Below are 72,089 nucleotides of genomic sequence, written 5' to 3'. Positions count from 1 at the left end.
CAGAGGTGTGGACACCTGCTCAGGGTTACGGATGTGTGCATCGAGGGTTTCACTTGGTCTCTTAAGGTTGACTAAACAAAAGCTTTTCCTCGCTTTTCCTCTGTGACAAGGTGTTTGGGAGAATCTGTCCCTGAAAGTGGTTGGGAAGCAGGAACTTCAAGCTCTGGGATGCTCTGGGATGACAGCTCTGGGATGCTCCAGGCTTTCCCTCGGGAGAGGACTGTTGATCATTTTCTCTCTGTCTCCTTTCTTTTGCCGAAATGTTTCATTTTTTCAGTTTTCATTGTTCATCAGTCTATGTTTGCAGAACGTCTGGAGTTGGTAGGCGTGCATAACATATCTCAGCTATATTTTCATGCCCTTTCCCTCCCCTCTCCCTTTCTCCCTCCATTTCTCGATCCCTTTCCCATTTGAAAAAAATCTATCTCCCTACTTCCTACTGTCTACCTTTTGTTTGGCTCCATATTTATATTTTGAGTTTCTCCCATGAGAGAAATCATGCAGTATTTAAGCTTGTGTGTGTGATTTATTTCACTTAATATTATGTTTTCAAGGTGCATCCATTTCCTACAAATGACTCACTTTTCTCTTTGTGGCAGAATAGTACTCCATTGTGTGTACATTCTGCATTTTCTTTATGCATTCTTCTGTTGATGGATATATAGGCTGCTTCCAAGATTTAGCTACTGTGAATTATGCTGCTATAGACATGGTATGGAGCTGTCCCTGTAAGACATGTCTTTCAGGAAGATACCAAGAAGGGGAAGGCCTGGTTCAAATGGAACTTTGAGCTTTAGTTTTTTGAAGAATCTCTACACTGATTTCCATAATAGTTGTACTAGTTTACATTTCTACCAATAATGTAGAAGCTTCCTCTTACAGCCTCATCACAATCGGTTATTATTAGATTTCTTTGCGATGGCCGTCCTTTCTGGAGGAAGATGTTGTTTCAATGTTGTTTCGCTTTCCATTCTCTACTGGCCAGAGGTGTTGAGCCTTGTTTCCTGTATTCACTTACATCCATATTTCTTCTCCTGAGACACGTCTATTCATTTCAGCTGTCCATTTTTGATTTGGTGTCGGGAGGGTCCACATTTTAGAGTTCCTTTAATATTGTATATATCTGTCCTCTGTCTGAGGAGTAGAAGGAGAAGCAATTTTCCTCTTTTGTGGGCTCTTTTCATTGTGTTGTTTTGTTTGTGCTGCTGTGCAGACACATTCTAATTTGATACAATCCCATTTGTTGATTCTTGATATTCTTTCTTGTGCCACTGGAGTTCTGCTCAGAAAGACCTTACCTACGCCCATGCCCTCAAGAATTGTACCTCTTTTATTTTCCATCAAATTAAGAATTTCTGTTTCAACATTTAGATCTTTGACCCATTTTGATTTTAGTTTCGTACATGGTGAGACATGTAGCTCTAGATTCAACTTCTACATATAACTAGGCAATTTCCCCAGCACCATTTACTAACCATGCTGTCTTTCCTCCAGTGTATATTTTTAGCTCCTTTGCCATGGATAGAATAGTTGAATGTGCCTGAGGGAGTTGCTGCATCCTCTGTTCTTGTCCGCTGACCACATGTCTGTTTCTGTGCTGGTATCATACTGTGTTTATCACTGTAACTCTGTAATAAATCTTCAAATATGGGATTATGTTGCCTCCTCCTCCATTGATCTTATTACTCAGAATTCCTTTAGTTATTCTGGGTCTCTTCCTTTTTCAGAATATTTCTTGAAGATAAATTTAATCCACTTCCAGGGAATTGAGATGTTAAATAGTCCCAACCATTTGATCTCATTATGATGAATAATTATTTGGATGGTTCCTTAGAGCTTAGACCATACTATACTTAAGTGGTATCACGGAATCTATTATGAAGAGGAGCTACGAGAGGATGTGCCAGTGAGTGCAACAGGACTCTTCAGGAGATTACTGATGTAGAGGCGGTCCACAGGAGATGCCATTCTGCAAGCAAACTGCAAGACTGACATGATTTCTGCTCCTGTTGAAGAGTACACAGAGCACTGAGATAGTGTTCATTTGTTTTGTTTTGGTTTTTTGTACCGGGGATCGAACTTGGGACCTTGTGCTTGCGAGGCAGGCACCAGTACCACTGAGCTAAATTCCCAGGCCTGACAGTGCGCATTTGTGTACACGCACACATGGTTATAGATGTGCATGTTTGTGTATGTGACAGTGAAATTTATGCATCACAACCAAATGCAATCCTCTAATGGAGAAGAAAAATCAGTGTTTGGTACCTAACAGTCAGTCATGTTTCATAGAAGAAAATGTCTCAGAATAAAACTAGTGGAAGTGTCTTCATGCTAGTGTTGTGTGGACACGCACTTCAAGTCTACTGCATAAGTCCTTGAGGGCTTGATGGCTGGGTCTGATGAGAAGATAAATTTCACCTCTAAAAAATGCCATGCTACCATCAGAGGCAGCAGCACCGTTCTGTACTCCCACCTGTAATGAGCGAGACCTGGTGTGGCTGCACAGGCTCAGCATCAACACTCTGGTCGACTTTTTGGATTTCAGACACTGCCAGGTGTGTGGGATGTCATTGCTTTGATGTGCAATCCTCTAATAAAAGATGTTGCTAACCATTGTTTCATGGAGTTCTCTGCCATGTACATGTTTTCATTGCTGAGGTAGATGGAGGTGATGTGCTCCTTTAAATTGGGTGTTTCTTTATTGACTTTTAAAGGCTCTTTGTGTGTTTTACATATGAGTCCTATACAGATATGTGTTTTCTACGTATTTTCTCACATGTGTCCCTTTCCCTTATCTTTAATCCTCCAAATACTCTACTTTGTGCAGCAGACGACTTAATGTTAAAAAATTCAAATTACTAATTTCTCCTTTCATGGATCCTGCTTTGGAGTAGTATCTAAAAAGTCAACAGCAAACCCAATGCCACTTAAATTTTCTCCTTTTTGGTACACATTTTATAGTTCTCTGCTTTACATACAAACCTAATACACTTTGAATTAATTTGTGTGGAAAATTTGTAGTCGATGTCTCTAAGTTTTCATGTTTTTCTTGTATTTGTTTATTTTGCTTTGCAGATAATGTGTAGATGTTCCAGATCCATTTTTTCTTTATTTAATTGTTCTTGAGTTTTATTGAAGAAGAATAAACTCTAGAACTATTGCCATGTAGTTTTATTAATGCGCTGTTTTATTATGCTGATATATCCATTTTTTCTTAAGGAAAAGATTGTGTAGAATTGGTGCTTTTTTAATGTATGGTAGAATTCATTCATCAGTTAAACAATACTTATAGTCTTGTTTTGTGATATGAGGTTATTAATTACTTTCAGTTCCTTCCATAGATACAGGCAGGTTCAAGTGAGACGCCTTTTGTGAGCTCTGGTAGTATGTGTATATCAAGGAACTGGTTCACTTCATCTTCATTATCAAATCTGAGGGCATTAAGTTGCTTATAGTTTTTATCTATTTGCCATGAGGATCAGCAGTGATATCCCTTCTGCCCATTCTAATATTGACAATTTTTGTCTTTTCTCTGTTTCCTCAGTTACACTGGTTAAAGATCTGTAACATTTATTGGTCATCGCACAGAAGTAGCTTTTGGTTTCATTTTCCTGAAATGATTTTTTTCTGTCATTTTTCTGCTTTCAAGTTCAGTGAGTTCTGCTTTTCTATTCTTGTGTTTGGCTTAAGTTTAATTTTCTTTTTTTAAAAAATTTTCTAAAATATACAATTATTGATTATAGACTTTTTCTTTTTTAATGTATGTATTCAATATTATAAATTTCCCTCTAGACAGTATTTCTGCTGTATCTCTCAAATTTTGGTAAGTTATATTTTTATTTATTGAGTAGTATTTTAAAATTTCACGTAAGATTTCTTTGGCTCTCAGGTTAGCTAAAAGTAAGCTTTCTATTCCTCAAACATTTTGACAATTTTCTGGCTATTATTTATTGATTGATTTACAGCTTAATTTTACTATGATGTGAAAAAATACCTTATATGATTTCTATTCATTTAAATTTGTTTGCATGTGTGTGATGGCCCAGGGTATGGACTATACTGGTAAATGTTTGTAATGAAGTTGAAAACAATGTGTATTCTGCTCTTTTTGGATGGGATATTCTCTAAATGTCATTACATTAAATTGATTGCTAACAATGTTCAAGTTCCTTATATACTTACTGATTAATTTCGCTTGTTCGATGTGTTAATTACTAAAAAAGTAGTATTGAAGTTGCCAACTATGCCAGTGGGTGTGTTTATTTTTCCTTTCACTCCTTTTAGTTTTAACTCATATGTTTTAAAGCTTGTGTGATGCATGTGTATGTGGGATTGTGTGTTTCCTTGGAGAATTTACTTCTTTGCTTCTACACAGTGTTTCTCTTGATCTTTGATAATTTTCTTTGAGCAAACTTTCACTTTGAAAGAAGATATAGTAGTGCCACCAGTTTAGTTTGGTGTTTGTCCATTCTATGATTCTCTGCCTATTTATTACTAATACACCCCTATCTTTATATTTCTTCATCTTTCTTATTAATACATGTTTATGATACATAATAGATGCATCCATCATGGGGAATTGCTACTTACATAAGTGGCAGCTTGGTCCTTTTTACTTTCCTCCCCTCCCCTCCCTCATGTTTTCTTCCATACCCCAATTCCTTTCCCATCCCCATGAAGTCTATTTCCCTGTTTTCTATCTGTATTTTATTTTGCTCCTAAATTATTTATACTTTGGGTTTCTCCCATGGGATATTTAACCTTCTGAGCCTTTATAGTTAAAGGAAATTTCATTTAGACCAAATGTAGTTGGATTTTACCTTTTATTCACTTTGAAAATATCTGTTTATTTAGACTATTTCATTTAAGTAATTATTGATATGTGAATTGCTATAGACTATGCTTGTAGTAGCTTTCTCTTCATTGTCATTGCATTTTTCTCTGATTTTCTTCTTTCTTTCTTTGCTTGTTTTGTGGTATTTTTTTGAGTCAAGCACTCTATCACCGAGCTATACTCCATTTGCCCATTCTTTGATTTTAACCAAGTATCTTATATAATTTCATCTTGTAACTTTTTAGCAGATTGTATACAATTCTTATTATTCTCTTAGTGGTTGCCTTAGAGTTTTTAATATACATTTAAACCAATTCATATCTATATTCAAATAGAAAAATGCCTGTCATATTTACACCTAGTTTGGAAACTGGCTATATCTTCAGACTGTGTTTCTCATTGCACTCACTGCCATGTTCTGCTACAAAGTATTGGGGAGGGGGCCTGAGGTGGTTCTGCCTCCGGTGAAGGAGGCTGTGGCCTGTTGAGGGCTGCTCCAGTGACACCAGCTATGGGTGTGGTGTCTTCTCATCTCCCTGTGGCCCTTGCTCTCTGCTATGGCTCTTCCTCTGGCAGAGTCTGGATTTCGAGGCTCTCCCAGCTGTAATCCAGGTGTCTTCACCAGGCTCTGCCAGTGTGGCATTCCACGTTCTGTGATCTTAAGATTGAATCTCAGCTCTGATGCCACCTCCCCAGTTTCTTTCCCCTCTCGGATGGGGCTAGAAAGGGAAAATGCTCTTTTAGCTGTTGGGGTGAGACTCTGGCAGTCTTTCCCCCTGGAGAGCAGGCTGTTGCCTTGGTGAAGCCTCTACCTGTATTCATGAAGATTTCTCTTCCATTTTTTCTTCTAGAGCTATGAGGTCTCCCGGCTCTTCACCATGAGCAATGTATGTGGTTTCCAGAGGAAACGGCACAGAAGGGAGGGGCGCCTCACCTGGAGCCCCAGACATGATCACTCTCACCTGTCCACCCCCCACCTCCCGCAGCCCAGGCTCTGCCACCCCAGGTCCCTGCCTCCGGGCCCCAGGTGCTGTGCTCTGTGGAAGCACAGTGCAGCTGTCTCTGCAGCCATCATTCTCTCTGCAGCTCAGGGAAGTGGTTTCCTCTGTGGCTGTGATTCTCTAATTAGCCAAGAATAGTCATTCATTTTCAGCTCTCCAGCTCTGTATTCCTGCAGAGAGAGTAGCTGTGGTCTGCATGCCTGGCCTCGTCCAGACCAGACTGCAAGAATCTTGTGCTATGAGTCGCAAGAGCCACCTGAAAGCCAGAGACAAGGGAATCCAGAGATTCACGAGTGAAATGCATAGGGATTTAGGGATCTTTAACTTTCTTGATTATATATTTTATTCTATCAAGTTTAAAGTGCAATTTTAAAACATTAAAGTGCAATTTTCAGCAGAATATTTTTGTTTTGTTTCTGACAGATTTTGCTGCTTGCATTTTTGGCATTCATTGCTAGATTTTATACACCAAATATTATTATGTCTTTCTGATGTATTGACCTAAGACTTTCTGGTGATTTTACACTTTCATGTTCCTGGTCCATTTTCTGCAGACACGTGAACCACAGAGGCTGGTGTTGTTATGGATTTTGGGGTGCTGGAGTCTCCTCCTGGAGGTGGTTTCTAGGTTCTTTCTGTCCTGAGCAAAGAATTGGTCATGGCAAATGTAAATGGTAGCAAAGCTTTAGTAACAATGGGAAAAGAAACAGGTTCTGCAGAGCGAGTTTAGACCAAATAAAAGTGGAAAAAGAAATGTACCCTACAGAGAGTGTAGCTGGCCACCTTGGAGGAGCAAACACAGTGGCAAATACTTAGTGTGGACTGTCCTTTTTGTGTCACCCACTCCTCAAGCTGAGGTCAGGTCTAGGCTGTGCTACTGGGAAAACTCCTGGAGCTCTTTCAAGAAGTCCTGGGGCAGGGCTTTGGGAATGGTTCTGTGCATGTGTTCTGGGATTTGTAATTAACAGGTCACACATGGCCTCATCTCCTTTGTCAGAATGACTCTGGTCTAGGAGCGTTCATATCACCAGGCTATACATTTACTAAGTGTAGCAAACAAATGTGTAGGACACAACATTAAATTGTATATTCATATACACTTGAAAAGCTATGTGTCTTTCACTGAGTATCTGAAATGAAAGCTTACCTGGTATATTTGTCACTTTCCCATAACAGGGACAAAATACTTAATATGACCAACTTAAAGAAGGAGAAATTTGTTTTAGTTCACAATTTTCAGAAGATTCAACCCATAGTTGCTTGGCTCTTGGGCAGAAATGGCATAGCAGAAGGGGATGCAGAGAAAAGCTGCCACAAAGCAGCGAGCAGGAGGGGGGAAGTGGGGGAACCAGGGAAAAGAACACACCCTCCTCATGCCCCACCTCAAGCCCCACAATGAGCTGCTGGCCTCATCCACGGATGAGTCCCCCGATGAGTAGGGCACCTCCATGCCCTGATGGCCTTCCGAATGCACAGACTTTGGGAGATGATTTTGATCTCAATCATGGCTCTTGGCGTCCTATGTTTTGTCTGTCCTCCCCACCTGGGAATATTTTAGAGATCCAGAATCAAAGGCTCTGCCCCATACCTATTGGACCAGACTCTGTATTTTAAAGAAAACCTCTGCTGATCTGTCCACATGTTAAAGTTCAGAAAGTGCTCTGCTACAGGCCCAGAAAAGCCCGGAAAGAACATCACAGCACAGTGAACTGTTACTTACAGTCGGGACAGCAGTAATCTCTCAGAGAGAAGCTCTGAGCTTGGGTAATGTTCACTCCTGCAAGTCTCCAATTAAACAATTTGCTGGGTTTCCGTAATGTCATGTTTAATCAAAACAATTTCAAAATTAATTGTAGCTTGTGGCATTATTAGATGTTAGAAATTAATAAAAGGGAATAATTCAGAGATTTGTTCATTAGAATATTATTTGCTTGAATGAAGACTCTCCTCTCTTTCTACATAAAGGAAAGTGTTTGGCTAAAGCCACTGTGGGAGTTAGAGGTCTGCAGGCACTGAGAAGCGTACTGTGGGTGGGAATGTTCCTCACCCCATGCCTCACCCTAAATCCGCATCACCTGTTCTCCTTTCCCCAAGGGTACAGTGTTTACTGTAATGCTGTTGGTTGATGGCATTGGCTATTTCATCTCTCTAGATCCGCACTAAAAGTTTTTCTGTAAGTTACTTAGGCTCCATTAGGTGGAGTAATACGTAAACTACCTTTCAAAGTCACACAATGAATTTGCACATACAGCCAACCTTCGGTAAATGTGGGTTCCACATCTACAGATTCAACCAACCACAGAAAAAAATATTCCAGATATAAAAACTGTGTCTGTAATGAATTCCATATTTATCAACTCTTTCCTTCTATTGTTCCCTAAACAATATAATATAACCCTATTTATATGCCATTTCCATTACGTTGGCTATCACAAGTAATCTAGAGATTATATTTGTGTTATTCAGTTACACGAGAGGTGCACGGGCTACATGCAAATGCTGCACCGTTTTCTAAGAGCAGCCCGAGGGCCAGAGGTGGTACTGCATGGTGGAGACAGTCACCTGCAGACACTGAGGACGACAGTCACACTTGTTGCATGAGTCATCATTTCCTGCCTGGGATGAAGTACCTGGCATCTATGGCTTAGAGGAGAAAGTTTACTTTGACTCATGGATTCAGAGCTTTCAGTCCTCCATCTGTTGGCTTCAAAGTAGAAACATCAGGTAGAAGCAACTGGTAGAAGAAAGCTGCTTACCTCCTGAAGCCTGGGAAGCAGAGTCAGGAAGATGCTGGAGGAAAGATACACCCTACAGAAGCCCCCTCTGGCCTGCTCTTTCCAGCTGTGCCCCAGCTCTGGGTATCCCACCCAGCTGGGAAACCCCTGGGTGGATGAATCCAGCCAGCCAGAGGCCGTGGGATCTGATCCCTCCTTTAGGCTTCACCTTTGAACACCGCTGCGGCGGGCGCCAGGCTCTCAGAACATGAGTTTGGGGCACACTTTATATTTCAACCGTAACACATGTATGTGATTCTAAGTGTCAGAAGACTTAGGCAGAGCCCCGTCCTGGGATGCCTGCATTGTCACAACCCCATTGTCCTTTCTCCTGGGAGCTCTGTGTGTGCACAGGTGCTGCCCAGTGAGCTCACTGTGAGGACGGTTGTGAGTCCCATGCTCCCGCTGCTGGGACCTACAGCTCGGCATTCCAGCTGCCCAAGCCTCCGTGCTCCCATCAGTGGAGCAGGACCTGGATCACCCTTGTTTCTCCAATGTTACCACTGGGGATCAAGACGAACCCACTGCACAGTTAAAGCAAGAATGTGGTACTCTACTTAATGCTCAGAGCTGTGATAATGACTCCTACTGAAAATACCTCACTAATGTTAGCCATTCCTCTCTCTGTGGACATGTGTGAAGATGCACATGCCTCTGAGAAGGGTAATACATGGAACTTGAATGTCTGCTAAAGACACTTATCAGAATGGCTTACTTTGATTAATACAGAGATAAGGGTGAGTCTTAGTAATTATTAGGGAAAAAGAAAGTAGCCTGGACAGATTTGCAAAGAGGAATAAAACAGAGCCAAATTTAGTCTTGGAATCAAAGTCTCATCTAATGTAAGAAATGTAGCAGATGCAAAATATCACTCATTTTTCTAGTACCAAGGAAGCAGGTATCTGCACTAATATTGCCTTGGTCTGTGTTTTTAAGCATTTCTTGACTACTTCATTCCAGCTCCACATAGATATTCCTGAAATTGTCTTAGAAGTTACTGTTTATTCGATGAGGAATACTGCAGTGCCTTCATACAGGTCTTACTTGCTCATCTTTTCCTCATCTTTATTTTGGGCAGGTTTGTGATTTTTAAATTATCATGCTGTTTATTTTTAGACTGTCTTGCTTCACCTGCTGGCATGGAACACCACTGCATGAGCTGGCTCAAGCGGACGTTCCTGTCTGCTCACTTTCTTGCAGCCCCAGACCTCTCAGTCCGTTGGGTGCATATTTCTCAACAACTCCAGTTACTTTTCCACATTGCCGATATTATTGTCTACTAACTGATCTGCTATCCCCTGAGTCCCACTCTGGCAGCACTTCTCCCCGCTGTCACAGTTACTACTTGGGTCCTAAAAGTCACAGTGAAATGTTTTCTGACACCTAAAGACCCCACAGATCAGTGATGACCGTGCCAGGCGGTGGAGGTTAAGATGGACAGTGGGACAAAGGGCCACGTGAAGACCTGCTCCCTGTGGAAATGCCTTAGCAGAAGGCCCTGAGGCTGCAGGTACAGAAAGCCCAACAACCCGCACTGTTGACATGGTCATGGGCTGTTGCTGCTTCCTACAGAAGCCTGCAACCACACATCAAAGATTACAGGCAGTCAATCAAACCATACTTGAAGAGCAGAGGCCAGCACCTACAGAACAAATCGGGCAGATACTTGATGATTCAAATTCTACCATTTGTTTGTCCATGAAAGCATGGATCTAGGGTACATGGTTGCTTTGCTGGACAAGCTTGAGGATGTCATGACCATTTGCCTGATTTTCTTTAAGGATGGCCTAGAAATGTTTTGGGACTCTCTTTGGCCCTTCCAGCTGTCATGACTGGCTGCTGCCTGCTGTCCCCACACTTCTGGGCCCCATGGATGGTGAGGGGGTGGATATCACTGAGCACTTTATTAATTCTGACAGTGATTTATTTGGAATGGGAACATAGCTTTTAAGCATAAAATTGATCCTGTAACCTCTCCAGGGATAAAGGGAACTGAAACCCTTTGAGAGAATGGCTGTTAGTTTAACATAATTCAAACCAATGCCCCCTGCAATGCTTCTAGAAAAGCTAAAACCTGGCAGTGGGTTGTCTTTCATTTTATTTATTTTATTTTATTCTATTTTGTTTTTACCAAAACACAAGGGATAATTTTTTTAATACAATGCTTGCCACTGCATTTTGTTTTTCAAAGTTACTACATAATTGCAGTGCACAGTGACTGCATTACTTGTGTGGAATTGGTACATGGACATAGCACATCTTAATTCTTCTTTCATCTCTTTCCCTGCCCTCTGTCTGTCGTTCTCCCATCTCCTAATTTCCTTCCAATCTGAGAAATACCTACTTTCCCAGTTCCTGTTATTTCTCTTTTATTTTGCTCTTTGTATTTCAGGTTTCTCATTTGAGAAAAACCATGTCGTATTTAGGCTTGTGGGTCTGAGTTATTTCACTTACCATGATGATCTCAGGGTGCATCTATTTTGCTACAAATGGCTCAAGTTTACTCTTCTTTATGCCACAATAGTACCATTGTATGTAAATATTGCATTTTCTTTATCTATGACATACAATCCATGTCCAAGATTTAGCTATTATGAGTCATGCTGCTGTAAACATAGGTGTGCATGCATCCCTGTAATATGATGTTTGTAGTTCTTTTGAGCAGATACCAAAAGGGGAAGAGTGGGTTCTCATTAATTTTTTTTTTTTAATACCAGGGATGGAACTCAGGACCTTGCAAGCCAGGCACGGTGCCAGTGAGCTAAATCCCAAGCCCCACATTGAATATGTAGTTTTAGTACTTTGAAGAATCTCCACACTGATTTCCATGGTAGTTGTACTAGTTTCACTAGGTTAACTAGTTTCAACAATTTAGAAGGGTTCCTTTTTCCCCCAGCCTCACCAGCATTTGTTATTATTTGATAATGGCCATTCTTTCTGGAGTGAGATGCAATCTTAGTGTTTTAATCTGAATTTCTCTAGTGGCCAGAGATGCGGAACATTTTTTCATATGTTTGTTGGCCACGTGTACTTCTGAGAAGTGTCTATCGATTTCACTTGTACAGTTTTTGATTGGATTTTATTTGGGGAGGCCTGATATTTTGAGTTCTTTCTGTATTCTTGTTATTAGTCCTCTCTCAGAGGATTTGCTTGCAAGTTTCCCCGTGCTGCAGGCTGCCTTCTTGCTCTGTGGGCTGTTTCTCTTGCTGCGCACTGTCTCTCATTCCCACCAGCAGTGCAGGGTCTCCTGTAGCGTACATTCTCCTCGCGTCTGCTGCTGTCATTCTGGGTGTGTGGTGCTCTTTCATCATTGAACTAACTGAACTGTAGTGGTGATGTCTGTCCCTGGGCATCCTTTCATGTTTATAGGTCATGTGTTCATCTTCTTTGGTGAAGCATCCATTCAGATTTTGTATGTGGTTATTTTCTTCCTGTTGAGTTGTACAAGTGTTTTGCATTTTTTTGATAAAATCCTATTGTTAGATATTTTTTGAAAATGTACTCTCACATTCTAGGGCTTGTCTCTTCAATCTCTTGATATTATATTTCAGAAAACAGAAAATTTTAATTAGTCTCTGCTATCAATTTTTTATGGATCATGTATTTGAGTTTTATCTCAGTAGTCATTATTTTATTCAGGGTCACCTGGATTTATTGTTTGTTTCTTCTAAAATTTTGAAATTTTGAATTTTATGCTTTGGCATGTAATCCCTTTTGAGTTAATTTTTGTTAAGGTATAAAGTCTGTATCTAGATCCAATCTGTGTGTGTGTGGTTATTACAGGATTTTTGTTAAATAGGTTATTTTTGTTCTACTCTATTGCTCTTGCTTCTTTGTCAAAGATCTGTAGAATAGGCATTATATGTCTCAAGTGTCTATTCTATTTTATTCACCTATTTGTCTCTTATTTGATTAATACCACACATTCTTGATTACCATGGCTCTATAATAAATCTTAAAGTTAATTAGTGTCAGTTTTTCACTTTTGTTCTTTTTCAATATTGAAGTGTTATTCTTGGTCTTTTGCCTCTTCACATAAATCTTAGAATCAGTTTGTCAATATCTAGATATAACTTTTGGGGGTTTTATCTTAATATAGCTTTCTGGGGTTTTATCTGAATTCCTCTATGGATCAAGCAGTGAAGAATTGACAATATGACACTGTTGAGCCTTCTTATTTATGGACATAGCATATGTCTTCTTTTATGTAGTTTTCCCTTGGTAACTGTTTTCATATAGATTGCATACATATTTTGTTAAATTTATATAAAAGTCATTTTTGTGGTACTGTAAATTGTATTCTGTTTTTAAATTTCAAATTCAAACAATTCATTGCTGGCATATAGTCAAACTACTATTGATTTTTGCACATTAATCTTGCATCCCGAAACCTTCCTATAATTATGTAATAGTTCCATAAGTTTTATGGTGACACTTCTGTCATAATTGCTTTGTCTAGATCAGCAGTTGAGAAAATCTGAGCTTTTAAACCAAGAATGGCTGTTGGATTTTGTCAAATCCTTTTGTGTATCTGTTGCTATAATAAAATGATGTTTTTAAAACTATGCTTGTGATTGCTGCTAGTATTTTTCAATTTTTGGACCATTCTAGCAGATGTGTGATGAATCTACTGGGCCATGTGTTGTCGTGGTTTTTATACATGGTCAGATTCTATTTGCTAATATTGTGTTAATAATTTTTGCCCCATGTCTATAAGATATTGATCTTCTTCTTGTGGTGGCTTGTTCTGGCTTGGGGACCAGGTTAATGTTGGATAAGGAGGGGTTATCATGTATTTTTCTCTGTTTCTATTTCACGAAAGCCATTTTAGAAAATTGATATGATTTTTTTCCCCTTAAATGTTTGGTGGAATTCACTAATGAAACAATCCAAGCTTGGTGCTTCCTATTTCATAACATTAGTAATTACTGATTTTGCTTCTGTAATCTATATAAACCTACTCAGAACATATTTTTATTCTTGTAGCAGTTTTAGTTGATTGCGTTTTTAAAATAATTGGCCCCCTTCCTCTAATTTATTTTGTGGCACAGTTATTAAGTTTCAGGGAATAATTTTTAATGTCCGTAGGTCCACTGATTATAGTCTCCCTCTTGAATGAGTACCGGCTTCAGAAGTCTGCAGACCTCTGCTTTGGCCAGATGCAAGTCACCTTCAGAAGCTCAAGTTCGCTGTCCATTACCACCCTAATATTTACCTTAATTCACGTTGCTACTCTTCTCTGCCCCATCCGGCATCTTCTTCTGTGTCCCCGTTCTCATCAGGTGAGGCTCACAGGAGAACGCCATCCATAAACTACCCAAGTGCTCACCCCAGGCCTGAGTCAGCTACCCAGGAAGCCCACCCAACAGTGATAGTGCTTTAAGGAGAAGATACGACGCGGAGAACCCAGCACAGCAGGGTGAGAATCTCCAAGCTCTTGTCTCCGTAGAGAAACACTGACAGCGTCCATAAAGATTAGGAGCTGTCGGGACCAAATTCTCAGAATCTCAAGAACAGTCAAAGATGAGGCGTTGCTGAAGGAAGGCACCTGGAGATGTCGGAAATCTTCACGGAGTTTCCCGGCTCTGCGGCATGCTCTCCTAGGCGGCACAGGCTGGAGTGCAGACAGCCCAGGGCCCGGACACAGCTGAGCTTCACACGCTCTGGCGGCCTCCGCTCCCGCCCTGACCCAGACACAGACGTAGACCCCAGCGCTGGTTTCCCTGACCCAGAACTGAGGTTGGAGGGATCAAACCCACCATCACAGATGCCTGGAGCGAGGGTCCGACACTCAACAGCGCCCTGCACTCTCACCTGAGGCTTATTTTTAGGCACAAGGGTGGTTAAATGTTGGAAACAGGAGTAGATTAGACTATTAAGTGTGTGTGTGGGGGGGGGATTATTACTTAATGAGCCCAAAGCTTCTATTTGGGTTAAAAAAAATTTGGATGTAGATAATGGTGAAAGTTGCACAATATTTTAAATGTAATTAATGCTATGGATCTGTGCACTTAAAAAAGATTAAAATAAAAACTTATGCTCTACACACAGAAAAACTTTTGCCACAGTCAGATGCAGCAAAAACATGCTTTTATTCTTTTCCTCTGGCATTTTTTTTTACATCTAATGAAAGCTCTATTTTTATATTTTTGTTTCCATGTTCCAAGATAATTTGTCTATATTGATTACAAAATCCCAAATTTTGTTAGGAAAAATTAAAAATAAAGAATAAAAACAATTGATAAAATACGTTTTATTGTATATTATTAAATTGAGTGGTGTCTTATTAAATTCCCTAGGATTCATGGTCTTTGTTGCAATCAGCAAGTTTAAAAGCCTATAGTAATGCAGAAGTTTATTTTAGGCTCCAATCTGCCAATTAATCAGTATGTATTATCCAATGGCCTCTTTAAATTGGGCCCTATTAAGAATTTAAAGGCAAGTTTGGGCTGCGGATTTAGCTCAGTGGCGCTAGCCTGCCTTGTAAGTGCAAGATACTGAGTTCAATCCCTGGTACCAAAAATAATAATAATAATAATAATAATAATAATAATAATAATAATAATTTAAAGGCAAGTTTAAAAGGAATTGAAATAAATAAAGAACATGATCTTAAAATGCCTGCAATGATATTAATCACTAAGATGCAGTTCAAGATGCAGTGGTTCTAAATTACATATAAGGGTAAGTGTTGGATATGTGGGTTGTCCTACATTCATTGTTTTGGTAGAGTGGGCTTGGGGTTACTTAACAAGTAACAAAGAGCTGGGCATTTTGTGAATATTGAGAATAGCAATTAGTAAGAGCAAGTATAGCCATAATTACAGATATAATAGCAATAACCTTAGCTGTAATTTTATAATTTAGGCCAAGATAATGAATCATTACAAAAGGGGGATATAGAAAGAATAGAAAACTTTTTAGAGAAGGCCTTCAGTATTTATATTTTCAGCTTCAAAATGGCAAATCTAGCTAAATAGAATGAACTGAAGTCTGGTACACAGTCAGTGCACTTGCCGCTTCAGGTTCTACCAAAGGAGTCCAGCCTCCCAGACTCCAGGAAGCTAATGTCAAGCCCTTGCTGACAGCCGAGTAAACGATCCAACATTTACCACTTCCTGGGGGAAGGCAGAGGAGGCTGATGGGGCGCTAGTTAAAATAAAGTATTAAAGAGATATGTTGAACAGGCATGGTGAACATGAGCTTTTAACTCTGCCAGAATTCATCAGATTTTACATCCTTCAGTTATAGTGAGGGTCTCGAATGAAGCTCCTTCCATGACACAATGGCCTGAGGTCCCCTGAAGGTGAGTCCTACCCTGCTGGATGTGAGCCTGTGTGCATGAGAAGGAGAACAGCTTCATTCTCGCAGTGACATGGTGGCCAAGCTATTGCACATTGGAAGCGTTTGTGTCTCTTCTTTAAGGCCACATAATTACAAAATTATGTGATCTGAAGTACTTAGCTGCTTCGGCAGGCATGGACCCCACACACATCTCAAGCATTCCGGTGCCTGAATTGATCCAAAGCCTCTCTATGGATGAAGAGAAAAGTCTGTGCAGATAAGGGTTTGGGGAAGAAGCTATCAGAAAAAGGGATTTTAAAGGACACCTGGGATTTTACTCCGAGAGCTGCTTTCCAGCCTAGGTAGGGAGATGAAGAATTCTGTCTAAAGCAAACACTGTATGGAGCTGTTTTATGATGAAGGTGATCGGCAGCTGTCAGAGGCCACCAAGCTCTGGAGGGCAGGGCATCCCCGCTACTCCGAATGCCTGGGACAGCCCTACCTGGTGCAGTCTGAGGGGAACATGGCACCCTTTCCCCTGGAGGTCTGCTGCTTAGGGAAGTGAAGTTCTCACGTCCGGGGAAGGATGGGATTACTTCCTGTGGCCTTGGATGGTCACTGAATCCCTAAGGAGCAGGTGGGGACCACAAGGAGACAGGGACCTGGGCTGCTCTCTGCTGGAGTCTCAGGTTACCTCGGGAGAGTGCCAAGGGCCTTCAAGAGGCCACATAAGCCAGGAATGCGGAGTCACAGCTGGTGTGCCTTCAGAGTCACCTCCAAGCAGCTGAAAATTTACATATTTGCCATCATTCAAATGAGACAACCACAAACATGTTTTTCGTTGAAACATGGGAAACCGTGTCATGCATGACCATGTAAAGATGCATTTTTGCTCAACTTTGCCTCACATTGTATATGCCATGACATGGACACCAAAAACACGACTTTGGGTCATACCAGTCCCTTTTGCCTACCAGATGCACTTTGGTTTCTACATTCATTGTGTTGTTAGTGACCCCATTATTTCTGCTGGCTCCCTGTGGTGATGATATACTTGGAGGAATGTCCACAAATGTGTGCTTTTGTTCTTGTTGCTAATTATATTCATCCAACACCTCTCATATTTCTTCCCTGAGACAACTTTTTCGGTTGTGTTTATGCCTCAAGAAATATTTTTTGTTTTGTTTATAAAGATAAATAACTCTTGAACCACTTGGAATTTATTATAACTGCTGTAGTATTCTGTTAGAAGCTATATGGTATAATATTGCAATTTAATTACTTAAGGTCCTATCTGCAAGTGGGAAAAAATAGTTTGTGAAAATTGAAAACGAAATTTAAAAAACAGAAAAAATAAATTGTGAACTTGCTATTAAGGTAAGAACACAGACAGCCAATTTGTTTACTTAAAGAGAGTGAACTTGTACATTCATAGAAAGGCTCATAATAGAAAGGTCATGACAGCACTTTTCAAAAACCAAAAGAAAGAAGAAGGCAGAAGAAAAACCAGAAAAAAGGCAAAAGTGGAGAGGTACACTGGTTAGTTTGTACTGTGGATGGAGTAATACTCACTAACAAAAAAGAATCAACTGCAGATGCTCATGACAGCATATGATTCTCAGAGAAAGTAGGTTGTTATGGTTTAGATCTCAAATGGACTCCCAAAGTCATGGAGCTACGAGGGGTGACAATGGAACACTGGATTCATTGAAGGGCGAATCCAGTGATGAGTTCACAACTGATAGTGCTGTTAGGAGGTGTGATCTGGTTGGAGGAAGAGAACCTCTGGAGGTGGGACCTGGGAGAGTGTATTTTAGACTCCAGCTTCTTCCCCTCTCTACTTCTTGGCTTCCCTGCCGTAGCAGCCTTCCTCCACCATGCTGTTTCTGCCTTGGAGCAGCCAACCGTGGACTGAAACCTCTGAAACTGTGAGCCAAACTAAATTTCACCTCTTTTAAATTGTTTTTGTCAGATACTTGGTCACAGTAATGAAAAACTGACTAATTAGTTGATCAAAAGAGGCAAAACAGAATAATTCATATTTATAGTGCTCTGTACTAAAAGGATAAGAACAAGTACATCTAAGTTACAGTGACAAAAGGCAGATGGTTCTCTATATGCAGAGTTTATTGAATGCAAAATTGTTTACCGGAAATACATTGATATTGCATTAATGATAAAATGGATGAATTAATGGAGTCAAATTTTTGAATATATTAGTCTGATTTCTGTTGTAACAATATACCCGAGGCTGGGTAATTTATAGAGAAGAGGTTTATCTAGCTCTTTTCTGGAGATTCAGGGCATGGGGCCAGCATACACCCAGCTTTGGCAAAGGCACTGGAGCAGGTGGCTCCACAACTGTGGGAGTCAGAGGGAGAGAACTAACTTAGTCTCCTGGGAACTCCCTCAGCCCCTCTGGGGCACACCCCAAACACCATGCAGTCGCCCTGAGTCCCAGCCCATGCAGGTCTCACCACCTCTCAGGTTACCACACTGAGGACTGGACACATGAACCCTCCGGAGGCAAAGCACATGAGCATCACAGCTCTGAACTACATGTCAGTACTCCTCTCCTATCCTTCTAGTAGGTTAACAAGAGCTCAGGAAATACAAAAAATAAAGCTGAAGCTGGCTTTCACCTCTGACTACAGGTGGCTTTCATTCCTCCAGGCTCTTCCTCACCCTCTTCTCGCTGAGGAGGAGGCGTCACCAGTGGTGAGCTATCCTTGGATTTGCAAAGGGAGACACCATCAGAGCTAGGGTGGGCATCTCTGGAATTATGTGCCACAGCTGGGTGGGTCTGGCAGTGAGAGACAGTCACCCTCGTGGACAGGGACACAGGTGGACGGGAAGGGCACCCAGGAGCTGCAGCCCCCAGAGAAGACACTGAATGGAGTTCTCAACCTCACAGCAAATGCAGACTGCATTACTTTTCATTAAATTTATGATTTTGAAATTTCTGAATTTGTACAAATATTATATGACATATATCACATGAATGTAGGTAAAATGTATATTTTGACCCCCTAAACTGTTAATATGGTATCGTTGTTTCTTTTACTCTAATTTCCAGTATCCTGAGACTATTTTAATATCTGGAAAGATGAGATTAAAACTTATTAGCCCTTATTGTTTAATGATACCCTATTTATTTTCTAGATGAAACATAGAATCACTCTGTTAAGATGTAACTTTTTGTATTTTCTATTTTCCTATTTATCCATCCATCCATTAGCTTATTTATATATATTTATGTTAAAAAAATATTTTTGTAAGATTATCACATTTCATTATATTGTTCTATAATGAATCAATTATCATTCAAATTATTAGAATGTAATTTAACCTATCAGAGAAAAATCTTAAGTAGTTTCAAATGCATAGTTCCAAAATCTTCATTCATGTTATATTGTTTTCTCTGCTAATACAAAAGGGATTAGAAAAGTAGGTTGTAAGTGCAACAAATTATCATCAATGTACAATAAAATCATTGATCTTTGTATCTTCATTTTGTATTGGAAATAAAGTAATTATTTCATTAGTTTTAAATTTTTAGTGAATTTTTTCTTCTTTAAGTAAGCATATTGACTATCATATCTAACTTATTTCTTATCAACTTTTCCTGCCTTTTTAAAGTGATAGATATTTAATCCAGGGTTTTAGCACTGAACTACATTTCCAATCTTTATTTTTAATTTTTTTTTAGTTTTAAGACAAGCTTCTACTAAATTGCTAAACTGACCAGCCTGGGATTGAATTTATAATCCTCAGCCTCCTTTATCTCCAATTTCTAAATTTATTTTCTTAGTTAGAAAGTTAAAACAATGCAAACTATAGTGGGAATTTCATAGTTACTATCTACTTGATATTTTTTTTTTTTGGTACCAGGGTTCCGACTCGGGTCCTTGGGCTTGCGAGGCAGGCGGTGGAACCACTGAGCTAAATCCCCGGCCCCTATCTACTTGATTTTAATGAGAATCCTTTGCTGTTTTACATGGAATTTAGCTTCAAAATGATACTGGATGGCCAGTTTAAGAAATTGTCTCTATATATTGATTATATAACATGGTATGTAAAAATCAGCAACAATGTCAGAATTTGTGGAATGTCTTCACAAAAACAATGCAGGCATTTCATTTTTACTGTTTGAAATATTTATTTCCTAATGAGGAACGTTTCTAGAAATAAAGTGCTTGGTAGGGAAAATGCAAGTTGGAGCCAGAAACACCAATTCAAAATAAAGCAAGAGCAGATAGCTTCATGGAACATCTTCTCTTCACTGAAGCAACACTCTAAACATGCGGGCATTGTGATATCAAGACTCATTCAAGCCAGCGGCCTGAGGCTGTCGTGCTGACTGAAAGGAGGCCATGTGACAGGAATCATGGGTCCCTCTCTCCACAAGCCTGGCCACCTGGGAGCCTCGCGGTGTGGCCACGCACCTGGGGCAGGTGGCAGCAGGGAGACGCAGCGGTCGTGAGGGGAACCAGCCCAGCCATGCCAACCCCGAGAGCACACTCGTGCATGGAGTCCGAAGTCACACGCGCAGAAGCAGAGGCACAAGGCAGTGATCAGGGAAGGAGGGACTGGAGGGGCCTGGCAGGTGTGGATCGAGTGACACAAAATGTGAGTTGGGCCAAGAGCAAAGGTGGCTAAGCTTAGTTGTGCTCCAAAAGTGCTGGCCCTTAAATGTGCTCTGCACAAGGAAGGGGCAGGTGTGAGTGGCACCACAAATGTGAATTCACTGCAGCCATTCCACAGCTTATTCCTGTGTCAGAGCATCATGGCACACCCCACAGATGTGCACAGCTTTATTTACCAACTTAATAACAAATACATAAAAGGGGAAACAATATAAAATCATGTTTACATCATGAATTTTCATTGGTCTATTAAAGTAAATAAATAAACATGTCCCTAAATCATCTGCAGGGAAGAGACCATCAAGAGCAACAAGGTGTAGGTATGAGGGAGAGAAGAGGAAAGCAGCCAGGTAAGAGGGGGAAGCCCAGGACGGGCCTCAGGGAAGGCCGGTGCTGTGGCCACAGTGCCTGGCTTGGAGCAGATGCCAGCGGAGGGTGTGACGCTCTTCACAGCGCTGTGAAAGCAACAGAAAAAAGTGTATGTTTTGAGCAGCATGGTCATGTGAGTTATGCTAGACCTACAAGTCACTGATATTAAACTACTGCTTAGGATCAGTAATAGAAGCAAATAGATCAAGTATATTTCAAGCATGATATTTTTATAAGGTAAAGACACAATAGAAATCTACAAGGACAAAATTAAATTACCTAGCAAGATATAATTGTGGTTGTGAGGGTTTTTAGTATCATTTCATCTGTCCATTTTAAAGTTTCTATGATGGTTGTGTTGGACTTGTGTAGATGAAATTTCTTATTATAAAGGAGTGATTTCTGCTCTGTGACCACAAGGTCTCAACACACACTGACCTGGCATCAGATGCACAATTTGCTCCTTCCGCACACGCAGGGCTACGTTACTGGAAGTGGCTCACGCAGTTCTGGAGGCCAAGAGGGCCCCATCTACCCTCTGAGCCAGAAGCCAGGGATCTGGTGGTGCAAGTTTCTCTCCAGGTCTGAAGGCCTGACCAGGAGCTGATACATCTACAGGAGGAAGGGGCATGGTTCAGATGGCAAAGAGAGGACTTGCTCTTCCTGTGCCTTTTCCTTCTGTTTCGCCTTGATCACAGCATCCTGAGGCCCTGGGTGATGCTGCCCACATCCTTGAGGTTGGTGCTTCATGCAGTCCACAGATGTGAATGTTCTCTTCCGGAGACACCCTCAGACTCACCAGAAGTAGTGTCTTCCAGCGTCTGAGCATCCCAGCCTCACCATGTTGACACATAAAATTCACCAAGGCACATTATTCTCAACAAAATAAGGACAACTGTAAACTAATCTTAGAGGAAAAATTCATCCTTCTATTGCAATAGGAGGGAGGACAGATGTAGAACAGGTACACATTGTGAGCCAGCTAGGTTGTTATTTCTGATGGATCCTATCAGAGGAGGAGTTTTTACACCAAGATAGACTGACTCAGTCACAGCCAACTAGAATGTACTTGGCCTTCTTCAGGACCTGTTAACTTGTCCCAGGTTAGTTACAAAACAGTTTAGGTGTCAGCCATCAGCACAACACACTTGGAGATCTTAATTATTGTGCCTATCCTGTGTAATTTAAGATGTGTACCAGGGTTACTTAGTGGGCAAATTGGTGAGCATGACAATATGGCTTTTGTCTTGTCCAGCTGGATCTCTACAGGTTCCTGAGGAATACAAGAACGGTCAGCTTGAGACATAGGTGGTATTTCATTGTAATGGTAAAATTTACAGTGAAATAATCTGCCTATGGGTCCTGTACTGGTGACCTACTGCTAGAATTCCTCCTCCAGAGAGGCAGGAAACTGGGTCCGGTAATTACATGTTAAGTGAGCACAGTAGGTACACACATGTACTATGGGCAGTTGCCATACTGAGGTTAGAGAGCTTGGTTATATAGGAGAATTAATTCTAGGGATCTGCATCCAACATTCTGCCTATAGTTAATGTTATTGTACTGTGCACTTAAACAATTGCAAAGAAGATAGATCTATTAAATGTTCTTGCCACAGTAAAAAATGAAAGTTAAATGAGATAATTCATACTGAATGCTTACATCATTGCCAACCCCTACAGTAATACTTGAGTTAACAGCTAAATAGTGATTACCATTCCTAATAAAGTAATCCCACATGCAGAAATATATAGAAATCATAAATATTCATGTATCAGTAAAATTATTTACCTAAATATTTATAGTTTATAAATCATCAATTTCAACATTTTCAAACTTAGGTCTGATTACAGTATTTATTGTTTCATTTCAAATTCTTTTTTTTTGTATCAGGATTGAACTCAGGACCTTGCGCTTGTGAGGCAGACAGCGGAGCCACTGAGCTAAATCCCCGGCCTTTATTTCAAATTCTTATTTTGGCTTTTATAAAAGTTTTCATTTTTACATGGAATTTGTGTATTTTTAATTTGCCCACCTTTGCTTTGTTCTAGGTTTATGTAGCCTTAATTATTTCAAATGATTGAAATTATTCACCAGTTCAACTATTAGTTTTTTTTTCTGTTTTCAAATTCATTCTATTACTTTACTTTTGTTCTGTTTATCCTGGTTTTTTTTTGCTTTTTGGTTTGTTTGTTGGTCATCAGTCTTTGTAGTTTACAACTCTTTAAGTTCATTAGTTTTGAATGAAGTTTTATTTTATTTTGGAATATTCTTCATTTGGTTGTTGAAATCTTGTAAGTATATGATGCTGCCTCAGAATCCTTTTTGATAAAAGCTCCTGTCTTAATATCCAGTATTAATAAAAGTTTTTATCTGTATTATTCATTTCTTAAGTGATCTAATGGTAATTTGTGGAAATATTATTTTTAAAAAATACTACATTCTGATTAGAACCCCATAGCACCAAATAGAGACAAGCATGAGCTAGAAGAAGGCATTCTGATGACCTTTCTGAAGATCTTTTTAGTGGTGCTGTTGGATGTATCTTTGGGTGCCTTTTAGAAACATGAACTGACATACCCAGAAGCCAGATGAGACTGAGGTACAGTAGAACTTATAGTTTCATTTCCAATTTTTATATATCAAAATACACATTGTGATGGCAATCACATTGTATACATCAAAAATCTGCACTGAATTAATGCTCTCTAGAAGTTTATAGTGCTGGCATTTAAACACTAAATCAAACATTTCCTCACCATTATTTTTTCCACTGTGTCCCTGTAGTTGGGTATTTCTGCTCCTTAGGTGTAAATTGTGATGTACTTAAAAGACATTTGGACCTGCTTGTACCAGCTCCTCCTCTACCATCTCACTCTGTCAACAATTTCGTGATCAAGCAGTATTTTTTCTCTGTTATTCCCTTGAACTTGGTGTATTATGAAAAGCAGAATGAGAGGTGATCAATTAGCATCAGAGAATAACATGTTCCTTGTATGTTTTCTGAGTATTTGCTTTTAGATGCTACACATATGGAAGTTGGCTGTCTATATCTTATGCTTCAACTGTTAAACTATAACATAATGTCAAAACTTTTTAAGCATTAACAGGTCTCAGTGTTACATTTCAATGCCTCTTCTTCGTGGTTTCTAATTGGCATTTAGTAGAAGTGTATTTAGGGCCAGATGTGGGGAGAATGCTAGCTTTCACGTGTAACCCTAAAGTTGTGGATGTGCTAATGCCACGTGGGCAATTCAAGTTTGACAGAGAAATATTATTCTTTTTAAGACTTAGATTCCACAGAATGACATTGAAATAAACCATCAGAAGTGTTTTCTAAAAGGCATTGGCCATTGTTGTTTTTTGAAATTCCTTTTAAAGATTTGGTATGGGTGGGTAGTATAGAAGGTAGGCGATGTTAATCTGTCAGTATAGTTGTAGAGTAGATTTATTTATGCAAGGCCTTTTAATTCCTTGACTTGAAATAAAGTGCAGAGTATTTTATGGTGAAATTTAGCTTCATACTGAAATAAAATCAGATATTAACAAGCAAGCCAGCATGCTATTTTACAAGTGGCAGCAAAGGTCTGGTTAAAACTAATATAAATGAGGTATTTTCATGTTAACAAAGAATGAAATCTGTTTAGTTATGACATCAGTCCTGTGAAGCCATAATTTTTATCCCCCTAGGTGCACAGATCAAGTGACTTCTTTTACAGAGTCTTTCTGTGGATGTGGAACAGCCAGGCTCCTAAGCAGTCCCTGAGGTGTGGGTTGCTGTTTGTATCTGCCTCAGGGGGCTCCTTGCTCTGTCCACAGTGGAGGGCCTGCAGTATACCTTGCCTGCACCGAATTAGATATTTACAATACTCTAAAAAAGCCCTTCTAGCTAGTAGGTAAGACTGCGTTGTTAATATCACAGAAACGAAATGAGCCCATTCCAATAGAAACACTGGCTGAAGCAAGCAGGGGCAGGCTGTGTGGCCCACAGTGGCAGTGTAATAGAGAGGCCCCCAGGACGTGTTCTGAGCCTCGTGGACACACTGTGCCTGGCCTGCTGAAACCAGGAAGCCAGGGCACCCTCTGCTAGAGGGAGGTGGACATCGGAGGGCTACACCACCCAGGTACAAAGGATCACGGTCATTCCTTTCATGTGTTAGGGAATTACACGGCTTTGAATTTTACACCACAAGGGAACCTTAGCAGTGCATCCTAGTCCAAAGTGTAAAAGAAATTGTATCAGTTCATAAGACACTGTGAAGGGAAAGGAAAAATTATGAGAAAAGAAAAAAATGGAAATGAAATCTATGTAAATAGGGAAGTGTGGAGGAGGTGAAGGGCACACAGGTAATGGGGGAAAAATAAGAACCAAGATGCATCATGTACAGGTACAAACACCCAGTAATAAATGTAAACATGTTGTATACCTAAAATGTACCAATAAAAGAATTTAAGGAAAAAAAATATAAAATAAAATCCAAGTTTAATAACTAGCATTAAAAAAAAAAAGTAAGACACTGTGAGAACTTGGTTCTTGCGAAAGACAACGAGGCCCCAGAATACATTCAAGATACAGTGACTCACTCTTGGTGATACCTACAAAGCAGTGACACAGTGTTATCACTGAGAGGATGCACTGAAAATGCCTTAGGAACTACTTTTCTACCATTGTCAATCTAATAATGCATGATCTTAGAGTTCCCAAATGCAGACAGATCTTTTTCTTAAGTCTGAGTCTTATTTTGTTCTGTGAGTCGTGGTAAAAACTTCACAGGTAAAAATCTCATTAATCCTCATGAGAATCCTGCAAAGTAGTTATTATATTCCATTTTTCACAGATGAGAAAAAAATGAGTCCCCGAGTAGTTAATAAGTAATTGGATAAATATGAAGAGCTGGTAAATGGAGGATGTAGGGAGTGAAAAATACATATGTATCTCTGCTTTAAGGATCTAAATTCTTACCAGTTGGCTCAAATGCCACCATATTTGTTAGCAGATTTCTGATAGGATTCCCTGAGGAACTTAAACCCTACAAAGACAGGATCACAGAGAGCAGATTTTACTTCCATGCATTTCAGAAATAAATATACATACATGCACACTTTTCAAGAAGAAACAAATTTAATAATACTAGATATCTAATGAAATAAGATATAGTCAAAAGTAGTTTTGTTTCCTTGACAAGGCGGTTCACACTGAAGCCTAATAAAAAATGAGTGTTGGAATTCTGAGCTGTGAAATGCATGATCCACTCTAGCTTGCTTAAGCAAAAGAGATGTATGAAAGAATTCTAAAATATGAAAGAGGGTGAGGGGTCCAGGGTTGGAGGCCGTGCAGGAAGGAACAAATGCAGTCTTGAGTGTGGGATGCTACAGTGCTGGGCTAGCATGCATCTCTACTGCTGGGCGCCATTGTGGCATAAGTCAGCGCAGACTGAGCAGGGGGAAGACTGCCACACTCCCTGTTACTCATATCTGGAAAGCGGTGAGACCTCCTTGCTATGCTTTCCCCTCACTGGAGTGGATTCTGCATGTACATTTCTTTCAAGGCCTTCTCTTTAATAAAAATCTCATGTATGTGCATTGCATTCTGAGCCTTAGCATGCAAATGTATTTTAGCTTCAAGTGAATTTCTTACTTTTACTTTGGCAAAAGAGAATAAATAAAGTAAGAAATTTTCCCCAAAGAAATCCTTCTGAAGATGATATCACTGTAGAAAATCACTTTAGAAAATAAAAGGATGTGAACCTAAAAAGCAGTCTCAGGCCAGTCACAGAGGTAGGTTGGCCAATGTCCTTTACCAAATATTTCAGAAAGATGCTTTGTCAGTTGTCACATCAGGGAGGACAATTCACCTTAATTTCCTCAGTCAGTGATGTAGAACTATTTTATGTCTCAACTTTCAGCACTAAGTCATAGCTTCACCAACAGCACTACCCTTTTTCTGGTTAAAGTACATGTATCCAAACTACTGTGAAAGTTCTGTAAAAGTGAAGCCGTCATCCAAAATCCATCATGAATAAAATAATTTAATAATTGGAATTTAAAAAGCAACTGTGTAGAGAAAAACAAAAGGCTTCAAACAGAAAACGTCATGGGAAATTGCATTCTCTGCAAACACCAAGTGGAACGAATCCTGGTTTCACCAGCACCCTCAGTGACTGACAAGAATGACAAGTGGCCTTGCTGACTCAGCTCTCCATAAACCCCCAGTTCACAGTGGATAACAGCAGAGGAGGCACCACAGAGGCCTCACAAGCCCATAAACACCAGACAAGAACAACAGACAAGCTCTCTAACTTTTGTTTTTCTTTTTAAACAGATTTCAGTTTCAATCTGCACACATTTCTGTAATAGTAAGGCAAGTCAGAAAGCAGACCCAAGAATACCAGAGAAATGGAGCTGGACTTCCTCTCAGCCAAAATTCTTGGCCAAGTGGAAAATAACACAAAACCAAGACTTCCAGGGCATCCTACAAAAATTAATAAACTAACCAGCATTTTTTAAGTCAGACATAAAGAGGAGACAGACTAGCTGCTGCATATGAAGAGAAAAACATTTGCAATATCATTCCAGACAAGTGACCTATTCAGTAAAATAAACAAGTGCAGAAGGAAATATCACGACACAGAATCTCTCTGATGTATTATTGACAATGTACACTCCCTGGTTTCCACTAAAAATTTTAAGATAATCAAAAAATAGAGGAAAGTATGATCCATATTTAGGTAGACAGAATTACCAGTAGAAACCAGATATGAGTAGGTTGTCATGTAGGAATTAGCAAACAAAAACTTCAAAGAAAATATTATGTTTATTTAAGGAAATAATTGAAGAAAAATATCCAAAGTATTAAGTGAAAATATGAAATTAATAAATAAACAAAATGGGGCTCTCAACAGAAGCATGCAGTTTAAGGCTAGAAAAACTGAAATAAAAATTCTGTCAACATCACACTTTTTGGGGAGCTGGTTAAGGGGTGCTGGTGAGGCTCTAATCACGCTCCCGCTCACCCAGCCACACAAACACGAAAGAAAAGAAGTACAAAGAAAGACAATGTTAGCTATGAGTGGTGGCGGATATGCTAATTAGTTTGATATCAAAACATCAAGCCGTGCACTTTTATGTATATACAATTTACTTGTCAATTATACCTCCATAAAAGTGAAAAAAAGACAATGCTAATGACAGACTGAAGGACACAGAAAAAAGCACCAACACTTTCTAGTGCTGACACGGAGACCTGCTCACGGCGCTGTCCTCCCACCTTTCCCAGGTAGAGCTAGCTGCTCTTCCATGAGACCCTAGGGGCTTAGGGGGAGCAGAAGCCAGCTGTCTTCACGCAACCCATGAGATGTCCTGTGAGGGCGTAGAAGAGATTCAGAGTTTCCTGATGGTCATTTCAGTGTTGGCAACACATGATCTACGCTTTTACAGACTTGTAATTTAATTGATGTACAATGCTCCGTCTTGGGGAGGGGGTGTAGCTCAGTGGTCAAGGTCCTGCCTCAGAAGCAGGAAGCCAGAGATCCACCTTGTGCACATTTAGCCACAAAGTGCATCCACACTGCCGGGCTGCAAGCCCCCAGAGCTTGCTGATTCGCAAAGCTAAAACTCCAACTCCGTACCCACTGAACAGTTCCGCACTTCCCTCTCCACCCTCTGGAAATCAGCATTCTGCTTGCTCTCTCTGTGGGTTTGATGACTGTGGGTAGAGACTCAGAGACTAGTTCCAGCCTAAGGATTTACGCAGAGCTTTCCCGCCATTGCTCTTAGCCTCACCAGAGGCGGGTTGTGCCGTCAGCCCTCTGAGCTCATCCTCTGAGAATTTGCCTAGTTTCAATGAGGCAGAGCACATTTGAAAATGTCAGCCCATATCTCAGAGTTCCCTTCCTGGCTTTTAATTCAAAGAGCACCTGTTTACAGTTCCCTTATGCCCAGCACCATGGTGAGCACTACACAGCCGCAGCAATGGGTCTCCCTTCTGGAATGGACCCCGGGTCGGAGGACATGGCTGCAAGAGGAGCTTATGGGAAGGCACAGTGTAGCCAGGTGGTCCAGTGGGCAATTAGAATGCACCAAGCACCAGAGATGCAAAGCGCTGACTTGCAAGGACGGGAGGGCTGGGTTCAGGAGACCAGGAGGAAGACAAGAGGGGATGCAGCTGTTCAAGCACTGGGGATGTCTACACTTAGTGACAAGGGCTGCTTCCATCTTCAGACCTTCACATCTTTCCTCAGAGCCAAATTACTTTCCACGATTTACCACATCAATACTTTTCTTACCAGTAATGTCACTCCATTAACAAATGTCATCTTAATACCCAAATACGATACACAGAACATTCATTCACATGCAAGAGACGTAATAAATCAAAGGGTCAAAAGGACAAGGGCGAAGAAACATAGGGACTTCCCTCACGGTTGGGCCATTAAAGGTATAGCAGGTGTCTGCAATAAGCTTGAGACATCTATTTGGTTTTAGGCTATTTTATAGAAATGGTAGATAAGCTGAAGCGTGTCTTTTGCATGTGAGAAGAAAGCGTATTGCATACACAAGATAAAGAAGATAGGTGTGTCACAAAGATTAAATGTACAAGGAATACTATCTGAGTGGGGAACTCGCATTAGAAGCACTGAGTGATTCAAAGTAGTGGATGCCATGGGCCTGAAGTCAACAAAATTCTGTGATTTATAAATATCTACACACAGTGCTTTCCATTTTTTCCAGTTGACTTTAGATAATCCTAGAGGCAGTTTGGGTTTGAAGCCCTCTTAGCTCTTTCAGACCTGAAGAAGACAGCCCTGAAAGCAGACACCTGGTAGATTACATTAAAGGGGAGCTAGGACAGAGCATCAGGAAGTGACGTTTTTCTTTGTTTCCTTGTTGTCTTAACTCCAGCAAGTAACTCAAAGCCTACGTTGATTATTTTCCCACTCGTCTCCCTGGGTTAAAAGAAAGGTGTGAAATGCACAGAATCCACTTACAAGTAGGGAAAATTGAGTGCCTCCAGCCCCCAAACGAATAAATGCGATCTGCTGTCATTTCCAAAGACACGATTTTTTAGATGCAAAACAGATATAAACATTCTTAGAAAATTAATCATCATATGTTGCTAAGCAATTGGATAATCATTAATCTTGTGCTATTTAAGTGGATGAAAACCAGAAAATAGAAAAATCAATAAATAATGAGAGGCAGTTAAGCTAGCTGTGCTGCAAAGAAAATCCATGTGTCTTCTAAGAATGAACAGAAAGTCCTGCTGCGTCATTTTTTATGTATTAATCTGCGTCCTCTTGAGGTACTTCATCCTTATCATTCAGTCCAGTATTTGGGGTTGTGGAATATGAATCAAAATTCTATTGCATGTGATTCTTCTGTTTTTCATTAAGTTTTTGTTGCTCGTTTCTCTTGCTTCTGTCTTCTTTGTCAATAATGTACAGGACGCCAACAGTGTAAGGGTAGTGATGGTAAAACAAGTTCAGATTGTTCAGCTCATTGCTTTGTCTTCAGGTAATAAATAGTTCATGATAGCTGCCGTACAGAAGTTGTGGCATCACTGGTAAAATATGAACTCAAGATGCAGACGTGGCGAATTTCATTGATGTTACTGGTCTCTGTCACTTCTGAAATGTGAGGGGGCCATATTCTTAAAAAATAAGAAAATGTGCTCCTTAGTTAAGTATATGGACTAATTTCTGTCCTCCCTTTCTCTCCCTCCATCTCCCGCCCTCTGTCTGCTTCCCTCTCCCTGTCTCTTTCCCATTTTTCTGTCCCTATTGATGTTTCTCATGCTTTCCCATTTAGCAAGGGATTGGAGGGGAGGTGCCTGTCGTTACTCTGTTCCTTGGTAAACAGGCACAAGAGAACGGTGAAATGATCCTCAAGTCCTCTGCAAAGCCATCATCACTATGGCTCAGGAAGACCCTCCAGGGCCCCTTCTTTTGGGGGCTGACCAGCAGGGGTCCCTGTGGGTGGGGCGAGGCTTTGTGGCATTTGGCGTCCTCAGTGAGGCCCAGGAGATGTGAGCCCGGCCTAGTTCTCAGCTCCAGCATATTTGATTTATCTTGAGAACTCAAGAACATACTTAAATCATTGTGATCAGAGGGATTTACAGTGCTGTTTCTTATTAATCCAGTTAATAAGGAGTTGGCCACAAGAACTGGGAAACAATGCAGATGTAGTAGAAGTTGAAAGTGTTGGAGAAATCAAATAGTGTCAGGATGACACCTGGTGATGTGGATGGAGAGTCGTTTCAGTCCCCTCGAGCCCTGTAACAGGCTGTCAGAGACACAGGCGGCAGAAGCCTGTGGCTCGCAGCCCTGGGCCCTGGAAGTCTGGGGCGGTGTCAGCACAGCTGGGGCCTGGTGCCATCCCTCTCTTGCCTGCAGAGGGCCTCCCTTTGGATTGTCACCAGACAGAAGAAGAGTAATAGAGCCCTGGGGTCCCTGGTGAAAGGCAGCGATATCAATCCTGAGAGCCCCCAGAGGCCTCTGCAGCAGCAGAGTAGGCGGACTCTGGAGGGCACAGATGGACAGGCGGGCTGGAAGTCCTGAGGACCAAGTTGACAGGAGGCCGTGCGGGGCAGTGACTTACAGGCGCAAGGCATTCGCAATGCTGGCTCCTCAGCAAAGTTCTAGTGATCCCTGCCTCTCAGATCCCAAGGCAGTGCCTCCCACAGACCTCTGCGAGGGCCCTGGGCACTCACTCCTGCAACCTGGGGCTGACAACCCTCGAGGGCCACAGCCTTCCTAAGGGACCGCTCAAAGCTGCGCAGAGAAGCACGATTGTGAATTCAGAGTTCACAAGTCTGCTCTGCTAGGATCCATCTGTGTGTAAAACACTTAAAATTTAATTCAGAAAATGTTACAAAAGTTTTAAAGCCTTAAGGACACATGAAATGTAAAATCAATGTTATAAGAGCATGATGAGGGGATCAATAAAGGTTTTTAAAGCGTCAAACACATTCCAGTAGAGGAACATGGTGTGGAGAGAATGGAAGAGAGCTAGAAATGAGATGCCGACAGGCCACAGCCCATCATTTCCCACCTACAGAACAAGACCACATTCCTGCGTTTAAGTGGAGGATGGTTTCCCATTGCTCTGGTATTTAACTTAACTGGATAAGTTTTTTTTAATGTTACTATTCTATTTTAAATTGTCAATATTTATCATGTTAGCAATTAGACCCTATGTGACTGCCCTAGTGTGTTATAAATATTTTAGATTTATCAGAAGTAGGAATGGCTATGTCATTTTTCAAAACAATTTCTCAAGCTCTAAGAGCAAGAATGACGGCCAATTATGAACAGGACGGCAGATTTCAGGGGAGGAGGTCTTGGAGTGTTGCCCAGCTATGTGAAAATAATGTGAAAGTGTGTATGTGTGACACAGAGAAGAGAGAGAGAGAGACAGACAGACAGACAGACAGACAGACAGAGAAGTGAGGGAGAGACAGGCGTCAGCTGCCCGGGATGTGGACTTCGGATCCTGCCTCTGCACATTGGCTGTGAGGTCAAAGCCTAAACACTGTGGAATCTTCCGCTCTATTGCCGCAGTTGGATATTTTACTATGTAAACGAACTCACTAAGGGAAATTAAAACTTCAATCCCACTGCATCATTAGTTAATTTAAGACCTCAGTAAGACCCAGCTCTGCGCCTAGGGCCCAGAGCCTGAGCTCACAGATGAGAGTCCGCCTGTCCCTGTGGGCCAACGGACAGCTTCCCTTTCCTTTTGCTTTAGTTTTCCTTTCCTTTCCTTTTTCTTTTCTTTTTTTCTTTTCTTCTTTTCTGTCCTCCCTCCCTCCCTCCTTCCTTGCTTTCTTCTTCTCTTCCTCTTCCTCTTCTGGTCCTTCCGTCCTTCCTGTCCCTCTGGGAGCTCACCCAGGCTGACCTCTGCAGGGCGGCCAGTGGTCCTCCCCTGGGCCTCAGTACCAGTCCCCTTGCCAACAGTGCCACTGGACAGCACACGTGTTCAGCAGGGCCTCCAGCATAAATAGCACTTTTCCCGAGTGGCCTGGACCCAGGTTCCCTGGCAGGTGCTTTTCTCTGAGAAGGGCTTGTGCACTGTAGCAGAGTAGCGTTCTGGACCACAGCCAGGGGGATTCATGAATTTCCAGGTGATCTGAGCGTATGGTGGGTGGCAGGCTGCACAGAGAATGCAGCGAGTAGATGCTCGGGCGGATTTGGAAGCTACACTTCAGCCATGATGTTCAAAATCAAACTTTTCCTTAGGCTCATCTTTATAGGATGGTATTTCTGAGCACAGTACTTTTTTCTTAGAGTCAGAAAAATATATTAGTCTTCAACATTTGTACTGTATTCTTCACTTTTATGCATAAGCCTTTATTTTTTATTAAACAATTTTCCCTAATCAAAATTTTTCTTTGGTTAAAGCTGGTATGTCAACTCGACACAAGTTAGACTCATCTGTTAGAAAATTTTTACAGCTTTCTATGAGTTATTATGAAAATGAGCTACTTCTTAATATTTAATAATGATGCCTCAGATTTTGAAATTCGTATGTGAATTTAATTAATTTATTGGGTGCATTAAGAGTGTTTACAAGGCAAAGATTTTACAAGTCAGAAAACTGTAAATGTAAACATTGTATATTAATAATTTTAATAATTAGAAACTTCTTGTAATTTTATATATAGACAATAATATAGAAAATGCATTGGATTCACTATACTAAAAAACTCTTATTGACTTGTGGTGAGATAAATACGTAGTTTCACTTATCCCAAAGGGGGCGTATTGACTGAGGTTCTTAAGGTCAATATTTATCTCAAGTGAAAAATAAATCTTGATTTTTTTTTTATTGAGTAAAAATGCCAATGCATGTTTCATTACAAAAACACTAAAAGTGAGCTGCAGTCATATTTTAATATTTTGTGCTAATACAATGATTTTCAGTGGGGACCGTTCTTTCTCTTACAATAATCCCAAGAGACAGGGTTTAGAGAACACAGGGAGCGGGGGCACACTCTGTCCTGCAGGCCTCCCGGGCTGGCGCTGTGAGACACGGCCTCCGGCGGAAGTGCCCGGCTGCAGCCGGTTTCCCGCTTCCGGGAAGGGCCCCGCAGGGTCTGCCCTTTTCAGCTGTGAGAGATCAGCCACACCTGGCCCTGAGGAGGGCTGTTCCCCAGGTGGAATACGGTGCCAAGGGCGAGATGGCTCCTGTTCAGATTGCTCATCAGCGTGAGTGCCTGTGCATGTGTGTTGCTGAGCATCAGCGGGTTCAGGAAAGATTCAAGTCCCCGTGTTTGTCCCTCTGCTTGCTGCTAGGGCGTGGCCAGCTGCTGCGGCTCCTACACACAGCCTGTCTTCGCAGTGCCCAGTGGGTCCTCCCTGGGGATCATCGCAGCTCTATCTACACATTTGTCCTCATTGCCAATATCGGGGACGTGAACTGCCAGGGGGATGCTGGAGCAAGCAGCTCTTCTTAGTAGCATCTGGTGACTGCCAGAAAGCCAGGCGGTGACCCGCGGAGGGCGTTGTGTCTTCCTCAGGGCTCCTAAGGTTGTGCAGCTCCTGCAGAGCGAGCGGAAGGGGCTCCGTCAGCTCATCCACCCGAGCTTGTGCTCCGCACATCCGTCCCACCTCCTCTACCTCTGGGCTCCTTTACCCCCGACCTGGCTTCATAGGAGACCCGAGTTCTATGGGTGCAGTCAGTCTGGTCTCGGGTGACTGGGCCTGGCCTGCTGACATCCGCTGCAGTAGGTGGGTGTTTTGCTCTGAATTTATTCCCCATAGCCTTGAAGTCAGTTGCAAAAGGGAAAATCCTTTCCACTGCAGAATCTAAGCTATGCGTATTACTTTAAAACGCCCTGAGATACACAGAAACCCTGGCTCTCTGCTCAGTGTCGGACGAGGCCAGAGCGCAAGATTGTTCCCCGGGAGTTTCGGGGTGGAAGGCATCACGGACTTTGGGAAGGATCGCAGGATAAAGCGATATCAGCTTGTCCCCAGTTTTCCTGGCACATTTTGCAGCTGAAATTCCTGCGTCCTGGGGAAGCTCCAAGCACGGCGCCCTTGCCCAGCCAGTCACCCTGCTGGAGCATGATGGCAGGGCAGGGTGTCTGGGGAGTGGGCAGAGCATGCTGTTGCAGACACGGGTGCCCCTTGGTCTGATGACTGGCAGCTGGTGCCCCCTCCGCCTGGCCTTGCTCAGGGGGCCCGCTCTTGACTTGGGTTTGTCTTCTCTCCACCAGCAAGTCCGTGTGCATTTGCTCGATTCCTTAGCACTGTCCGCTAACCCACGCCAACATTTCCAGAGAAAGGCCGTGCCGCGCCACAGGGTCTTGGCTGGGAGCCGCAGGCCGGGCCCCTCCTGCAGCCAGGCCCATGAGGTCAGGATGCTGACCCGCAGGACGGGTGCCTGGGCTTGGCCCCGCACCACCTGTCAGAGCTGGGGACCCATGCGACCTCGGAGATCCCTCCTCTGGGTCCAGCAGGGGAGGTGGCCTGGTTCTAAGCCCTGTGAGCCCAGCTCACAGGTCCGGAGCCTGGGGCCTCTGGAGGAGAGCCCAAGGGTGGCCTTCCAGCCCGGGTGCAGTGGTGCTTGGCCCGCATGGACCCCGGCCACACTGGGGGTCCTCACAACCACTCTCACCTCTCGGAAGTCTTTCCCGCCTGGTTTTCCATAAGTCAACTTGTTTTGTTCAAATGCTCAGTGGTGACACTACTGCGGGAGGGGCTGCTCAGCTCTCGGATGTCCAGTCGCTCTGCTGAACGGGGGCTTTGTGCACAGCCCCCCCACCCCGGGATGCAGGACCCCAAGTCCCACCCTGGCAGGACTGGGTCCTTGTCCTGCTACCTTGTTCTGTGACTGCAGCTTCACACTGAGCAAGTCCTCTCCACGCGGCTGCTGAGCCCTCTCCCTGTCAGGGTCAAACACGCTTCAGTCCACCAGAGTGCGGTGTAAGGGCCAAATCCAGCCAGGCCAAACTCGCTCTCATCAGCCGGCCTCACCCCTCTCCCTAGAACGGGGAAATTATTCAGGTGCACTGCCCCCCCCTCCAATCCTGACTGCTTCTGGGTTTGCCTTAATACTTCCTCTTACACAGTCCCGGTACTGGATCTGCCGAACGCTTATTGTTCTGCTTATGAAAAACTGCTTTCTGATGTCTGATTTGAATTTTTTGTTAACTTTTACTTAAGCCCTCTGGCACCGTCATCTACCAGGTCTTACAGAGATTGTCTCCGAGGAAGTGCCGGCTTGGAACTTCTAGGCTTCCTGTGCATTAGCATTTTGCCCAGGCTGCTTCCCATTTCTAGCAGTGCATGCCAATGCCTTTGTGAAAAGCAAAATGCCTTCATTACTCACAGAGAGGTGCACCTAGCCCACCAACTCTGCTCTGCATGGAAACTACCATTGCTTCTTTCAATGTTAATTTTCCTTTCTTCTCCTTCCCAAATTTTAGCTTGGTGCATTGCTGCACAGGAATTTGCCAATGTCCCAGCCTCCCTTGCAGTGATGTGGCCACATATAACTAACTGGAACACACAGTCCTGTATCTGCAAATGCTGAATTAATACATTTAGAAGAACCCTCCTTAAGATAACAGTTGCACAGGCTTTACACCCTCCTCATCATTTCGATTTGGCTGACTACATTGTAGATAAAAGGTGGGAGTCTGGGAATTCTAGTGTAAGGGCTGGCACACTAGCAGCCATTTATTACTATGGGAACAAGAGTCTGGCCCAGGAAGGGCAGATGAGAGCAGAAAGGCTCAGGATCCCAGTATCTTGGTTCAGGTCCCACAAGATCCTCAGGAAGTGTCTTTTCACACTGTGCTTACAACATTAGCAAAAAGTTCACTCTATATTCGTACTACATTTATTGTCAAGTGTCTCAAAACAGCTGAATTCTAAAGGAGACTTAGTTAAGTCTACTGTATTTTTCTCAAATCAGTGAGACAGTGGAAGACCAGATGTATGTCACCTAACACCACATCCCCTGTTGCAAGCCTTCCTGTAACTTCCACCACCAGTACTCAGCCTTCAGCACTGCCTGAGCCTCTCCTGCAGTGGACAGCTCATCTCTCGGGGCCACCTCGTCAGTATGAACATGTCTCCCCTTAAAACAAAACCAAGTTCAAGTAACCCAACCAACACACAGCAGATGCTTGAGGATCAAAAGCAAATACTTTCAGGTGTCCCCAGCCCCTCCTCTGCTGTGGGTACTGATTTCTGACCCCCTTTGGGTTCTCGGCGTCTCACCCAGTGTCTGAGGCTCACAGCGGAGACGGGTCCACAGTCGAGTCTGGTGGGGCCAGAGGACGATGTCACCTTCCCTCTGGTCATCACATGCTCATATCCTCCTGGAGGGGACAGGCACCGCACTTCCTGAAGCAGGCGTTCCTGGCGGAAATAAGCAGTGCCAGTGCACGCCCAGGCTCCTCTCTACTAGAGCCCCTTTAGCTCAGCAGGAGCCTCCTGCAGAGTGGGGTCTGCATCACAAACCGGGGCCGCCCCCTCCCCAAGGGTCTCAGCTCTGCCTCCTCCTCCTGTCTCTCATTCGTGGTTAGTTTTCTGATTGAGTTACCTGAAACTCTCATGCTGATTGAAAGGCATGCTGGATACAATTTTTCAATCTGAAAGCACGTATCTCTTTATGGCCACATGTTGCCTTCTTTCCTAGGGTAGCGGCGGTCCTGGGAAACGGTGTGCATGTCAACCTGGCAGCTTGTTTGGGAGCGCGAGCTGATTAAGCTTGTTAAATTAGTCACAGGTCATGGATAATCACCCAGTGTTTCATGTTCATAATTGGATTAGAAGAGAGGTCACCTGGTACTGCGTCACGCTTGGCAGGCAGAAAACTAAGGCCCAGGAGATTGAGGGGCGGAGGTCACAGACTGAGTTAGAGAAGACCCCAGCTGAGTCAAAGACCCGGGATCTCCAGCTCTCCCCACATGACTTCTGGATTCACTCCGCTCTGATTCCCAGGGAAGATTAGCGGAGCGGTCCAGGCCAGTGAGTGCTTTCTCCTACCCTACCCTCCAGTCAATCCAGATGTCTTTTCCAAAACCTATTTCGAATTCTGAGAGTGACTCAATAAGTAAATGCCTTTGAAATTACAAAAGAAAGGAGTTTAACTGAAAACTCACTTCTGTGGCAAAAGAAAAACTCAGGTCAAATCTCTAGCAAAATAATATTGCTTAGGCAAAGAGGCATAAAGTCCAAAAGGAAAATCTAATTTGCCCAACTTAGGGTGGAAAGGGGCCAGGAGACTCTGGTGACTGCCAGTAAGGAAAGAAATGCAGCTGTGAATCTTTGCAAGACGACACGGGGGAGGAAAGGCGGGTCTAGCAAGGGGCTGGCACCTTGAAGTGGACACAGCTGTGACCCCAGCTACCTCCCACCCTGACTCAGAGATCAAGTGGCCCCTGGAAGTTTCCCCTTCCTGGCTGAGCCTGGAAAAAGCACCTTGGGGTGGCCGCAGCTCTGTCTTTGGTGTCCTGAGGGCCTGTCCTCCTGGGCAGCTCCGCCACCCCTCAGCCACTGAATGACACAGCAGTATTTATACTAAATAATCTTATTGATTCTCGCCCAGAGAACATAAGGTTACACCCATCTACACTGTTGAGCTCTTGTCTACATACTTGAAATTTGAAAAGAATGTGGTCTTCATTTGGCCCCTTTGCATCTTTGTGCTTTTACACACACACATGCACACACACACACACACGCTCTCGCGTGCATTCTGAGTGGAGGTAACCAGCAGGAGTCCCGTGTGTCCAAGCCCCCTTCTCTGGGACTCTGTCTGCAGCTCTCTCCAGGCCCAGCTGAGACCTGGGGAGGGCGACCGGGTACCCAGAGCCCAGCCCTGAGTGACAGGCAGTCTCCCATTCTCCTTGACACTTCTTCCCCCTACACCTCAGACCTGGCTCAGAGGCAGGAAACTGACCACGAGAAGTGATCTGTCAGCTGTGCCATTTTCCTGTTCATTTCCTCTTCTGCTTTTCCTCCTCCGCTACTCAGTAGCTGTTCCCGGGGAGGGCTCGGCCTCCCTGTGTCTCTGGCAGAGCTTCAGCCTTGCAGATGTGGGGCTGTCCCCGGCTGCCGGGATTTCCACAGGGAGTCTCCAGGAAGGGGGGTGTCCCAACCCGGCCTCAGCGTCACTCCGAATTCCACCTCTGTACTTGACAAACACGCACCTCCACCCCGCCCCTCTGCTTTCCTCCCTGCAGGAAGCACTTGCAGATGGGATGCTTTCAGAAGAGGTCATGGCTCATTTCCTTCTGAGACTTCTAGATGTGGCTCATGGAGAATATGTGTACTTTCTTGGACATCAGCTTTCAGCTGGTGTACTATTTTTCTCCATCTTCAAAGACAACAGTAACACCCTAAAATCTACCTCTAAAAGAGAAACTGTACATTATTTAAATTTCTGTGTCTGACTTATTTCATTTAACCTGATGGTTTGAAGATCCATTCATTTTCCTGAAAAAAATGATTTCATTCTTCTTTATGGCTGAATAATATTCCATTGTGTATATCAAGAACACAAAAACCAACAAATGCCAATGAAGGTATGTGGCATAATGAACCTGTCTACACTCTCAATGAAAATGTAAACTAGTATGATTTAGGAGTCTCTTATTCCAGCCAAGTGGAAAATCAAGGGTAACTGGACTAAGTCTGCCCCTCAGCCTCAGGAAGAAACAAAGCCCAGCTCCCTGGCAATTGCACCTGATCCAGCTCCAAACATCACCTCTTCTGCTTCACGAACCTGTTGCTTCCATGATTCAAGAAGGATGAGTCCGGAAATCACATGGCCTGCACAGGACCTGGGGGAACCAGAATTGCTCCATGATTTGGGTAATGACTGGGTCACTGAAAATCTCACACAGAGCAGAGCACTGAAAGATGCTCCTGGCTCTCAACGTTGGCTGATGCAGCTCACTCAGATGTTGGCTCTGCGACCATGATGTCCACTTACAGAAGATGGAGGAAACCTGGCTGTTACCTTAACACCTTCATGTCGGGGCAGCATATGGAAGACTCTGGAGAAACCAGAAACAGCAAAGATGGAGATTAGAGGATTTGGGCTTGTAGGCGTTACCTCCACCCCAGGGGAAGCATAGATGTTCCTCTTCCGACCTTGAGTCCAGTGACCTGTTCTGAGCATTTACATTTGTGCCCTGTATCTTACAGATCACAGTGTTGAGTGCCTGGTTGCTGGGGGAGATTCCCTGCCCCTGGCTGGGGTAGGAGGGAGCTGCTAACACACTGGTTGTGTATCTGGACCACAGAGTGGAGGTGCCCCCCATGGAATAGGGACAAGGTTCCATCCTGCAGTGCAGTCCTCAGATGCCCAGATCTGGAACCAGGTTTGCAAAGCTGAGCTATCCAGCTGAGCCAGAGGAGCATACAGCCGCTGCTCAGATGGGCTGTCAGCAGGGTTTTCCAGGAGCACCTGAGTCTCTAAAGACCTCGCCACCATGTGCAGGTATTTATTATCCTACTGCAGGGAAACTCTCATTCTGTACATGCCACAAACCAGAGCAGAGACGGCCTTGGCTAGGTTCTCCCAGATCCAGTTCACATGAACACATGCATCTACAATGCACACAGATGGAAATTGTACTAAAAGTAACCTGTGGCTATGAAATCCTTGCCTAACGTAGGCCATGAAATCTTGGAGCCTTATTTTACCTCCAAACTCTTGTGGTTCTAATAATTTTCATTTTTTCTTATGGATTTAAAATTTGTGCATAGGGAATTTAGAGAAATGGGAGCCAGTTTTTACCACAAAACCTATTATAGGATATATTTTACACAGTTGCAGTTTTTGAACATGGAGCCTTTGGTATCTTTATATGCACATTTAAAGTTATTTAATTTAAAATGTTTGTCCTAATGTTCCTAAAGGACATTATATTTAGTGAAATAAGGAAGGTGTTGAAAACAAATACTGCATGATCTCAGGTATACGTAGACTCTAAAAACCAAAAATCAAACACAAGGCAAAAGCCATATGGACAAAGTAGAGCAGTGGTTGCCATGAGCTGAGCTGTGTCTTAACATGTGAGAAGTCTGGAGAGGGGACCAATGTGCAGGCAAAACTGTAAGTGCTGAAGAGTTACTGTGTGGAACGGCCTTGTAGGTAATGCCCATGTGCTGTCCTTGAACTAGCCTAGAGGAAGGTCATTGTGCAGTTCCTGTGTGCTCACACATCCAATGGTGAGTAGGTAAGATGTGCAACAGGATAATTAGCTTGAGTTTGGTGATTATTTCACAGTGTGTACCTACATCAAAACATCCCCTTACACACTTTGAATATTTACATTTTAATCTGTCAATTCGACATCAAGAAACCAGGGAAATAAGTACATTTTTCCTGAAAATATAATTTGGAAAAAATGAATAGACTCTATAAAGCTGCCATATATTATAATGGATTTTAATATGCATGTCTTTAGCTCACTTTTGTACTAATGCTTATGTTTAGGAAACATAAGAAATGAGAATGAAAGAGAAATGAGAATGCTATGCAGAAATTAATCAAAGTAGCATTTAACTAAGCAGCAAAATTTCCATAATGCACTCAGGTATCTATTCCTTACCTCCCTGTGTTTCTCAGAATGAAGGCCTTTGAGCTCTGAAGATGCTGACAAGAACTCCATACAACAGCAGGTGGGGAAACCGGACAGAGTCACCCACGTGGTGAACTCTGCATTGCCAAAATAAACACTGGTGTTAGGATCCAAGCTGATTTGTATTTGTTCCTGGTCTGACTGTGGGTCATGTTACTCAACTTTGGTAGGGTTTCTGTTATTTTTTTAGTCTCATGGATAAACAGCAAAAGCTTAACCTTTGTGATCAAGGTAAACCAAGCATCAAACTTGGCAGCAGAGACGATCAAAAAGAAAAACTGCTATGTCTCCAAGTCTAACCTTTGCTCCTTGTCTGCAACACAAAGAAGAGAGAGAGAGGAGGATGGTTGGAAGCAGTCAGCTGCTTTGGCAGTGGCTAAAAGTTCCCCAGCCTTCCTGTTCCCAGCAGCATGAAGTGGGAGGGTTGAAAGAAAGCTCTGGAAACCCACAGAAGGAACCTTGAGCCTCTCCTTCAGCAAGTTTCTTAGAAGCTCTTATGTGCTCAACTCTGCTTATGATTATTTGTTTTAATTATGAGTACACTTGAATTCATCAATATTAGAAAACTCTTCAGAATGAAGTACTCTTTCTCATTTTTTCTGTTAGTATTTCTATTTTTTAAGTTCTGTAGAGCTACAGCAGATAGGAGGAAGACTATCAAGTGTACTCATTATAAGCAAAGAGCTCAGTAAATATTTGTGTTTCTATTCCTGTATCACCATGATCTATATCATAGAAACATGATAGTGTTGTATGATAAATAACATGTAATCTATACAAATAACTAAGTAACAGGTAATGTGCAATATACAAAATATAAGTATACAGCATAAAATGATACCATGTAGCAGTAATGGATTTATTGTTGCTTTTATTTATATATTCATTGCTATCCATCTAAATAGAAATATTTAATGTTGCTATTTTAATGAATAACTAACATTTTTCTCTGTGTAATTTTTAAATATATTAAATATCCATATCCATGATTCTCATAAACAAAACATCTTTGTTGGCCTCAAAACTTTTAAGAATGGAAAGGTTTGTTGAGATCAAACATCTGGCAGTGGATGGCCTCCCACATGGCTCGCTGGTCTTGTTTCTGGCAGGAGGACGTTCGATTACAGAAGCAGGAGACCGTAAACCTCTTCCTTACTTGGATTCCTTGCGCAACACACTGCACCGTCAGTATGTAAACAGGTGGAATCAAACAGGAAGGGCGCAAGAAACCGCTGAACTTGGACAGGCACAAGTGTCGGGTTCTGGCCAATCACCACCAGGCTCTCAGACCAGCACCCCAGGAGCCGCAGGCAGCAGGGGTCAGGGACTTCTGAGTCTGTTTCTCTGTTCTGTCCGAAAGCTGGCTGCTCATGCGACAGCCCCGAGGCCCCTGCCCTCTTCTGATTCTGAGCGCTGCCCGTCTCCTGAACTGTTCTTTGTCCAAACACATACTGGTAAATGTAGCTGGCTTAAAATGTAGATCCACCAAAAGACATATTTGAAAATGCTGCTACACGAGTGAGGGTTATGCATTCATTAACCACTCAGCATTTATAACAATAAAGGAATTCATTAAAGTTTAACATCGAGAAGTATAATGCCGGTCATGATAGCAGACCCAAAGGAACACTGGAAAGGTGGGGTTTGGAATGAAAGGGCCCCATGCTCCCCAGGGCCGTTGCCCCCTCTGCAGCAGGCAGGGCACTCGCTCAGCCCAGGGCACCTGGATGCCAGTTCAGGCCTGGACATCTGGTCACTGGGAAGAGGACCTGTGTGCCCCTCAGGACATGGTGGGGCACACAGAGACTCCTGGAGCTTCCTCCCAGCCACTGTCCAGGCCGGGGAGTTGGGCAGGGGGTGGCTGGGAAGGATCTAGGTTCCCATGAGTAGGCAACAGGCAGCTGAGAAGCTCTTCAGAGAAGGGGTGGGCTTATGGTTACAAGTGGGACCCCTAGAAACTGTGACCCCAAAGCCCAGGCAGGTGTTCTGCTTCCCCATGAAATTTCCTACAAAGCAGGGAGGGACCCACGCTCACTCGGTCTGAGCCTAAGGCTGACAGCAGCTGAGATGGCTCTGTTGATGCCTGTCCCTAGGGTGCCTCCTTGTGCCATGGGTAGCCCTTTCCCGTCACCTGGGACAGCCTTTCTCCGAACTGAGCCACTGCACTCAGCGCGTGGAGGCGCGGAGACTAGAGTCCCCAGTAACGGTCACAACTGAGTGAGAGGAACAGAGGGAACTTCGGAAGCCGAAGATGATGCCAAGCAAATTCACAGGCACCTCTGTGAGGCCCCAACCCGTGCCTGGAGTTGCCGGCTCAGGATTCAGACTTGGGGGCTCCGGCTCCAGAAGCTTGTCTGTCCTCTGATGTTGCTGGCAAAGTGCGCCGGCACGTATGTAGTCTAGTTGCATTTCTTAGGTTTCTCCAGGCCCCAGACCCGCTGGGGACACACCCACATCTGCCCACAAGGCTGGATGTTATTGAGGAGCCTGTGGAAATGAGCATCTCTAGTATTAAATAGCTTCTAAATGGTTTTTATTTAATTTTTAAGCAAGGAAAGAACAACAAAATCTACACACAATTAAATTACCAGTCAAAGTAAAGTTTAACACAGTTAAAAGGCAGGGTTATGGGACTGTGGATGATGTCACTCACTCAACTCCAGCCCTAAGACTTTGTCTTACATGGTCCTGCTTTTCATCACTTGAGCTGTACAATGTATTTCTACCTGGAAAGAATTAATGCTCGGTTTTTGAAAGTTGGACACAGGTATAATTTTGCTCTTTATAGTTTCTTTTAAAAGCTACCCTAAATTTTATAACAAAATCTTTATGTTCATGAAAATATATACATAGATAAAATCGAAGACCATTTCAAAAATAAGAGGCAGGACTCCGTACTGCCATCACTTTGCAGAGTCTTGCTCTTTACGGTCCACTGCAGGTAGCCCCACAGACCTGGGGGGATATTCTGCCTCTTCCTGGCTTCCCCTCTCCATTTCCCCCTCGCCCGTGCTGTTCTTGCTGAGTTTTTCCTCCAATCTGCTGTAGCTGACTGTGCACCCTGCCCTGCACTTCCCTCAAGAGACGGGGCTACTCTTTTGGAAAGTCCTGCAGGGTCTGGTGACATGAAGAAAGTGTACCCAGGTGAGTTAATGAATCAGTGGAATACACATTGAGTGTGTTTGTCTGGCTTCAGTCCTTGGCCCATTTGCAAATTGGAGTCAGGCAGGTAGTCTTCAGTCTATCACACTTAGCAGGAAGGTGCATCAAGGGGTGAAATAAACCAGCGATTGAAATTCTTATGCATTCCTCTCTCCTATGCTGTGTCTGTGTACAGCGGTCACCAACAGGGGCACAGTCCAGTCATAGCTCAGCAACAGTACATGCTGCTGTGTTGTGGTCATTGCTCATTTTCTAATATCTAATCCCATCAGGGCGGCCTGGACCAGAGCAGGCTCCTCCTCCTGCTTGCTGGATGACTGAAAGCTGCCCCGCCAAGGAAGTTTATCACCCTTTCCCAGCTGATCCCCACGCCCTGGCCATCCACACCAAGTCGCACTTTCTCTGCATCCATGGCAGCTTTGGGGCCACAATCACTATTCTGAGCTGTGATTGCTGCATACTCGGGGAGCCATTTGTGTCCAGGATGATTGTCTTGGCACCGAGTAGCCCCCAAATGATAGGTTTTCAAAAATCTCTGTTGATTTTTCTAAAATCGGCTCTCCTGTAGCTTGATCCCTCATTTCTCAGTGTCCTCCCCAGACTCCGCCTCCCTCATGCTCTCCAAGCCTGCGGGTCCTTTCTGCCTTGCACAGGCTTCCAGAAAATGACCCAAATGTTTGAGATTCCATTAACATTGATTTTGATGTTACCCTTTAAAAAATAAAGTAAAGCAGCCCCTGGACTGATGTGAGATGATTTACTGTCTGTTTTTCCTGTTGACCCACTCCTTCTATTTTTTCCTATCTCCTTGGTAAAAGGATCACATCGTCGTGTGAAGAATCAATAGCACTGTTTGCCTTTGAGCAGTTCTGCTTATTTCTAGGTGCCTGTTTCCTTATCATTAAAATAAAAAGATTTGATAGATGACTCCAAAAATTCCCGACATAATGTGCAGAATCTATAATTCAAAAGGAGATAGACGCTGCACATGAGCGTGAGTTGAAAGACAATGATAGAAAATATCATAATGAAAAGTTAAACATGAATTTTGAAAGTATAATTAATATTAACCTGAATTATGAAAAGGACAATATTTATAGAGTTATACAGTATGTAAATTTTTTCTGTATTGTAAAATATAGAATCACATAAATTATTCTTAGAACAAATATGATTTCCAGAAGGATATTGAAAATTATAGAATCTATTTCATTTTCAAGCAAATATACATAATGTAATTTAAATTCAGAGTATATACTTTATGTTATTTAAAATGTTGGGCCACGTATATTAGCTACATGTTCGCTGCTATGTTTCCTGTTTTTAAAAACTGTGCTGATGGGGCCTTTAAGATAGTTTGAACCTTTGAAGGTAGCACAGATTTGTTGGGCTTTTTGATGTGCTGATTTCTGGTCACAACAAGATTTTGGCTTGTGTCAGTCTCCTGGCTCTATGCAAATCATCCATCAGCAAAAATACGCAGAGTAAAACAATGCATCTGCACTATTTATGAGGGCAGAATTGCAACCTCGTCCTTCTGGTAGTTTTTTACAACACACCCCTGCAATGCCCACACGGGACCCCCACCCTGGTGAGCACCAGGACAGTGAGGATGCGTTTGAGGATTTTAGTTTCAGGAAGGGGAGACAGCCCTGTTTCAGAAAGTAACATCAGCATGCAATTGGAGTGCATTTCCCTTGAGACAAAAGCCCTGGAATCCTCCAGCGATGCTCATCTTCCATTCTGACCCGGTATCCAAAGGGAATGTGACAGAAAGAAGTGCTGAGAGGAGGCGAGTGAAGCAACAGCATGGGTTGTGAACTGATTGCAGACAGGATGGCTGGCTCAGGGCTGGGAGCAACATGTGAAAATATATCGGTTTCTGCTTGGTAGGTTCCAGTAAGAGCTGTCACAAACTGACACCATTGAGAATGACCCAACAAGAGGCAGCAAAGAACAAATCCACAAAATCAAAATTATATTTTCCAATTGGCCTGTCTTGTGCTGTCTCGCTGATGTACTCTTTGGTTGGATCTGACAGGTAATCATTGGCAGGCACATGTTGCTTGTAAGTCTTCATCTTGCAGCAATGAGGCTTTGAATCAAATTGACAGTGATTGCATTTTCAGCATCCATCAGTCTAAGAATTCACAAATATCCAAATGTTCTTTTCAGAGATATTGACCATTTGAAACCAAAATGCTTTGAAGTGTAACTAACTTCATAAATTCATATTCCTTGAATGCCTAGTATGGAATTAGAATGAGGAGCTTTCCCAGTGCTGCAGAAGAAATGCAGAAATTGGGCATCAGTGCCTCTTGTCTCCTAGTTAAAATAAAGGATATGGATACGCACAACACTAAAGCAAAGCATAGCACAGTGGACAGAACAGACACTGTGAAAAGAGACGGAAAGCCGAGGTGGGTGACAAACCGATCTGCCCTTGCTAGGAAAGATGAAACAGGATGTGTTAGCAAGGTGGTATCTGAACTTGGGTATTGGGATGATTGTGGGGTATTCATGGCAGATGAAACTACGAGAAAGATGCTAATAAAGCATATATGGAGAGGAATACACAGCAGCATTACTTAAAAAGTATTGAGGGAAGTTAACTATGAATGAACAGTAGGAAAGTGAAGAATAGAGATGCTGGTAGAGTAGGTAACATATTTGATTAAGAGTTTTGAAAAAAATACAACAAATTGTGTATTTTTAAGTAGGGAGATCCTTGAATGGAAGTAAGAAAGAAATGTAGGTAGGGCATCACCTGGAGATTATTTTATTTAATAAATAAATCCTGGAGCTGCTTTTACTGGAGTTTAGGGGTAATATATGTGGATTGATTTCTATAATGCTTATTCCAGCCCTTTGCAGAGATCCTATTATGGTTCCGCTGTTTACATGGGCAGCTGAGGCTCGGGGACCACCAGGAGCCCTGCAGGGCACCCAGCTGACACCTTGTCCAGCACTGCTGATGTCTGTTCTGACCGAGCCTCGCCTCTTCAGCAGCAAGGGCATCCTGCCCACCACTCCCAGGGCAGCTTGAGGCACCATGTCCACAGTCAGACTCCCCAGACTCATGGCTTGGGTCCTGGTGTAGATTCAGACCAGGTGTTCCTCCTGCTCAGACACGCTCAGGACTGCAGGCCTCCTTACTGACTACAGCTAGGGAACTTTTTTAAAAAATGGCCTTTGGATTTTAGAGTAATTTTATATTTAGAGGGGTTGCAGAGATATATAGAGGGGGTGTGCATATGTGCGGTACAAGGTGTGACGTTTAGATTATGTGCGTGGTGTTTGAATCCAATTCTTGAACCGACTGTTGCAGGTTTTCCCCCTGGCTCTGGTCTTTCTAGCAGCAGCCTCTGTTCATAGCCTTCCTACTGGGTGGAACAATGCAGCTCCCACCTATTTCCAGGTAGTGGCTTCCAGTGCCCTGCTGGCTGAGGCCTTACTCAAGCAGGGCAGCTGCATTTTCCTGTGGAAGCCAGAAGGTGCCACCCGCTGTGGGACGCTGCCTCCCTGCCCTGTGTGCTTGGGTGAACTCAGGGGAACCCGTGGTCCCCACAAACACAGTCCACTGCTCAGCTGTGTTTGTCACGACTGTCTGGCCAATGTCGATGTATCTGTATCAACTAAAGCCTGTAATGTTTGTCAGATTTCCTTGTATCTCATCTAACACTCTTTTTACATTCCAGATCACCATGTTACTGCTAGACTCCATATCTCCAGGGTTCTCTTTGCTGTGACAGTTTCTTCAACCTTCCTTGCTTGTGAAGACCCTGGCTGTTTGGAGGACAGTTAGACGTTTCCTAGAATGTGTCTCTGAGGAGAACCATGTGATGCTTTTCTCCTGATTGGGTCGGGGTTATGGATTTTAGGAGGAAGATGATATTGTTTCAAGAACACATACCACCAGTTTAGGTTATAATTGCTGCTGTTAGCCAAGGTGTCCCGATCAGGTGTACTTGTGAGTTTTCTCCACTGAACGGCACTATCTCGCCAGCCTTCTCTGCCGTAGTCTTGGGTGTTAATATGCACCGTCCAAGCCTATAGAACAAAGAGCTCTGCTTGAAATCCCTGAGAACAGGGTGTCTGCATTTCAGTCCATTCTCTATATCCGCACACACTCAAGGGCTTGCATTTTATGTACCAGCTGCAACCCAGTACTGTTTTATGTACTTGCTGTCCAGATGGTTCCAGGCTTCGCCTTTGGGAGCTCTTCCAGTTGGCTGCTGTGTCCCTTTGACACACCTACATCTTTGTGTGAATGTGTTTAGCAGTTTGTTTTTAACATTCGGACCCCTCAAGATGCCCTAAGTTCCTCTTCTCTATTTCCTCCCTCAGTGCCAGGATCAGCCATTTCTCCAAAGACAGTTGGCCCCTTCTATTTGAGAATGGTCTAAATCATCAGGACTCTCAGCTGACAGCAAGCTGATAGATGTTTGCGTGCTAACCTGTGTTTATAAACACATCTAAAATGTTTCTGTTTGTGAACCTCACTATTCAAGCTGCACATGAATTCATATTAAGTTGTTCAATGCCTGTACACACATACGGTGGTTTCAGAAATGGTCATCTGTACCCCACAGGAAACAAATGCATCAGCTAGGACCTCGTGATTCTGTACACTCACCACCGCCCGCCTTTCCTCATGTCCAGAGTTGCTGAGACCAGCACCTCCCTTCTTCCATCCCTTTCTGCTAGGTTATTCAGACCTTTGTAGTATACGTCGTACTGCTCTGCTACATTCTCACTAAAGTAGATGTTGGAGTCTCTGGTGATAATACTTCAAAAGGTGCAGATGCAAAATGAGTCACCTCCGTGCTTTTGGCCCTAATATTTAGAGAGATTTTTAAAAGATTAACTGAACGAATCTAGCGAATTGTTTCAAACCATTTTTCGTCTGGCTCATGGCACAGTGTTTTTCTCCTTATAGATAGTGTCTCACCAAATACTCTTTGAAAGCAGCTATTCTATGTTCCTGAATCCTTTCTAAGGCAGAGAAACAAATTCATTTTTCTGCCATTCCTTCCACTGATCCTGGTGTGATGTGACTCCCAGTGTTCCACTGAAAGAGTCTCCTTTGTGGCTGTAGTATTCATAGCAGGCCTCACATGGAGCACAGTGCTGCACGAGGTAGCTCTCCAGTGGCCTTGGCTGGTCACGCCTTACCTTGGTGTAAACCCAGATAGCCTCCCATTCACTGGAATTTCCTATAGTTACCATTAATTATTATTATTTTTATCAATTAATTTTATTGGTTCATTTTAGGTGTACAATATGCTGACGTTCATCACTGGAAACTTGTACCTTTACATGAGTATCTTGGTTCTTATTTTTTCCCCATTCCCTTGCCCTCCCTTCACCCCCTCCACCCTTCCCTATTTACAGAGACTTTGTTTCCATTTTTTCCTTTTCTCATATGTTTTTCCTTCCCTTCTTTCCTTTCCCCAACCCCTACCACTTCCTCTTCCCTTCTGGACCTTTTCTTCCCATTTCACATTATCTATTACACCTGTATATCTAACCATGCACTAAACTAAAATCAAAATGGATCAAATATCTAAATATTAAAACAGAAACACTGAACTGGCTGGAACAGAGGTTGGGTAGAACTCTTGAAGACATTGGCATAGGAAAAGACTTCATGAACAAAACCTCAGTTGCACTTGAACTAGCAGAGAATCAACAACTGGGATCTCATCTTACTGAAAATCTCTGCACAGCAAGAAAAGCCACCAACAGTGTGAAAGACCATTAATTATTAATGCAAGAGATCCTTCCGGGATTAGATCCAGGTGTTTCATCATCTTTCCAGTCATGTAACCCATTTTAACTGTCTTTTTCACATAAAAGTGATATATACAATCAAGTACTTTATTAGAAAACTGTATTAATTCTTTTTCCCTTCCATTTCCCCACAGTCTTCGAAATTCCAGGATAAGATTTTCATGACTTAATTCAGCATAAAAGGAGAACAGATGAAATGCTTTCGGCAGATGTTTGGTGCAGCATGCGTGCTTCCAGGAGATTAACCTGACATCGGTTACACAAAAGGAATGAGCTCACTCATTCAGCAAATATTTACTGAGCATCCATAGAGTGCCAGAGCCTGGGCCAGGTACCGAGGTTACAGCCGTGGGTGAAGCCCATGGTACAGACAAATTCCCTTCTCTCCTAAAACTTAAATTCCAGTGAGGGGTGCAGCAGGTATATGGACAACACAAACACACAAGATGTCCGGTGGAAACAGATTTTTAAAAAATTATTAGGGTGCATAGATAGCATCTGATGGAAATGAACATTAACTTTGTATAGTACAGTCACAGATAGGCTCTCTTACAAGCTAACATTTAAATAGGCTAAAATGAATCACATGCAACTCTAAAGAGAAAGAGCCCTGCAACTTAAAAAATAGCATGCAGGACAGCTTCTCAGACAGCAGTACACATCAGGAAGAGGGGACGGGTCAGAGTGGTCAGAGTGCAAGAGAAAGGGGAAGACAGGAGCAAACAGCACCAGAGAGAGATGAGGGCAGCGTCAGGTAGGCAGCTAGAGAGGCAATGGCACCGTGGAACTCAGGTCCTGGTGTTGAAGTGTCAGCAGCAATGGACCGTCTATTCTATGGTAGTCCCACAGGACTGTGACAGAGCCGAAAAATTCCTGTCACCAACCAACGAAGTAGTCACCTCACTAGTCCATCTTAATGCGTTGCTCACGTTCTTGCAATCATGATGGTGTAAACAAACCTACTGTGCTACCCATTTAATAAAGCTATGGCAGTGGAATTATATGCAGCTCATAACAGTTGAAAATAAACACATGTGGCTGCTTTATATGTTTACCATACTGTATATTTCATCATTTAAGAAAATGTTTGCTGTAAAACCTTATGCCATATTAAGCAGGCATCAGCCTCATGACCCAGTCTCCCACCAGAGGCCCCACATCCGCAGCCATCATCTTGGGGAATGGACTTCAACCCTGGATTCTAGGGCACACACACATTCCATGTGCAGCAGTAGAAAGACCGGATATTGAAACTGAGCTATGATTTGGCTGGAGCCCGAGCAGAAGCTACAGATGGGTGAGAGAAGAGGTAGAACCACTGGTGCTCATTTGTCCATGACACAGGGAGGGTGGCTGGTGGTGGAAAGGAACTGCATCCAGCAGGTCAGAAGGGGACAGGGCCAACAGGTGCCACAGATTCAGAGGCTGAGGAGGTCCTCTGCTCCCCACTGGTCTACCCTGGGTTCCCCAAGCTCCTCAAATGCAGTCCCAGGATGCAATGGGACTGCAAAACCGAAGCATTTGGGTGCTTGCTCGGCAAAGGAGGCCACGTGGACAATGAAGGTGATGAGCCCAGTCGTGGTAGGATTTCCACACTAGCTAACAGGATCAAAGCATTGAGAGAGCTGCCTCCTCTTCTTCTTCTCCTCCGCCCTTTTCTCCTCCCCCCTCTCTTCCTCCTCCTCCTTCTCATTAGTTGGCTAAAAGCAGGTGGATTGGTGCCAGCTACAAACCCATATTCCCAGCTACTCACTCGGGTGGCCAAGCAAGGGAGTTGTGTGAGCTCAAGAATTCACAGACAGCCTGGGCAGCATAGCAAGGCGCCCACCTCCATAAAAATGACTTGCTGACACTAACTTCAGTCCTGCATCTCTGAAGATGAAATAAAATGAAAATGAGAGCCCTGCACACATTGCATCATAAAGCTGTTATCGTCGCTTAAAATATTACAAAATAAGTGTTTTATGATGAAAACTTTACAAGACAGAGAAATACTATTCTTCTGAGGTATAAAGAAGAGGCAGATGTTGCTCTCAGCCATTCTTAGATTTAGTAGTCATGAGACTGCTGATAGATTATTTTATAAGAAAAACAACCAAAACGAGAGGATGTGCAACTTGGCTTGGGAATTCGGTGAAAGGAGACTTTGTTCTTGAGGGGAACATTGTTTTGGTTAGCGGTGTGGGACAGGAAATAAAACCTACTGGGTCTCAGATTTCCCCCTGCAGAGCATCCTGTAAGAATGTTCTGAAGGCGTTCTTTATTGCTAAGTGTAGTTGACACAACTGGAAAAAAAAAATTGGAAGAGCCGGATAAGTATTGAGGAGAAAAGTCCGGAAATCGCTGTCCAGTGCTGCAGTCTCCTGGGACTCAGAGGGCACTGCGGGCGGCCACGTGGCGTCCTTGGGGTACACCAGGAGCTCTTCAAGGTCGGCTGCATTGGAGGATGCAGAGCCAGCCCACGCGGGAGCACCGGAGCTCTGTGCTGCAGCCTGAGTCCACGGGGCCAGGCGAGGAGCAAGCCAGGCACCCGCGGGCGCTCTCCTAAGCGCAGGCCGGTTTCTTCCTCCTTCCCTCTCCTTTTACCAGAGCTGCAATCCTATTGGGCGCTGCCTCCACATAAGGTGGGTCTTTCCCATCGGTTTGCTGGGCCCCGAGCCAATCACCTCTGAAAAGTCCCGCAGACAGACCCGGAAGTGTGCTCAGCCAATCTGCAGCCGCGGCCCGGTCACCGCCCTCATGGACAGAGCATGCGCAGGGGCCCGTAGAGGAACCCGGCCAGCAGCAGCGTGTGCAGGCAGGTTGCTGGGCTCAGACCCCGGGCCACGCGGCTGTCAGGGTTTTTTATTTTTAAATAAACAGCAAATTAACTTCATTCTACTTGTGAATTTCTAAATCCACTATGCAATTTTCCCCAATTATGGCTTTAATTTGCCAAGCTGAATTTGTACCAATTTATTATTTTATCTGTTGGAAATGTCAGAAGTGAGGTTTTACAAAACACCTGGGGATTGTCTATTGAATTTACGTAACTCACTCAAACACGCCTCCTCATTTTTAGTGTACGTTGAAACGCCTTTGGGTTCACTATAGGACAATTTAAACAGGAAGGTGCAGGAGTAGTGCCCCAGCCACCCGCACGTTTACTGTCGGCGGTGAGCGTGGGTTCAAATCTCAGTGGTTTTGCTTCTTCCTCGGAAAGCCAGCCCCACAGCGCAGCTAGATTTCTTGCTTTCACTTGTAGTTTGCTTCTTTCTACCTTTATGCTTCCTTTCAGTTTATTTGCATTTTAAAAATTCGACGTACACACATCTTGTGAGGTGATCGCACAGTTGTAACACATCTACCAGCTCCCGAGTTCTCTATGTGTTCAGCTTTGTGTTGTGGCCAGAGCACCGCAGCCCTGTGTGGTGGAGAGCCATGGTGGTGAGGCCTTGCTCTGCTTCCTCAGGTGCCTGTAAGGAGCTGCGGCCCATGGGCACAGCGGCGCTGCTGTGTGGAGTCCTGCAGGTCCGTGTTCTGGTCCCAATGTTGCCCTGACTGCAATGCCAAGCTGAACTCTGGTGGGAGCCTGCAGCCCGGGCATGCAGTCTGTCCAGCTGTCCAGTGTCGACTGAGCCCACGACGGGGCCCCTGCAGTCTGAGTTTGCACCTTGCCTTGCGGTGGCCCCCAGGGCCCCCTCAGGTCCAGCAGCTCTTCTGTCTGTCAGAGAAATAGAACACTCCTGGGGTGGGCGGCTGCCATCTCCCAGACCCTCCTCAGATTCAGCCTTCCTGGGGACTCACCCCCAGACCTGCCCACCCCCACTTCTGGCAGGGACCTCCCTCTGCAGGGGACAAGGGCAGGACAAGCAGGGTTAGCAGAGGCATGCGATCATGGTGTGTGTGTGTGTGTGTGTGGTGTGGGAGGAATCAGGTACAACTTCTGCACTGCATGAAGCAATGGTTGAACTGAGCCCAATGCCCAGGGTGTGTGTGGGGGGGTGCTCACCATTTTCATTTGCTTCTTCGTGTTTTCTGCAGGGTGGTTGATGTCATTTACCTTCTTGTGCCTGGCCTTCAGCTTCTGAGGCTTCCAGTCTTCTGAGCAGCTGCTCGAACTGCTCACTGCCCTGCTCCGAGCCTCATGGAGGGCGTCCTGACTATGCCAGCTCTGAGCTCCTGTGGTTGCCAGGTGTGATAGTGTGTCAGTTAGTTTTCCCACCCTGTACACAACATCTGACACACACCTCTGACAGAGGAGAGATAATTTAACTTTGGGAGATTCCGTCAGCAGTCAGCCAGCTCCAAGGTGGAAACCACATGGTGGAAGGGGCTGGTGCAGCAAAGCGGCTTAGCTCACAGTGGCCAGGAAGCACAGCAGGGACCAGCAGCAGAGAGGAAGGGGTGAGGATCCACATCTGATGTGTGAGGCCACACCTCCGGGACCCAGCCAGACATACCTGGGGGTGTGCTTTGCTAATCGCTAGACATTTCTCACCAAATGAAGTTGGCACGTCAGGGTTACTGGTCATATAGTCAGTGCCTGGCTTTTAATAGGAGTGAGAGGAATGCGAGGGCAGGAGGAAGAAGAAAAGGGAGGAAGAAAAGGACAGAATGAGAAAGCCAGGACAGCAGTAGGGAAGGAGGAAGACAGCAGTCCCTGTTCAGGTGACAATGCAACGAGAGTTCACAGGCTGGTTCCTGCTGTGCTCACCATCCAGCTGTAAGAATCCAGTTGTGTACTTGGTTCTTCCTAGGTACAAGAGTCAGGAGGAGGCGTAAGCACTAAGTGCTCCAAAGTTTCAGTAAGTAGTTGAAAAGCACTTTTCAAACAATACTCCTGCCGTGTGCAGGGATATGCTGAGCGCAGCATCCTGGCGTCCATCTGTGGCTGCCCTTGGTTGTTGTGACTCCGAGCCAGGGGGAGGTGTGAGGCTGCTTACGGGCTGCAGGGGCTGCGTCTGTGCCTGGAGACTGTGCACGCTGCTGTTGGCTCTGTGCAGACTGCCCTCTGAGGGTCAGGGTGGACTCTGCTGGCCACCTGAGGGGGGAGGCAGCAGGTGGGGTGGCACATTCCCAGCTTGGAATGTGAGGGGCAGAGGCTCTGAGGGTGCTTTGGTAGAGGGGGCTCCTACGTGCACAAATGCAGGGATGAGGTGGCATTCGTTATGCAAAACCTGCACCAGGATTCCCATAATAAACAGCCGCAAAATTAGATTAACTGTTCTAGTAATTATTAGGTGCTCAGGGGAATCCCTATACCATAAGATTGCACTCCATTTTCCTAACAGTAGTGAAAAATGGGGCTGAGGGGGGCTTACTCTGACTAGTGCCATAGCACCATTGGCTTCTATGTGAATGGGTAATGTATCTCATAAATCTTATACAGACCTTTAGTTTAAAATGTATTTTTCTGTAAGTCCAAGAGGTGTTTTAAAACAGTGCCACAATTCCTATTGATAACATCTACAATGGCTAAATTTGGTAACTAATTAACATTACATTAGCAGTTTGAAAAATGGGCCACTCACCAATTCTGTAGGAATAGGCTCTGCTGTTTGTTGAAAGCTGTGAATTAAAATGTGTTTCATGAGCAAGGGTTCCTGAAAATAAAAGAAAGAAGGATTTCAAGGAGCAGAAAATACCATGAGAAGACCTGTCTTTACCAGCTTCTCAGGTCGTGACTGTTGTCTCCAGAGGGACGGAAAAGGCAGGGACACATTTTGGCTTTAGTGGTAGACTCAGTCCCCAAACCTTAGGATTGCTGTCTAACACAGAGCAGAATAGGAGTGTGTGTGATGTGTGTAAGTATAAGTGTGTGTATGTGGTGTGATGTGTTTGAGATGCAGGTATGTGGTGTGTATGTGTGCGCGCACACTCATGCATCTTTAGCGTGTTTCGGGGACACAGGTTTTAGTGGGCCGGGCCCGGTGGCATGGTAGTTCGCCGAGACACAGTGACTGTTAGTGATGGGCCTTGCTGCTCCCCACCTGCGGTCCCTGGATGAACCAGACAGCCCCCACCGCAAGGCAAGTTCCTCTGAGGAGGAATGAAATAACAGCCGCAGCTCACCGAGAAAACGGTTGGAAATTTCCATTTACAGAAGTGGTTGCATCTTTGAGAAATAGACATTCAGTGGTATCAGTGCATCACAGGTTAAGAGAGATTTTATCTTTTTCATTTTGTTATTTGAAAAGAAGGAAGGAAGTACCCAAGGAAGGGAGGGAGGGAGCTAGAGAGACACAGGGAGGGAGGGAAAGAGAGATGGGAACAAGAAAGCAGCTGCAGGAAACCGCTCGCTCTGTCACCCCACACTGCCCCCATAGTGCAGAGGTCAGAGTTTGTCTTTCTCACTAGACCCGCAAGCGGGCAGTGTCAGACAGGGACGGGGTGTGACGCCCGCCCTGTGGCGGCTTTGATGGCTGTGTGGGTGCTGAGTTTGAAAGCCTGTGACACAGTGTCTCTTACAATGCTGTCCCTCCGTGTCCCGGTCCTGGGTGCAGTGTGGGGAGGCCAGGTGGCCCGAGGAGAACGCCTACTGGGATTTCCACATAGGCTTCACAGACAGAGCCTGGGGCTTCCGTGAGTTTGAGGAGAAATTCCCTAAGTCCCCGGAGAGCGAGACTCATGCCTTATACATCCATTCACGGCCAGTGTGCAGACACGCGTGTGTGTGCATAGCTGACTTCCCAAACACGCCTGTGATAAGGAGCAGCGCCACACCCAAGCCCCGCTCTCTGCTAGGGGACCCCAGCCTCTGCTGCCCTGAAGGGACACAGGAGGGTAGTGAAGCTGACCGCCCGCAGGCTTAGGCGCACACCAGACGTTGGCCACAGGACACCTGGCCTCCTGCCCCTGTGCACTTCCTGTCCCTGCTGCGGGTGCAGCTCCCGGGGACCAGCTGAGCCCTGGCACAGGCATCTCCTCTGCTCTAAATTCGCTGTGTGGATCCAGCAGTTTTCCTCATCTGCACACCTCTGGCACAGGCATCTGCGCTGACCCTACCAAAGGAGGCTCGAGGCTCACAGGAGACAGCAGCACCAGTGCTTTGACAACCCATGGCACTGTAAACATCACCTTTCGGGACGGTGACTGCGACTTGCACACTGCACACCATGCTGCCTCTGCTGCTTCTGTCCCCCGCCACAGGAAGAATAAAATAAGCACTAAACAAACCCTCAATTCCTTTCCTCAGATGGTTAATACGAAGTTTCCTAAATTTTTACTTGCATTTGGTGAATGTATTCTGCTGTTCCTTAAACCTTGTGAAAGCGCAGGTCTCTTACCTTTCTATCTCAGGCACTCATGAGGTCCCTGAGCTGGTGTCTGCCAGGAGCATGAGCGCCAGCCACGGGCGTCCTGGCCCCATGAGCAGATGACAGTCTCAGCCCACGCTGGACACAGGGAGCCGTGTGGTCACAGGTCCTCCATGCTCCTGGCTCCTGCATTTGTTAGCACTAAAATGAAAACTTAGGCATAAATTATCGCTAATATTCTAGCTCTAAAATAATGTAATGCTGTTGCTTTTAAACAACTCACCCATTTTCCAGAGTTGATTATTAACTGCTTCTTCAGAAACATCTTGAATTACTTTCAACTTGAGATTTCATGAATTCTTGTGTGTTTTTCTAACTGGTTTATGAGTGACTTAAAAAGAATATAAAAATTTTATATTCTTTATAAAATTTATATATTTGCAACTGAAATTTTCCAAATAATTTTTTGATTTCTTTCTGTTTTGTTTTTGTACTTCAGGAAGCATAACTAATGTAAATTATACCTACAATAATTAGTATTGAAGTTGAAATTTCTCACCAGTTATTTTTTCTGGAATGTTGATGGAAAATTAGATGACACTCTATAAACATGGGTGGACATATATCACTGTGGTATAGCTAAAACTTGGAGACAGCCTAATTGCCCATCAACTGGTGACTGGATAAAGAAGATGTGGCTTTCTAATAACATGGAATACTACTCAGCCATAAAGAATGAGAACCTAGAGACATTTAGAGCTAAATGGATGCACATTGAGGTGATACTCTTAAGTAAAATAAATAGGACACACATGTGTAAATAATGAATAGTTTTTCTGCTATGAAAAACTGAAAGTGTAAATAAGGATTAAAATGAATAATTGATAATTTGAAAGAGGAAGAAAAGGGGCAAAGGGGAAGGAGAAGTGGGAGGGGTAGGGGAAAGGAAAGGAATAAATATGAGAAAAGAAAAAAAATGGAAGCGAAGTCTTTGTAAATAGGGAGGGGTGGAGGGGTTGAAGGGAGGGCAGGGAATAGGGAAAAAATAAGAACCAAGATCCATCATGTAAAGGTACAAGTTCCCAATGATGAATGCCATCACATTGTATACCTAAAATGGACCAATAAACTTAATGAATAATTTTAAAAAAGAAAATTCGATAACACTCCACACTTAGGACTTCAAGAACCAGTCTGTGCCCCCTTGGACTTGCTAATGGTGCGGGAAGGAGTGAGGACTGGGGTGCTGGGCCTGCCTTTGAGTGTCTGCCATGAAGTGCACGGCCTGGGCAAAACACTTCACACGTCGTTTGCACCTTACACTGCCTAGGAAGATTAACTCTCAAAATGTCCCAATGAATTAGGTCAGACTTTGGAGTCCCATGCCAAGGAAAAATTAATACCCAGACAACACATCACCCCTGAGGTTCACACTCGCAGTGGGACTCAGAACCAAGGCAGAATCTAGAATGAATGATCCACATCCAAACCAGGAGTCAGGAAAACGAAGTCCACAAAGAGAGCTGCAAAATCTCCAAGGGCGGTACAGCTTTCAGGGCAGGCAGAGAAACAAAGTTTTATGAATCCGAATGTGGCAACGGGTTTTTACCATTCTCTCAACCTTATATCCCCTTTATCCTCCACAAATTAATTTCATTTTGGTGAAACAAAGCAAAACCTGTTGGTACAGAGAGTGTTTAGTAAGCAAGGTCATTGTGAGTTGGCATATACACACTCTCACTGCATTCTCTTAGGAAAAGAGGAAGTCTCTGTTGTGAGCACATTTTTTTATGAAAACAAATGTATTCCCACACCCTCTTCTTTTTTGAAAGTAACAGGAAACCTGTGTGACTGTTTTACCGGTAAGTGTTCAGATAATGGGAGGTAGGTGTCACCTGATACACCAGTATCTTCAAATGTTCTCATTTAACCTATTTGGCATATAACAATTGTGGTGAATTTGCCATTAATAAGATAGTAAAGGGATAAGGCTTTTAATTTGCCAATAATTCAGATTTCAACAGATTAGTAAAAGAATTGCAGATACAAGAAAGCCTCTTAGGTTTAATTAGGGTTAGGTATATTTGCTACTCTTAAAGAAGAGAAGAGCTAAATGGAAGAGAAAGATAAACATGGAAAATATTATAAACTATAGTTTCATGCTTGTAATATTTGCTGTTTTATACTTTAAATGCCTATTAACACTCCACCTCAGTGTTCATAAAATGATATAATTAATTTCATTTGACAGAGAGAAGTTGAATTCATTATAGGAACTTCTGCTCTGCAGAGGAGAACCCAGAAGCAACCCAGAAAGTTAAGCATGAGTAAAGAGTGAGGAGAGAGAAAATACCTCCAGACACCACACTTTCCTGCTCAGGAGTCACCCCAGGATCCTGAAAGGAAGGGACCACAAGACCCGAGGCATCAGGACCTGCTCAGTGGAAAGGTGTCTCCATGCAGGGCTCCTGGGGTGCACAGCACGAAAGCAAGGCTTTGGGATGCAGGGGGCTGTGTAGGACACGGTGACAGCGGACGGTGTGACAGCTGCTTGTCCAGCTGTTTTGCATGGTTGAGCTTGAGAGCAGGGGCCGACTGCACATTTGGGAGCAGCTGAGTTGGCGTTTCCTTGTCAGGGCAGTGATTTGAGACAAAAAGGAAAGACTTTCAAAACCAAAGTAGTGTTGGGAAATAACAGAGGTCTGGAAAACATAATGAAAGTGATACATCCAAACAATTCTTTGTCCTTCAGCTCTAAAAGGAGCTAAACCCTCAGCCAGGAGAAGACATAGAGGAACCTCAAATGCGTATCACCAACTGGAGGAAGCCAATCCGAAAAGGCCACCACTGCAGGACCCAGCTCTGTGACATGCGGTAAAGGGGAAAACTACAGGGGTAAGGGGAGGGAGGGAGGGACGAACAGCTAGGACAGCAGTGCTGCCAGGATGTTGAAATTATTTTGCAATAGCAGTAACTTCAGTCCCTGCCGTTAGCCAGCCCCGAAGGACAGCACGACGAGTGCACTGCGGACTGAGATGGCGAGGAGAGGCCCCAGGTGTCTCCAGCAAGTGAAGCGAATGCACCTCTCTGCTCCGGGATGGTGGCCGGGAGGGCAGCTGCAGGGAGCTCATGGCTGTGGGGAAACTTCTGTACTTCTCTCAGTTTTGCTGGGAACATCTCTCTCTCTCTCTCTCTCTCTCTCTCTCTCTCTCTCTGTGTGTGTGTGTGAAATTGTAAATGTACTCTTCCAAATTGTATTAGGGTTTAGATTTTTATATTTCAAACATTAGCCATTTACATTATTTTATTTCAAATGTTAGATGTTTAACCCATCTTCAAAGCAGGGTTCCCTGGACGCGTTAGGTGCAAGTTTAAATTCTGTGGTCACAGAAGGCTCCACTGGGGAGTTGTATTTAGGGAGGACAGGGAGGAGCATAGGGAGCATGCAGTTAGATGTGGATGCAAGTGAAGAACACTCTTGGTAAGAAAGACAGAGAGTGCAAAAGCTCCATGGTAGGAGTTCAAGGGCAGGCAGGAGAAGCTGGGCCCCTGGGCAGAGCTTGAGGGTGAGGACATGGAGGGGGTCTGGAGGTAGCACACAAGCTGCACAGCAGCTACAGTCTGAGCTTCTGCTCTCATGTGCTGAACTGGATGTCTACACAGCAGGAGACAGGCAGCCGTGCCTGAATTTGGAGCAGGACCGAGAGACACAGGCTGACTCATATGTTTGGAAACATCCTGGAGAACTCTCTTTTTGGTGTTGAAGCATCAGTGTAGACAAACAGCTGCAGAGGCCACATGAGCCACTCAGGCAAAGTAAGAAAAGCTGAGGAGGCACCCTGCACCTTACAGTTTGCAAGGACTTTCTCTTCCACCTCTTTTTTAAATGATTTGTGCCTTTGAATGCAAATGCCTGCTCCTGCAGGACCAACTGGTAAGATTCTACGCAACCCCCAAGCATTTCAATGGAGTGTGTAATTTATGTTTTTTGAGTATCACCATGAATCTGGCTGGAATCACACTTGCAATTTTGCTATCTGTACTCTATTTCTTGTGTTTCTTCTTTGTTTTCTTCGAATGTGTTATCCAAACACTTTTCAAGATGACTATTTCCTGTTGCTTCTCACAATATTTTTATATTATTCATTTCAGTGGTTTCTCCAGGTATTAAGGTGTGAATTTATAAAGTCTCAAAATCTACCATAAATCAACATTGCCAAGAGTTCAGTTCTTCTTTAGATGATCTACTGATTTAATGGAGCCCCAGTCAAAAGCCCAAGAAGTTATGTTGTGTAGATTAATAAACAAACTGGTTCTAAATTTGCACAGAGAAGCAAAACACCCGAAAGAACAGCACAGTTTTGAAGGAGAGCAAGGAAGGAGCGTGGGCCTCACTGAGCTTTGTGCTTCAGGGCACAGCCCCAGGAATCAGGCAGAGGGGTGTTGGTGAGGCGGTGGACAGGGAACCAAGGGGATGGCAGAGGGAGCCCAGCACCAGACTCACATAAGAAGCCAGCCAATCTGTGATACAGAATGAAAGCATTGCAATGCAGTGCCCATGGCAAAGACTTCATCTTGAACAAATGATACTGGGGCAATGGAACATCCCCTGGCAAAAACTGAATCTAGACACAGGCCTTAAACCCTCAACATCAGATAGCTCAACATGAAACAAAGACCCAAATACAAAATGCAGAGAAATAAAACATGTGAAAAATACCAGAGAAAATTTAGATGATCTTGGATTTGGTAATAACTTTTTAGATATAACAACAAATGTATAACCATGAAAAAATCAATAAGCTGCATTTCGTTAAAATTAAATATTTCTATTTTGTGAAACATATTACCAAGAGGATGAAAAGACAAACCACAGACTAGGAGTAAATATTTCAAAGGATACCTCTGAGACAGAGCTCTTTTTTAAATTATCCACAAGAACTCACAAGAATGTAAACCTAAGAAAGGAATCAAGAGATGGTTGTAGGCAGAGGAGGGAAGAAAGGGGAATGGAAAAAGAAATTCAGACATGTTATGACCATGTACCAAATCCATACAAGGAGTGTAAACACTATGTACTACACATGTTTACTAATAAGGAAAATAAAGTTAAAAATTAAAGAAACTAAAGAACTCTTAAAGGTCAACAGTAAGAAAACAAAGTCAATTAGAAATGGAACAGTGGTCTTAAGAGACATCTCACTAAACAAGGTATGCAGATGACAGGTAGGCCTACGAAAAGATGCTTATGATGTATATTAGTACTATGTTACATGATACATTAAGTGCTGTTAACATTAATACAACAATGAGCTATATAATGTCTACAATCTGGAATATCTACAATAGCAACAACAAATGCTGATAAGGACACATAGGAAGGTGACTTCTCATCCATTGCTTGGGGCAATGAAAATTGTCAGTCAACATTGGAAGACACTCTGGCAATTTCTTATGAGACCGAACATCTTTTTTCATATGACTCCAGCAACTGTGCTCCTTGGTATTTTCCCAGATGAGCTGGGAACATATCCATCCATAAACCTACACACAAATGCTTATGGAAGCTTTATCCATAATTGTCAAAACTTGGAATCAAACAAGATACCCTTCAGTAGGCAAATAGAGAAACAGTGGCACATCCAGAGGATGGAATATAATTTAGTGCTAAAAGAAATTAAACTATCAGTTCCACCACTCTCAGCCCAGAGGTAGGGGCTTCCAGGCTGCCATTCCACCACTCCCAGCCCAGAGGAGGTGAGCCATGCAGGAGCCAACAACACTGCCCCCCATCGACATGAAAAGACATGTAAACAAGTCTCAAAAACAGACTTCCAGATCATCTACAGCAACCCCAAAGGGAAAGATGGAATACTCTGATACTCAACCACCTGGACTTGCTGAACTGCTAACAAAAGAGGATCTGGCAAAAAGAAATCAGAAATAATTTCTCAGATAACAGCAGTGATTGTGCCCATAGTTCAAGACATGATTAATAAATCTAGAGAGGACACAGATAAAAAAAAATAGAGGATCTGAGAAACATGATGGAATCCCAACATAGGAAACAAATGGAATCCATAAAATATGTAGAAACAGATTTAAAGGAGATTAAAAACTCCATTGAAAGTCTACACAGCAGAATGAACCAATATGAGGACAGAATTTCAGATATAGAAGATAAAATTGCAATTAGTGTCTAGGAAAAGAAAAATTGCTTCAAAATTGTAAGGGACCATAAGAAATCAATCCAGCAGCTGGTAGACAATGCAAAGAAGAATAACGTAAGACTGATTGGAATCAATGAAGAAACAGAAGAGAGTGCAGATGACATAAAAAAACTGTTCACAGAAATAATGGCAGAAAACTTCCCAAGCAAGGGTAAAGAACTTCACATACAGATAAGTGAGGCATATAGGACTCCAACTAGCCTTGATCAAAAAAAACTACACACAGGCATATAATTGTTAAGATTCCAGAAACCCAGCAGAAGAACAAAATTCTGCAAGCAGTTAGAGAAAAGAAACAAATAACATACAAGGGAAAGACCATCAGAATCATAGGAGACTTCTCAACACAAACTCTCAATGCAAGAAGAGCTTGGAGTGACATATTCCAAGCCCAAAAGGAAAACAGCCTCTAATAAAGATTGATGTACCCTGCAAAACTATCTTTCAAAATTGATGGAGAAATAAGATACTTTCATGACAAAGAGCACCTTAGGAACTTCATGAATACCAAACCAGCACTCCAAAAAATTTTAGACAGTATCATAGGAAAAGACAATGAGGATCACAACCCCAGCATGCTCAGCAGAATGAATCCATTGGGCATGACAAGAAATTAAACACAAAGGGGGAGAATCCAACAAAAAGAAAAAGTCATGACAATGATAAGTCAATAATGTATCAGTTATAACCATCAATATTAATGGTCTCAATTCACTAATCAAAAGAAATAGACTGGCAGAATGGGTCAAGAAGCAAAATCCAACAATATTCTGCATACTAGAAACACACTTAATTCGAAAAGAAACTCATAGTTTTAAAGTTAAAGGGTGGAAAACAATACTCCATGGGATGAGAACCTGAAAAAAAGCAGGAGTAGCTATTCTCTTTGCAGGTCAAGTAGATTTCAAACCAACACTGATTAAGAGAGATGAAGAAGGACACTACATCCTTGTAAAGGGAATAATCCAACAGGAAGAGACGACAATCATAAATATCAATGCACCAAACACTAGTGTGCTCAACTATATAAAACAAATACAAACATACATGGAAAATCATATAAGCACTAATACAATAGTAATGGGGGACCTTAATACCCCCGTGTCACAAATAGATCAACTAGACAAAAAATAAGTAATGAAATACTAGAACTCAATCAAACTCTTGAACAAATGAACTTAGCAGATGTTTACAGTGTGTTCCACCCCACAAAATCAGAATACACACTCTTTTCAGCTGCATGTGGTCCATTCTCCAAAACAGACCACATACTCACTCATAGAAAGTGTTTAAGTAAGTGCAAAGGAATTGAAGTTATCCCCTGTATATTATCAGACCACAGTGTGATGAAATTGGAGATCAATAGCAAAAGAAACCACAAGAATTACATAAACACATGGAAATTGAACAACACAGTTCTGAATAACCAATGGGTCACAGAGGAAATTAAAGAAGAAATCAGACAGTTCCTACAATTAAATGACAATGCCAATAAAACATATCAAAATCTATAGGACATAATGAAAGAAGTCTTATGAGGAAAATTCATAGCAGGAATACACATATTAGGAAAACAGAGCACACCCAATTAAACAACCTGAGGCTGAACCTCAAGCTTCTAAAAAATGAAGAGCAGGACAAACCCAAAGGTAATACAAGGGAGGAAATTCTAAAGATCTGAGCAGAAATCAATTCAATGGAGACTAAGAGAATGATACAAAAAATTAATGAAGCCAAGAGCTGGTTCTTTGAAAGAATAAACAAAATTGACAAACCCTTAGCCAACCTTATCAGAAAAGGGAAAGAAAAGGCCCAAATCCATGCAATTATGAATGAAAAGGGTGAAATTACAACAGACCCAGCAGAAATCCAGAGGATCATCAATACCTACTTCCAGAACCTATACGCAAGATGGAAAACACAGAAGAAATGGACAGATTCCTAGATATATATGAATTACCAAAGTTGAATGAAGAAGACCTGAAAATTTTAAACAACCCAATATCAACCAATGAAATTGAAAACGTAATTAAGAACTTACCAACTAAGAAAAGTCCAGGTCCTGATGGCTTCACTGCTGAATTCTACAAGACATTTAGAGAGGAACTACTGCCATTACTGTTTAAACTCTTCAATGATATTGAAAGGGAAGCCATATTCTTGAATTCATTCTTGGAATCAAGTATCACCTTGATCCCCAAAGCAGAGAAAGACCCAACCTAAAAAGAGAACTATAGGTCAATCTCACTAATGAACATAGATGCAAAAATCCTTAATAAGATACTGGTAAATAGAATGCAGGAGATCATCAAGAAGATCATATACCCTGACCTGGTGGGATTCATCCCAGGGATGCAGGGATGGTTTAACATAAGCAAATCAATAAATATAATACACTATATCAATAGAGCCAAGGAAAAAAACCATATGATTATCTCCATAGATGCAGAAAAAGCATTTGACAAACTCCAGCATGCATTAATGATAAAAACCCTACAAAAAAAATTGTAATAGGCAATCTCTACCTCAATCTGATGAAAGCCATCTATGAAAAACCAACAGTCAGTATCATACTAAACGGTCAAAAACTGAAATCCTTCACACTCAAATCAGGAACAAGACAAGGATGTCCACTATCACCACTCTTGTTGAATATAGTTTTGGAAACATTAGCCATGGCAATTAGACAAGAGAAAGAAATAAAAGAAATAAAGACAGGAAATGAAGAAGTCAAATTGTCATTATTTGCAGATGACATGATACTCTATATGAAGACCCCAAGAATTCCACCAAAAGTCTTCCAGACTTAATAACCAAATTCAGTAGAGTAGCTGGATACAAGGTCAATACACACAAATTGGTAGCTTTCCTCTACACGAATGATAGACTCTCTGAAACAGAAATAGGTGGAACAATTCCTTTCACAATAGCATCCAAAAAAACTGAAATACCTAGGAATCAAGCTAACGAAAGAAATCAAAGACCTCTTCTCTGAAAACTATAGCACTCTGAAAAGAGATTTTGAAGATGATATCAGAAAATGGAAAGACATCCCCTGCTCCTGGGTAGGAAGGATCAATATAGTGAAAATGGGCATACTTCCAAAACTGCTGTATAGATTCAATGCAATCCCAATTGAAATCCCAGCAACATACTTCATGTACCTTGAGAAAATAATCCAAAAATTTGTTTGTAACAAGAAGAGACCTAGAATAGAAAAACAATTCTAGGTAACAGAGACGTGGCAGGGGGTATCAGATTCTCCAACTTGAAACTATACTACAAAGCTACTGTGATAAAAACAGCATGGTACTGGCAAAGAAACAAACCTGAGGACCAGTGGAACAGATTAGAAGATGCAGAAAAAACTCCAGACACACTCAGTCATCTCATCTTTGATAAAGAAGCCAACCATCATCACTGGAGGAAAGATAGCCTCTTTAATAAATGGTGCTGTTGAAATTGGGTTTGAACTTGCCAAAGATTAAAACTAGACCTATATCTCTCATCATGCACTAAACTAAAATTGAAATGGATTAAGGATCTAAATATTAAAATAGAAATTCTGAATCACCTGGAACAGAGGTTAGGTAGTGCTCTTGAATACATTGGTGTAGGAAAAGATTTTATGAGCAAAACCTCAGTTGCCCATGAGCTAGCACAAACAATCAACAAGTGCGATCTCTTCTCATTAAAAAGCTTCTGCACAGCAGGAGAATCCACCAGCATTGTGAAGACAAGCCACAGTGTGGGAAAAAAATCTTCACTTGCTTTTCCTCAGACAAAGGTCTACTATCTGGAATCTATAAAGAACTTAAAAAAAAAAATCAGACCTCCCAAATTTAAAGACCCAATCTGAAAATGGGCATCTGAAATGCACAGATATTTCTCAAAGAAGTAGAAATAGCAAATAAACATATGAAAAAGTGTTCAACATCTCTGGTCATTCAAGAGATGCACTTGAAAACAATGCTGAGATTCCACCTCACCCCAGAAAGAATGGCTGCTATCATGAAATCAACCAATAACAAATGCTGGTGGGGCTGTAGGGAAAGAGAAACCCTGCTCCACTGCTGGTGGGAGTGTAGACTGGTGCAACCACTGTGGAAATCAGTATGGAGATACCTCGAAGAACTAGGACTGGATGTCCCATTTGACCCAGTATTCCTCTGCTGAGTATCTTCCCCAAAGAATTAAAAGAATCATACCACAGTGATATATGTGCACCCATGTTCATAGCAGGACAGTTTGTAATAGCTAAAACTTGGAAGCAGCCTGAATGCCCATCAACTGGAGGCTGGATAAAGAAAATGTGGTTTTTCATAATATGGAGTACTACTGAGCCATAAAAAATGAGAAATTAGAGATTTTTATAGCTAAATGGATGCCCATTGAGGTGATACTCTTAAGTGAAATAAACAGGACACACATGTGTAAACACCGAATAGTTTCTCTAGTGTGAGAAACTGAAAGTGTAAATGAGGACTAAATGTACAATAGATAATGTGAAATAGGAGAAAAGGGGCAAAGAGGAAGGGGAAGTGGGAGGGGTAAGGGAAAGGAAAGAAGGGAATGGAATTAATATGAGAAAATGAAAAACTGGAAACAAAGTCTTTGTAAATAGAGAGGGATGGAGGAGTTGAAGGGAAGGCAGGGGAAGGGGAAAAAACAAGAACCAAGAGAGACTATGTAAAGGTGCAAATTTCCAATGATGAATGTCATTATATTGTATACCTAAAATGTACCAATAAAATAAAATTTAAAAAAAGAGAAAGTGACATGTGCGAAAAGATCAAAGACCTGAAGGCAGTGGGAAGCAAACCTTAGCAAGCCCCAGGGGAAGAGGACAGAGCAAGTGAAATGCCCTTCGACAAGCAGGTGCCTGGTTAAAAAAAAAAAAAAAGAAATCCAACCATCAAACCATGGAAAGACATGAAAGATACCTCATACATATTCCTAAGTGAAAGAAGCTAACCCGAAAAGGTGAGATACTATGTAATTCCAGCTGAAAGATTTCTGGAAAAGGCAACATTAGGGAGACAGGGAAAATATCAGTGGTCATCAGGGGGTATGAGAAGAGAAAGATAAATATGCAGAACGTGGGTTATTTTCAGTGCAGTGCGGATGATGCTGTAATTGTGGACACGACACGTTGTCGTCCATTTGTCCAAACCCACAAATTCCCCAGCAGGGGGCTGCTATGGAAGCTGTGGCTCTCAGGTCGTGGGAGGGGCCCACGTGTGCTCAGGGCCTGTGAGCGCTGCCCTCTGGGGAGATACGTGCCCGACTGCAGGTTGTGGGTACGTTGCAGGGAGAAAGTGCTGAGGAGGGGAAATCCCTATTCCTGCCGCTTAATTTTTATGGTAACCTGCAACTATTATAAAAAGCTAATGAATATTGGTACATAAGTAAGTAAATAATTTTAAAATAAGTTTTAAAAGTCTACAGCAGGTTAGAAGTGATTAATATACTGATGAAACATAGCAAGCTTGCTCCAATATGGATACATCCTTCCACTTCTGCTTTGCACTATTATTTTCCTATAAATATTCACATACACAATAAAAATTAAAAGTTTACATTGCAATTACTGTTACAAATAATCACCTGAGCCAAAGAAGTTAGTAGTAAAACAGAAAAGTAAGGAGTTCTTTTTTAACCCAGATTTTTAATGTTTCTGGTGTTCTTACTTCTTTACTTACAATTTTACAAAAACTTATTTAGCATTATTTCCTTTCAGTGTGAAGAGTTTACCTCACTAGCTCTTCCAGGGCAGGTATACTAGCAAATGGTTGCCTGGAAATGTCTTTTGATTCATTGTCACTCGGGGAGAATTACTTTATTGGACATAAATACTTGTTGAGTTCTTTTCTCGTTCAGCACTTTGAGGAAGTCATTACAAGGCCTTGTGGCCTCTGTTACTTTGGGAAAAAGTCAGCTGTTAATCTTTTATTGCCTTTATGTCCTTTTCTATATTCATATTTACTCCCTGTCTTTATCTTTCAGCAGTTTGACACAATGTATCTGGATGTAATTATCTTTCTGTTAATATTATTTGAGGTTCATTAGCTTTCTGGATCTGTATTCGTTACAAAAATAAAGCATGGAAAGTGAATGAAAGGTCTAGAGATTAGAAAGTATGCAACAAAATATGATTATGTAACAAAATATGATTTTTAGAAAACCTCTGACAATATGTGATCTAAGAATACTGAAAGCATAAGTTTAGCACAAACCTAATGTAAGATCTGCATGAGTATTAATTGTAATTCTATGTCATAGAAGCAGCAACTAGAAAATGCTAAATTGGTACCATTTACAAGATGGCATAATGCACCAGGTACCCATGAAGTGCATCTGAAAACCACTCCACTGAGCAGAAAACTACAAAACAAGATGGAAATGAATGAAAGAAAACCCACAAAAATGGACCAATAAGCTTCTTGGGCTGGAATCCCTAGTATTAAAGAACCCAGAAGCCAATGTGTCTGTTTTTTGCATGTTTGTATTGATTTATTTATTTTCATACTGATTCTAAAGTTGGTATGGTAAATCAAAGTCCAAAATTACCAAGATAATGTTGAACCACAACAACAATGAAGATTTATTGTACCAAATAACAACGCATATTGTAGAACCAAAATCATCAGAGTTGTGCATAGCATTGGCACAGATTAATAGAGCATACTAGGAAGGCAACGAACAAATCCCAAATATTCTGTCATTTGATTTATGACAATCACTGTATTGCAGGGCAGGGCAGAAAAGATCTTTCTATAATAAATAGTACTATACCAATTGGATATTCATTACAAAACTTTTGACACATCAAATTATACATAAAATATTCCAGATCCATAAATTTCATGAAACTAGGTTTGACATAGACTTTCAAACAATGTAAAAATAAAAAGGACTAATCTAAAGGGAAATACCTATAAATTACAGCAAGATGATTCTCTTTATCAAAAAAAGATTCTATTAAGTGAGTAAAAATTCACTACATAGAATGGGAATATTAGTAATTCTCACATTTGACAAAAGATAAAATTTGTAAACAATCCCTATGAAGTGTTATAAACAATAGATCATCTAACAGAAGTACAAGAACAGTCCAAAACATACAGACACACAAAATGCAAACCTCTTTAATTTTTAGAGCAGAGCAAATTAAAAGGCATCAAAGTGGCTTAAATTACTCATCACACCAAATGAGGATGAGAAACCGGTGCTGTGGGAGAGCGACGGGAACAACCACTTTTGCAAATTTCTGCAGTTTCTGAAACCACTTGTATTTTCTGGGCCATCATTCCACCCCTAGCAAATGCTCAAAAGCACAAATATATTTGTTCACCAAAGGATACTATGCATATGCCCCATTCAGGCCCCCTCTCTGTTTCTAGAAATATCACAGGGGGTCGTTACCGTGAATAAAGGGATTTGTTGGGCTGTGCTTCTGAAGGCTGGCATGTTCACGAAGAAGCTGCCGCATGGGTCAGGATCTTCTTGCTGCTGAGGCCTCTCCTTGCGGCCTCCAGGCAGTGGGGGTCAGCTGGCCAGACAGAGGCCCCAGCGCGTGCCTTTCCTCCTCAGCCTTCTGCATATGGCCCCTGGAACCTTAGTCACCCCCCAACCGGTCTGCTCCAATGTCATCATTAATTAAGTTTCTGCACTCCGAACATCTCTCAGTGGAGAGTAATTTTCAACACAAGTTTTGAGGAGGAGGAGGACTTTAAAACCACAGCATGGGTGTGACAAAATAATTCGGGGTAGCCAAACACTTGAACAACATAAAAGCTTGGTTTAGCGATTCTAAAATGAGTGCCTGTACATGTACTTGTTTGTGTATGTGACCATCATGTTGTACACCTTAAGTATGTACATTTTATTTGTCAGTTCATAATAAATGTTACAATAAGGTTCATTTGTATAGGTGCTCATTTCAAAGTCCTCATGCAATGGAATATATCCCTCAGTGTGAAAGAACTAACTTCAGTTGCAATGGAACTGCTTCAATAATCTCAGAAAAAAATCCTTGGGGGGAGAAAGCTGAAATTCAAGAGCACGCATTGTATGATTCATTCACATGGGACTGAAAGCTCAGAGTAATTTTCCCATGCAACTGTGTCAGCATAGTCATTGTTTTTGTG

At 42.7% G+C, this 72,089-nt stretch overlaps 1 long non-coding RNA gene across 1 annotated transcript; it reads right to left on the bottom strand.

Annotated features, from left to right (window-relative positions):
- Window positions 1-27,802: 27,802 nt before the first annotated feature.
- Window positions 27,803-41,801, bottom strand: LOC147828401 (uncharacterized). Its single transcript, XR_015450880.1, has 4 exons — window positions 41,487-41,801; window positions 37,463-39,923; window positions 37,138-37,278; window positions 27,803-30,557 (listed from the first exon to the last, which is right to left on the bottom strand). It is a non-coding gene; the product is annotated as an uncharacterized LOC147828401 (long non-coding RNA).
- Between the last annotated feature and the right edge of the window lie 30,288 nt (window positions 41,802-72,089).

This window comes from Heterocephalus glaber, unplaced genomic scaffold (assembly GCF_053883595.1).
Source record: "Heterocephalus glaber isolate CG9 unplaced genomic scaffold, H.glaber_assembly_v1.0 deba00001104, whole genome shotgun sequence".
Lineage (NCBI taxonomy): Eukaryota > Metazoa > Chordata > Mammalia > Rodentia > Bathyergidae > Heterocephalus > Heterocephalus glaber.
Note: the sequence above shows the minus strand (reverse complement) of the source record. Positions and strands in the feature narration are given on the sequence as shown.